The sequence below is a fragment of the Bos taurus genome, chromosome 2 (genome assembly GCF_002263795.3).
Source record: "Bos taurus isolate L1 Dominette 01449 registration number 42190680 breed Hereford chromosome 2, ARS-UCD2.0, whole genome shotgun sequence".
Taxonomy (NCBI): Eukaryota; Metazoa; Chordata; class Mammalia; order Artiodactyla; family Bovidae; genus Bos; species Bos taurus.
The window spans coordinates 25,659,177-25,731,265 of NC_037329.1; the positions used below are offsets into that span (position 1 = coordinate 25,659,177).

The 72,089-nt window shown below is 40.6% G+C and overlaps 2 protein-coding genes across 12 annotated transcripts in view; both read right to left on the reverse strand.

Annotated features, from left to right (window-relative positions):
- Positions 1 to 2,736: 2,736 nt before the first annotated feature.
- On the reverse strand, positions 2,737 to 35,011 carry ERICH2 (glutamate rich 2). 10 transcript variants are annotated; one of them, XM_059876653.1, is made up of 10 exons: positions 34,689 to 34,777; positions 28,117 to 28,288; positions 26,606 to 26,636; positions 25,952 to 26,000; positions 25,691 to 25,727; positions 18,344 to 18,492; positions 14,269 to 14,453; positions 10,024 to 10,081; positions 3,563 to 3,634; positions 2,737 to 2,932 (listed from the first exon to the last, which is right to left on the reverse strand). In XM_059876653.1, exons 5-10 carry the CDS (start codon positions 25,717 to 25,719, stop codon positions 2,814 to 2,816), a joined length of 612 nt encoding a protein of 203 aa, XP_059732636.1. In that variant the 5' UTR covers positions 25,720 to 25,727; positions 25,952 to 26,000; positions 26,606 to 26,636; positions 28,117 to 28,288; positions 34,689 to 34,777; the 3' UTR covers positions 2,737 to 2,813. The 10 variants fall into 10 exon arrangements, with proteins under 10 accessions (XP_059732636.1, XP_059732634.1, XP_059732642.1 ...); XM_059876651.1 differs by lacking the exon at positions 25,952 to 26,000; XM_059876659.1 differs by lacking the exon at positions 18,344 to 18,492.
- A 34,535-nt stretch (positions 35,012 to 69,546) lies between these two features.
- The window catches only part of SP5 (Sp5 transcription factor), a 5,015-nt gene continuing 2,472 nt past the window's right edge, over positions 69,547 to 72,089 (reverse strand). Inside the window, exons 1-2 of one of the 2 annotated variants that reach the window (XM_024980209.2) lie at positions 71,984 to 72,089; positions 69,547 to 71,283 (exon numbers count right to left, since the gene is read on the reverse strand). The exon at positions 71,984 to 72,089 is cut by the window's right edge and continues 118 nt beyond it. In XM_024980209.2, coding sequence (XP_024835977.1) covers positions 70,141 to 71,283; positions 71,984 to 72,034 — 1,194 coding nt within the window. In that variant the 5' untranslated portion in view covers positions 72,035 to 72,089 and the 3' untranslated portion in view covers positions 69,547 to 70,140. The remainder of the gene's footprint in view (positions 71,284 to 71,983) is intronic. The other variant, XM_024980216.2, reaches the window with a different exon arrangement.

Sequence of the window (72,089 nt, forward strand, 5' to 3'; positions counted from 1 at the left end):
TTAACATGGCTTGGAAGATCCTCCATTCCCCAGCCCCTTTATTACTATAGCTTCATCTGTCTTGGCTCTAACTGGTCCGTTTTCCTTCTGCAATCCAACCATGCCTACTTGCTCTCCGGACTCAGATGTGTCTACTAATAGAACGCTCTTCCCCACATCCTCTCCTTGTAGCTAATTTCTCCTCATTCTATCTTCTTAGCTTAGACTCCACATCCCTATGAATGCTTTCCCTGGACACCTGGCCCGGTTTAGGTGCCCCTCCTGTGTTCTCCCTTAGCACCCTGGCCTTCCTCAATGGCAGTGTCTGTCACCCTGCCAGTACTGTTTAAAAGCAGGGACCAGGTTTTGTTCTCCATAGGCTTTCAGTAAATATTGATTGAATAAATAAATGAAATTATCTTATTGGGTTCCCATCTTAAGTCCATTGAGTAGATATTCTCATACATTTGCAGGCTGTTGAATGTTTGGGTTCCTTCCCACCACTGTAATGTTCTGAAGAAGGCACAGGTCTGGACCTGAACTGTCTTCACAGACACCGCTTGTGTGCTGATTCACCTACAGTTTAGCTGTGTGTGAAGCAACAGGAAACACTGGGTTCAAGATTCACTAGATCTCTCATACTGAAACACAACCTGCATCTCATAGTCTTGATTTCCTCATCTGAATTCCAGTACCCCAGTTAACATTTACCCTTGGATACACCCAGCATCCCAAATTCAATTTGTGTAACCAAAAGGGAAAATATAGTAACATGCTCTTAGGACTGAGAAGCCAGTAAATTAAATATATAAAATGCTTATATAAAATAATACAAAAAATACTTTGCAGATTATGTTTAGCTATTATATTATTTAGCTACCACGTTCAGATGTGCATGCCTGTGTCAGGTTATGCCAACACCCTGAATTACACTGGGTAAGGAGTGCAAGTAGGATGAAGACTATGGATAAAGGGTACATATCCATAAATACGGATTATTCTGCATGATCCAACTTCGAAAATTCTTAGATTTAAGCTATAATATGACCTATGGTATCATGGCTTTTTATTCAGAGAGCTTCTTCCTCAGAACCTTCCTGGCCTTTAAAAAGAAAACTAAAATTTTACCAGTGTAATTCATTTCATCTGCAATATCAGTTTTAGGATATTTAAAAAACTTCTTATGGGGGGGACTCCAAAGTCAGGTAAGTGGCATTAGATTGACATATGCTTAGTTGGTCAGTCATGTCCGACTCTTTGCGACCCCTGGGACTGTAGCCTGTCAGGCTCCTCTGTCCATGGAATTCTCCAGGCAAGAATACTGGAGTGGGTTGCCACGCCCTCCTCCAGGGGATTCGAACCCAGGTCTCCTGCATTGCAGGCGGATTCTTTACTGTCTGAGCCACCAGGGAAGCCCTGATCGACATATGGTGGTGGTTATAGGAGGAATAACAAACAACTTACAAATGAAAAGAACAAGCAGCTCTTCGCGGTCTCTGTCAGCCAGCCCTGCAGTGCTATCCAACTAGTTACGCAACTAGATGATTATACATACCTGTCTTTACTTCTTTCAGACAGTTCTATAAAAATGGTGCAGCAGGATTTCTTCCTCTGAATGTTAGCATGCTACAAAATGCCCAAAGAATGAATTATGTTTCAAGCATTTTGGATATGACATGATATTGTGCTGATATAAGAATAAAAACTCAAACTGCCTAACCCCAAATCAGATTGGCACACTCAAAACAAATTATTTAGGAATATTTTTCTCATTTTTACCTCAGTTACCTTATAACCTAGTTTGAAGGTGGCAGAAATTCATCAAGGAATACAGAATCAGAAAAATAATGTAACAGATACAGAAAAGTGTAATAAAGTCTTACAAATGTTTTAAGAAAGAATATAAACATTGTCCTTAACTTTCAGTTCATTCATTCCCTTGGTATACACATCGCATATTTTCCAGGCACCTGTCCAGTTGCTAGTGATATAATGGTAAAAAAGACAAAGTCCTGCTTATGTGGAGGTTACATTTTCTGACAAGCAGGGAAAAGATAAAAAGAACAAGTTGGGGGAGGGATAAATTGGAAGTTTGGGATTGACATATATACACACTACTATATTTAAAATTGATAACCAACAAAAACCTATTGTATAAGCACAGGGAACTCCGCTCAATACTCTGTAATAACCTAAATGGGAAAAGAATTAAAAAATAAATAGGTATATGAATCTGAATAACTGAATCACTTTGCTGTACACCTAAAACAACATTGCAAATCAAATATACTCTAGTATAAAATAAAATAAAAACTTAAAAAAAAAAGTAAATAAGAATTTCAGGTACTGATACATGCTGTAAAGAACATGAAATAAGTGATGTAAATAAAAGTGCCTGGACATGGTAGGGACTAAGAGTATGCTTTTGGAGCCATAATGTTCATATAAAAATTGAGGCTCTACTGATCAACAGGGATATGATGCTGGGCAAATGACTCACCCTCTATGTGCCTCAGTTTACTCATCTGTCAAATGGGGACAATGATATTGTTATTCGCATGGTTTTGTTGAATTCAATAAATTAATGTGTATACAACAGTACCTGGCACATTGTTTGTGCTTTTAAGTGTTTTCAATGACTATTTCCCTTTCTGAGTAGCTCACGTTGAGTTGAAATCTAACTATTAAGAAGAAGCTCAAGCTAATACAGATAAATTAAAGGAACTCTATGCCAAATAAAGAACCATTAGACTGAAATGCAGCTCTCTTCTTTATATTTCCACCGTACACAGTAATGAACATACATGAAGACTGAACTACAGCAGCAACTGTCGTCACCCATCTTCACACTCATCAGAGCTTTCTTCACTTGGGTCCTCTGTGCTCTCTCCTTCACTCTCACTATTGTCTTCTTCACTCTCGTCATCATCTTCCTCGAGATTCTGTGCTTTCTCTGCCACAGAAAGGAAGAGACTTGTTTAAAATATTTCTTAATATGTCTACCCTGAAACATCATAATCCTCCTTGTTTCCCCCTCCATCAAGAAGTACATAGTTTTAGAATGTGAGAACTGAGCGGAGGGTCAAAGCAGTGGTACACAGAACATATTTTTACTAGCATAAAGATGTTTGTGGATTAAAACTATATTTAAAACATTGGTATAATTTTTTTTTTTTTTTTTTACTACTGTCAACTTCTGAAATAGAATAAGAGTAAAGTGAGATTCAGGGTAATGTAGAGGGTACAGACTTTGCTGGGAACCGTGGGATAATCCTTTCAGTTCCTGGGGTACTGTTCCCTCTTCAGCAGGAACTGTTCCCTCTGGGGACTCTGTCAGTGCCCAATACTGTCTGCCCAGGGAGCCTGCTCTGTTTGGGCAGTTCCACCCCACAGAGGAAATGGAGTCAGCTTGACCATCTATAGAGGAAAAGCCGGTTTCATGAAACCATCTGAGATAATCATTTCGCCTTTTCTTAACCACTTCCTGAGGAGGTATTTTGCCAGTTTCCTGGGATAATGGATTTTTAAATAGTGACTGATCATGATTCTATGAGAAAGAAGGAATTTCAATTTTTAAATTTACCCATCAGCAGCATTTCTTCAATCAGTGAGAAAAACTCCTTGGCCTCAGGATTTTCTGGTTCATAGATTAGGACTGCAAATGGACAACAGAATGTGTGTTATTAACATTCTAAGTGTTTCAGCAAACAGCCTCTTGAGTGTGAGATTGAAACTGTCTATCAGTTAAGTGAAAATGCACAAAGCAAAAACACCAACAATTATATCACAGGAACATCTAAGTGCAAACAGAGAAAATGCTCTACTTATCTTAGGTACTTTGCAAGGGAAATAATCCTCATTATATTTTCTACCACCTGTCCAAAAAAACGCAATCTCCATCACTATGAGACATCCCTCAAAGGCTTTAGCCATGCTGTTTCTTGACTATAATCATTCCCCAAACAAGGTACAAATCCTGTAATACATGGAGACTTTGCTAATGACACCCAGTCATCACCTACTGAACAGTATTCTCACCACTTCATCTGATCCATTGTTTTTAAGTGCTATTTATTCCTTTTTGCTGATCCTTTATGTGAATGTGTCATCTTTCCTTTGGACTAAATCAATAGAAATTTTTAGGCCTGTTGGTCTAATGTACCAATGTCCTAGAAGCCAGAAAGCTTTATACCTTTTGTTTCAGAGTTTTCTAGACTAGTTAACTTATTTTTTCAGATCCTGCTCTACAGATCTCTCTCTGCTGTCTTCTTACCTGCCTTCAGGCGTATTCATAATTCTGCATTATCCATTGAGTGCTGTGACTTCTGTGTAATATCTTGGTGGCCCCCAGGGGGCACCGAAACATCAAGTGTGCTATTCGCCTGGCTAAAAGTGAGACTTGTGGGATGGTTCAACTGGGCCCCAGTGGCTCAGAGGACCTCACCCTATATGACTTCCATCCTGACACACTAAACCAATGTCTTTATTTTCTAATCCACTAACATAACAATGTACCGTCAATCTGGGTCAGCATGAGTGTGTGCCTGCTCAGAATCTGCTTTTAAGGATTCTATGGGTATTTATACATCTTTTAAGGCTTTAATAAAAGTGACTTTTTACACATTTTAACTTGAACTAAAACATGCTTATCATTAGCAGTCTAAATCTTTCTCTGAGGTTAAGCCTCCTCCTAGAGCAGAGTTTCTCCAACTTGCTCTTTGAGACACTAGTTTCTTAAGATGTTAATATGTATGTGGGAAACTAGGTTAAATGAAGTTAATCAAAGCTTACAGTAAGGAGCAACTGCAGGATTTTACATAGCCATTAACATGCTCAGAACTAGCATGTATCTTACAGAGAAGAGAATATGGTTTCCCCAATTTGTTATTCCCATGGAATCCTTATTGGTGAAATATTTATTAAGCAATCTTGAACTAATATTCCCTGGAACACAACTTAGAAAATTTCATGCTGGAGTTAGGATTATTCCTTGGGAATGGAGTATGAGATCAGCTATTTTCATGGTTTAACAAAAACTGCTGGCAGCTGTCAATTTTCAGAGGGAAAGTATCTGCTTTGAAATTCAGCCCTACAATATCCATACCAGTGGTGGTGGGTTAGTTGCTAAGTCATGTCCAACTCTTGTGATCCCAACTCTTGTGATCAATAACAAACACTACTGATCACATTAGGATATCTGATGAATAAAGGAGATAATACAGACAAAGTACTTAGTTTAGTTCTTGCTGCATGGTAAGTACTGAATAAATGTTGACTATCAGTTTTCCTGGAGTGACTCTGGGCCTGGAGAAAGGCTTGGTTCCTTCCTAAGCGTGCAGCCGACGCTTCCTTCTAGCTGAAGGGCTGGGGCAGGGTGCTGGGGCTGGGGGTGGGGCAAGCTCTGAGTTCCACGGGGCTCTAGGGCCCTCAGATGGCAGGCGATTTTAGGGTAGACAAGACGCTGGTCTTGTTCACTGTTGCAGCTCTAAAAGAGTACTTGACAGAGCGGGAGACCTCAAAACATTAAAAAAAACAATGGAATAAATGAATATAGATGACTGGGTAGGAAGCAGTCTTTTATGCCTTGATAAAATTATACCCCAAGAAAGGGTGATTTAGTTTACTCACAAAGAAATAGAAAACTTTACAGAAACTCTCTTCTGTATCTGAAGCTACGTCTGTTTTTGTGTTAGATGCATAATGATGAGAACCATTTTGGTTTTCAGGCCATTATTCTTAAACATTTACAATTATTATAATTGATGAAATAGGTCTTCCAGGCTTACACGTAATTTTTGTAGAATCTCAGACTGCCTGTGAGCAAAAGCATTGGCACCCTGAGATGACTCGGCTGCAAGTAAAGAGACCAAGAAATGGGAAGACTGACAGAAAATCTCTCAGTCAGTCATGAGATGAACTAAGAAAAGTACCTGGTATTCCTGACTTTCAGTCTCATTTAAAAACCACTTTTACAAGCCTTCACCAGAAAAAGTTTTAGAAGAGCAGATAAAAAAGAAACCATTTGCACCTGGGATGCAGGGTGGGAAGCCCTGCACCCAAGTAAAGATACAAACGAGCACACCTTGATTGGACGGCAAGGAAATATACCAGGAACTGGAGGCTATTCAAGAGAGCGAATTTGTAAGACACCTCTGAAGGGACAAAGATGTATTACTTCATATAAATTAGTTGCCTTAGATACAATAAAAATATATATTGGTCAATTTATAGGAGACATTTCAATCCCATTGATTCATAAAAGCACCTCTTTTTCAAGTCTCCGCCTGCTTGACCAGAAATATAAACTTATTATTCAAATGAAGAAATGGAAATATAGCAAGAAATCACAGGCTCTCAAGTCAGACTTGCGATCTAGCTTTACCACTGGGAAGCTGTGTGACTTTGGGTAAATCAATTCTCCAGGCTACCTTCACTTTCCTCATTAGTAAAATAGGGTTAATCCTATCTGCTCCACATAACTGCTATAAGAATTAAAAACTGTATGCAAGAATGTTCCCATAGTAGGTGCTCAATACATATATATATAAATACATAAAAAGTAAATACATAATCTATGTTTACATGAGTAAATTTATAAATATATGGATATATATATAGAGAGAAAAGGTGGATTGTTCTGTGGAAAAGTTAGAAGATGGGGGAACAAAAGAGACAAAAGAATATCTATGCTGTAGAGAACAGACTTGTTACCAAGGGGGAGGAGGGTGAGGGAGGGATAGGATGGGAGTTTGGGGTTAGTAGATGCAAACTATTATATATAAAATGGATAAACAACAAAGTCCTAGTGTATAGCACAGGGGACAATATTCAACATCCTGTGATAAATTTTAGAAAATAATATCTATGCTGTAAGAATTTATAGATAATATTTTTGGGCGCATGCTAGATGAAAAAAAATTGTTCTATTGCTTTGAACACAGAGAGGGACTTTAGGCAGCCCTCAGCCAGCGTTCCTACTGGCATCAAAGAAATAGCACTTTGTTTTCCCTGAGACAGTCTACAACTCTGCCTTCTGCCTTCAATCTGCCTGGCTTTGCAAAACCTGGGCTTCTCTCATTTCACATCCTTGACTGGCAATCTGTGTCAGGGGTAGCCAATCTTACTTTGCACTCCCTGTGCTCTACCCCCATTCTCTGGGCCCTTTTGCCCACATTTCCCTCTTCTTCCTCTTGGGAGCAATTCTTTTTCATCTGGCTCCCTGGAAAACGGTGCCTGTCTTAGGACCCTCCATCCATCCTTTCCTAGAATTTAACCCTCAGTTGTAGAGGCACCACTATTTGCCATGGGTAGAAAAGAGTAAACAGTATTACTGGATGAGTCAGTCAGTAAGGGTGCAGACCACACCAAACCACGTCTGATGTCAACCCCAGAAGGCTTTAGAGCACTTTAGAAGGTGTGGTCTGATTTCTGCTTTCTCTCCAGCTCCCAGCATAATGTCTGGTACAGAGTTAGTGCTCAATGTGTATTGGCTGGAAGAAAGGAAGGGAGGGAGTTTTTAAAGGAATATAATCCAATTAAGGTAGATCAGTTTGAATTTTTTCATCCTTATTTACCTGGCACCTAATGAGTGTGCATTGCCTTTTATTGAGGCCCACAAGCATTTTATTGAGCACCTGCTGTTTACAGTGCGGGGCTAACAGCCAAGACTCACTGACAAATGTGGTGATGTCAGTGTCTATATTTTGTAAGCTTTAGCCAGAGGCTTTTCTAAAATAACTGATAGGTATAAAAACAAAAATAATATATACATTTTCTATATATGATTAGACTCCACAAGAAAAACTCACGAGAATTGGGAGCTAGAGCTAGAGCATCACTCCTTTCTGTACCGGCCACACAGAGAAGAAAGGCAGTTGTGGGAAAAGGAGGCTTGGGTTCCAGCTCCAGCTGTGTCACTTGCTCCCTGAGCAGGGCTACACATGCTGCTTAACCTTCTCTCTGCTTCCGTTTCATTACTTATAAAAAGGGAGGACTGGACATGATTCTCTAAGGATTCCTTCTGATTGGAAATTCTATGTTTGTGGGCCACCAAAAATAGTTTTGATCAAACTATTTTATTTGATAGTTCTAAAGGTCAAAAGTGCTTGAAAGGATTAAACAAGGCAAATTATTCTGGATATAAAATAGGTAGTGTTAATGTATTCAAGAAATCGATTTTAAAAATTAGCTTAGTACTTAGGAAGTACTGTATCCACAGTGGGGACTCTGTGAGGCAAGGAAGAGTAGACCCCACGTCCCTACACCACATTGTCACTAAAAGATTTCAACCATAAAACAGGTCTACAATAGTTAATATTTCAAGACCTGTCATTAATAAAGTTTAATAGTAGAATTAGCATTTTCTCCTTTAAGACTAATGAAGAGAAAAAGATGGGTAAAATAGTTGAAAAGACTATGGATTTTGACAGAGACCTGGAATCTAACCACTAGTTGGACTTTCTAAAATTGGAAAATGAAATCCTTGAAATGAACAATTCACTGTATAGTTTTAACAGCACACTGGACACAGCAAAAGATAGGATAAATTAACTCAAAAACAGGTCAACAGAAAATATACAAGCTAAAGCATAGGAATACAAGGAAATGGAAAAAACAGAGTATAAGACATATGTGGGACACCAAGGAAAAAAATCTAATTTGTGTGTAACTGGAGACCCAGGAATAGAAGAGAGGGAGAGAATATGGCAGAAGTAATCTTTGAAAATTAATGGCCAAGAAATCCTCAAAGCTGATGAAAACATCAACCCACAGAGTTAAGAAACTCAGCAAATCTCCCAAACTTCTCTTTGCTTAAATACAAACAAAAACCACCACCATTTTGAACATCGAATCAAACTACTAAAACTCAGATAGAAAAGTAAGGTTGTTCATATCATTTATCTACTCAAAAGTATCTGGTGGTTTCTCTGCTCACTCAGAGAGAAAGCTAAGGTCCTTAAGCTGTGGTAAGATGCTCTGCAGTCTGCACGGTCCCTGACCTGTAAGCTCTCTGACCTCATCTCCTATCACACGTCCCCTGGCTTAATCTGCTCCGGTTCTGCTGCCTTTCTTGCTGTTCCCAGTCAGGTACACTCATCTATTGGATATTTGCTATTAGTCCTGCCTGGAATACACTTTCTTCAGATGACAGGACTCATTTCCACAACTTTTTCACGGGTTTGCTCTAGTCTTCCAGTGAGCCTTGCTGGACTGTCTTACTTAAAACTGCTTTGCTTCCTCCCAGTACTTTCTACTCCTTCTTCCCTTTTCCTCCATAGCACCTGTTATCTATGACATGCTAATTATATGTTTGTTGTCTGACACTAGATTAAGTGTGGGATTATTGGCCCAGTGCCTAAATAGCAGCACTGGCACACAACTTTTTAAATTTTTATTAAGGTTTCCCCAGTGGCTCAGTGGTAAAGAATCCACTTGCAATTCAGAAACACAGGAGACGTGGGTTCGATCCCTGGGTCAGGAAGATCCCCTGGAGGAGGAAATGGCAACCCACTACAGTATTTGCGCCTGAAAAATTCCACGGACAGAGGAGCCTGGCAGGTAGGTAACTCAAATATTTGTGGAATAACTGCATGCTAAGGAAGGCCTGTGAAGTCACTTTAGTCGTGTCCGACTCTTTGTGACTCCATGGACTGTAACCCACCAGGCTCCTCCGTTCATGGGTTACAGTCCATGGGGTCTCAGAGTTGGACACGACTGAGCGGCTTCACTTCTTCACTTCTAAGAAAGGCTTTTTTTTACTACATGACACTTCTTTGAAACTAAAGGCATATGTTACTAACCCATTGTCATGAAGCTAATGATGTTGACATACCTTCTAATGGCGTCCTTGTCAGTTTATCCCACGCAAAGTTACTCTGGAATTCTAATTTAAATTAGTCCTTATACCAGTTTTTACTATCAAGGATTCGCCAAGACACTATGAGGGAATTCACTAGCTGTATGGTAACCAAACCATCTTATATATTAGGGAATGTATTTAGAAACAAAGAGAAGACTGGGAAAAGAGAATTATTTTGTACTTACTCATCTGACATAATTTTTTTGCCAAATGGTAGTCGTGGCCCATTTCTGCTCTCAGGAACTGGAAAACATTAAGAAATTCTTCAGCTATGCAGTTTTACAGAGAATTTAAATGTCAGTTATAAACTCCCTAGAAAATATTCTATTAATGATTAACTATTTTGCTTTTAACTTTTACACGTTTTTCCAGGAGTGAGTCTGTAATCAGTCAGTGAAGAATATTTAAGCACTTCTAGTGGCAGGGCCACAGAGTAAGCATCTCACCTCTGTTTTACTGCAGCCACACTGTGCACACACTACTGAACAATCTGAGAACACTCAGGTTGATTCAACTGGCAAAGCCACGAACACTTTAATCACTTCAATATCCCTTAGGTTCAGATACAGTTTTTATTTGTGAACTTAGTCCATAATTATATGACAATACAATTATGTATTTTCAATATTTTCCAATATTGATTGCTCTTATCCCATCTGTTTTTCCTTTTACTATTTTATTGTATTTTTTTGTTATAAAGTAACATATTAAATTTTTTTTTAAATTGAAGGATAATTGCTTTACAGAATTTTGTGGTTTTTCTGTCATACATCAACAAGAATCAGCCATAGGTACATCCATGTCCCCTCCCTTCCAGACCTCCCTCCCATCTCCCTCCCTTCCCCACCCTTCAGCCTGTCACAGAGCTCCTGTTTGAGTTTCCTGAGTCATAGAGCAAATTCCCATTGGCTATCTGTTTTACATATAGTATTGTACATTTCTATGTTACTCTCTCAATACATCTCCCCTTCACCCTCCTCTCCTCCCACCTTGTCCATAGGTCTGTTCTCTATGTCTATTTCTCCACTGCTACCCTGAAAATAAATTCATCAGTGCCATCTCTTCAGATTCCATATGTATGTGTCAGTATACGATATTTATATTTCTCTGACTTCTTCACTCTGTATAACGGGCTCTAGTTTTGTTCACCTCATTAGAACATATTCAAATGTGTTCTTTTTATGGCTGAGTAGTATTCCATTGTGTGTATGTACCACAGCTTCATTATCCATTCATCTGCTGACGGACATCTAGGTTGCTTCCATGTTCTAGCTACTGTAAATAGTGCTGCAGTGAACACTGGGGTACATGTGTCTTTTTCAGTTTTTATTTCCTCAAGGTATAAGCCTAGGAGTGGGATTGTTGGGTCATACGGTGGTTTTATTCCCAGCTTTTTTAAGGAGTCTCTCCATACCGTCTTCCATAGTGGCTGTATCAGTTTACATTCCCACCAGCAATGCAAGAGTGTTCCCTTTTCTCCACACCCTCTCCAGCATTTATTATTTGTAGACTTTTTTGATGATGGCCATTCTGACTGGCGTGAGGTAGGTTCTCACTGTAGTTTTGATTTTGATTTCTCTGATAATGAGTGATGTTGAGCATCTTTTCATGTGCTTGTTAGCCATCTGTATATCTTCTTTGGAGAAATGTCTCTTTGGGTCCCTTTCCCACTTTGGTTGTTTGCTTTTCTGGTATTGAGTTGTATAAGCTGCTTATATATTTTGGAAATTAATTATTTATCAGTTGTTTCCCTTGCTAGCATTTTCTCCCATTCTGAGGGTTGTCTTTTCACCTTGTTTGTGGTTTCCTTTGCTGTGCAAAAGCTTTTAAGTTTAATTAGGTTCCACTTGTTTATTTTTGTTTTTATTTCCATTACTCTAGAAGGTGGGTCATAGAAGATCTTGCTTTATGTCATTGAGTGTTCTATGTTCTTTGTTCTATGTTCATTGAGTGTCTGCCTATGTTCTTCTCTAACAGTTTAATAGTTTCTGGTCTTACATTTAGGTCTAACCCATTTTGAGTTTATCTTTGTGTATGGCGTTTGGTAGTGATGTAATTTCATTCTTTTGCATGGAGCTGTCCAGTTTTCCCAGCACCACTTATTGAAGAGGCTGTTTTTGCCACATTGTATATTCTTGCCTCCTTTGTCAAAAATAAGGTACCCATAGGTGTGTGTGTTTATCTCTGGAATCTCTATCTCATTCCATTGGTCTGTATTTCTGTTTTTGTAACACATATTTTTCTATGTGTTATAAATTTTTTCCTTATTAATTGGGGTATAGTTGCTTTACAACGTTGTGTTAATTTCTGCTATACAACAAACTGAATCAGTTATAGGTATACATATGTCCTCTTCCTCTTGGACCTCCCTCCACCTCTTCATCCCATCCCTCTAGGTCACCATAGAGCACCAAGCTGAGCTCTGTGTGGTATACAGTAGGTTCCCACTAGCCATCTATTTCATGCGTGGTAGTATGTACATGTCAATTCCAGCCTCCCAATTCATCCCAACCCTCTTTCCTCACCCTGTGCCCACATGTCCATTCTCTACATCTCTATTCCTGCCCTGCAAATAGGTTCACTTGTTGTATGTAGGAAATTTAAAATGCTAAATAAACACATCCTGTCCCCAGTTAAACAGCATCTGTATTTTTACCATCCAGAGAATTTTTTTCTAGATAATTTTAGTTATTTTGGGGGCTGTGCTGGGTCTTTGTTGCTCCACGAGCTTTTCTCTGGTTGTAGTGAATGGAGGCTACTGTCTAGCTGCAGTGTGCAGGCTTCTCATTGCGATCGCTCCTCTTGTTGGCTGGTCACAGGCTCTAGAGAGCGCAGGCTTCAGTAGTTGTGGCGTGTGGGCTAAGTAATTGCGGCCCATGGACTCTAGAGCACAGGCTCAATAGCTGTGGGGCACGGGCTTAGTTGCTCTATGGCATGTGGGGTCTTCCTGGACCAGGGACTGAACCTGTGTCTCCTGCAATAGCAGGTGGCTTCCTTATCACTGAGCCACCAGGGAAGCCTACAGAGATGTTCGTTTTAAACATCTCCATGTACATCATTTTAGTTTTTTTTTTCCATAAAGGAACACATATATACTTACAAAAACTAAGATTATTCAGTAACTTTAAAAAAAATATACCACATATCATGATCATCCTCTCCCCATGGAATTAAACATTATTACATATTTTTTACTTACTTAGGCTCCACAATTGACTAATCTTCCATTATTATTTGGATAGCTTTTATTAAAAAAAGAACAGTACACTTGGGGGACTGTTCTTGCTTATATGTGACATTCTGAACCATTTGCATGTACACTAGGCTTACATGTAGGAATTCATTTGGTAAACAAATCAAGAAGGCAATCCTGGCATAGGAAACAGCATTGGCAAAACATAGGAAACAGCAAAAGCATGGAGGCCTGAAACGTCACATGTAAAAATTGCTCACAAATGTTTACTGATAATTCTATGGAGAACAAGACAGTTTTACTCACATGTTGTGGTATCAATCTAACTTTTATTAATATCACACAACTTCATGTATACAGTAAGAACTTGATAACAGTGCATTTTCACTTCCCCCCTTCTCATCCTTTGTATTATGGTTGTCACGTTTTACTTGTACATAGTGGGTCCCTCGATTATCTGGGCTATAATTATACATGTGTTAGACCACCCAACAGTCTCCCCAAAGTCTCTGATGTTCCTTTTTTTCCCTATGTATTTTGAGAAATTTCTAAGGCTATGTGTTCAAGTTCATGGTTTCTTCTCTGTTGTTATACTCGGTTAAGCCCATCTCCCTCCACTCCCTCTCCCTTCTTACACCCTCGGTATGTGTGTGATACACACATCCAGTGCTATTTCCTACGCCAGGAGTGCCATTTTGTTTACCAAATGAGTTCCTACATGTCCCTCTTCTTTTAAGTTTCTAAGATTCCGTTCTTGTCTCTTCCTCTTAATCCTTCCTTTACCTCCTTGTTTCTCCTGCTTCATTTCTCAATTAGTCCCTTTATCCTCCCTGTTCCCAGAGAATTTTATGAACATCTCTACTGGCAATATTATAAATTGCATTAGATAACATAATAAGTGTTTGTTAGTTCTCAAGGGTAAAGACATGTCTTTCTTACCTATCTCTAAATATCCCAAGTAACTAGCATGGTACCCAGTAAGTAGAAAGTTTTTCTAAAAGAGGTCCTTGAAGAGTTTTATGCCGAAACTTCTCTTATTCCTGTTTCTGACTTTACCAGAATAATCTGAGTCACTGCCAGAATATTCTCTCATCTCTACCCTCATCATAGTAACAAAGATGAGTAACCAGGTAAGCATCTGTGTGTGGGCAAGGATATTTTAACTATTTTTTTAGTCTTCAAGGCTATATACTATTTAGCTACTTTAATATTTTTGAGTTATAGAAGCAAAACTTACTTCTGTCATTAACTCTAACGGGGCATGAGTATCCTTATTCGGGTTGCTGTCTTCCTCCTTATCTTCATCACTGGTATCCTCACCATCATCATCTGTTGATTCAGATAACTTATCATTGATATCCTCAGGGCAATGTTCATTATTTTTCTCCTGCTCTGCAATGACTACATTTTTGCTCATTTCACCTAAAACAATATACATAATTTAGTAAATATTGCAACGTATTCATGAATTTATAATGGTCACTCCTAAATTACAATGTAGCAGGTGCTCATGTTACCATGTGTTCTCCTGTCCTGGACTTTTTTTTTCATGACTAAACAGCACTGCAATAAACTTACCTGATTTCCATTTCCCAAAAAAAGGTAATAAAACTGCTGAGTGAAAGAGGAAAAAATACAAACTGATAATACTGAGCTGATGTTAATGTTAATTGTTTGGTGATTGAAACTGTAATAAATGGAAACAGTTTTGTTTATAAAGAATATAATTTCAAGAAAAAATTAATTCTCTTTTATCCATAGAAATATATTTCTTAAATTGTTCTTATAGGAATATAAATGTAAAATAAAGACTAAAAGTAAGACTAGAGAGGCTGAAAAGTAATTCTTCTTAGGCAGATAGTCACTGTGCAGATACTTGAGAATAAAATTGTCCCTCTCCCTGGACACACACACACACACTAATTAGATATATGTGAAGTATTCTAGATATGACCAGAGGTTATATAACATTATTAATGGTTTTTCTTAATGTCAAGTCATAGATGACTGAAAAATAAAACATAAGCACTACTTTGACTACCCATTCAATGTGTGGCACTATACTGAGCCCCACGAACACTAAAATGGACAGTCACTGATCTCAGGGTACTCACTCACACTCTAACTGGGGAGTCAGAAACATAATGGATAACTGTAAAACTATATGGCAGTCCAGTGATAAAGATGTATACCAGGTACATGAGAGAACACAGGAAGAGAGCAGAGACCCATTCTGGTCTGAATGGATCAGTTTTTCCAAGGAGAGAGGACAGCATGAACCAGTACAAAAAGAATGCGTGCAGAGCAACACTTTGATGTGTTTATTATGGGTCAAAGTTGAGGCTGAAATGGTGACAGATGTGGCCAGAGTGGTACAAGCTGGATAATAGATTCTTGCGGGCCAGTAGTCTTGGAATTAGAACTTTAAGAATGAAGGGGCTAGTCATAAAAGGTTTAAGTAGGGAAACAAGTATGATCAATTTTTAATTTCTAGAACTCTTGGAGGGCAGGGTAGAAACTGTATTTGGGGGCAGACCAAAAAAATAAAGACAAAAAGAGCAGAGGGAGAGGTGGCTAGGAAAAAAAAACAACCACCTTTAAAAAGTCCAGGTAACATTCTGGAAGGGGAGTGAGATGGGGAAACCATAACATCTTTCAGTCTTCTGTCATAACCCTCAGAAAGGCTGTGACAAAATGAAACACCTTCACATTTTCTCAAGGCTTATAGGTGTCAGAGATGTTTGAAGATTCCAGGATTCGGTATAGATTCACAGCAGTAACTTTACTGAATAAAACTGTGGAAGAGGAAACTTGCGGATTCCCACCTCTTACTTTGTTTCCTTATTTTGCATTCAGAGGCCCTATGGGCGGTTAAAAACCAGCTCTAAATGAATTCTAATAATGGGAATTTTCTAAGCAGGTTTTAGACTGCATTAACTGACAACTCACAATAGCACTTGCTGTTTGACTACAAATATGCCAAAAGACAGCAAAAACTAGAAAATATCATTCTCAGGAACAAAAGCCAGAAACGGACACGATGGTTGTGTATATAAGTGTGTATGTCTTGCTCTTCATCTAAATTGGGGAGACAATCTTACATATTGGTTAAGAAGAAAATCTGTTTCCTGAAGTTCATTAACTAATTAAATTGTGCTTTTTCTTAGAAAATACATGTTGACTTAGGGTAAAGGATCATGAGATCTCTACCCTTTAAATCAACAGTTGCTTGTATATGAAGGGTTACTGGAGTACTTATACTATTTCTGGAGAAGGCAATGGCACCCCACTCCAGTACTCTTGCCTGGAAAATCCCATGGACGGAGGAGCCTGTTAGGCTGCAATCCATGGGGTCGCTAAGAGTCGGACCCGGCTGAGCGACTTCACTTTCACTTTTCACTTTCATGCACTGGAGAAGGAAATGGCAACCCACTCCAGTGTTCTTGCCTGGAGAATCCCAGGGACGGGGGAGCCTGGTGGGCTGCCGTCTATGGGGTCGCATAGAGTTGGACACGACTGAAGTGACTTAGCATAGCATATACTGTTTTTGCTCATTTTCTATAAGTTGAAATATTTGAAAAGAAAACATTTTTTAAAAAGTCCAGGTGAAAAAGATGGTTGATAGTACACTGTTAAAACAGGGATAAAGGAGGAGAGATATTAGAGAAATATTTAAGAGGTAAAATCTCCATGGCAGACATTTTGCAAATTTTAGTAATTCTTATAACACTGTATCCATTTTGCCATATGAAAGTAAGCTATACTATTTACTTAGTATCTTTTTTTAATCGACCTTTTTAACTTAGAAATTTTGCTAGATCATAACAATTATCGGGGGAACTTCCCTGGCTGTTCAGTGGTTAAGATTCCATACTGCCAATGCAGAGGGCACAGGCTGGAACCCTGGTCAGAAAACTAAGATCCTACATGTCATGCAGTATGACCAAAAGATAACAAGCAAATAAAAAATTTTACAAATGTACCCCAAATTGACAGAGGTATTAATAAAAGACATAACAATCACAGCAAATATTGTATCAGTACTCTTTTGAATACTACATATTAAATTATATAATTCTGTCAACATCTCAATGAGGTGTGTACTGTTTTTATCCCATTTGTAGATGAAACTGAGAGACAGGAGACAGGTTAAATAACTCACCCAACTTAACACCACTAATTAAGGTAGATCTGGGAGTCAGTTTGGCTCCAGAGTCCACATCCTTAACCACGTTCTTATTTTTTTTCTAATACACATTAAAATATACTACTATTGTAAAAAGTTTACCCTGTGTTTCCTAAAATTATCTCTTTGGGAAACACTATTGAGCTTGCCAACTCTTTTGCTCTGTAGATGAATTTCACAGTTTCAACCTGAACTTGTGCTACATCATCCCCTGCTTTTAGAATTCTGAGTGTGTGGGAAGTCTTGTGAGATGTCTTCTTTGATGGGAGTGTGGCCATGAGCTACTTTAAACATGTAGAAACACTGGTCTTAGAAGGAAGAAAATAAGGAAATCCAGGAAAGGTTGACAGAAGACAATGTTAAGAAAAATCAGGCTTTCCCCTCTCCAAAGAAAAAGTTGGGAAAACTCCTCATTCTAAGCAAAAGATAACGTCCTCAAAAGAGATACCCAGAGTGTGATGCCTGGGCTATTCAGGCCATCTACCTGTTTCCTTTACAGTCTCCGTCGGCTCACAACCACTCTAACCTTACAGCGTGTACCCAGCCAATTCACGGACTCAACACGCTGGTGTCATCAGAGGTGGTCATAATAGGGAATTAAGAACTTCATGTGATGTCACAGGGACTCATTGAATTCACAAACACTGAGGATCATGAGAGGCTCCCTGATCCCCAGATGGAAGGTAGTCCTCCCGCTGCCATTTACGTTACAGTGCCCAGCCCGACCTGTCTTTGTCTTGTTTGTATTATTATTATTTAATAGTTGGCTATCTATGTGAACCTCATAGGGGCAAGCGTCTTTCCTATTTGATAACTATTGTACCCACAGCTTCTAAACAAGTGTCTGGCACTCAGTAAACCACTGTTGAATGACTGGAACTTGTTATTGCTTTCATAGGTATTTCAATCCATTCTAAACTTTAATATTTTATAGTTATCATTTTATGTAATATACACCCCTGGATCACACCTGACTGCATATCAGAATCATCCCATACATGAGTTTGAAAAATTACTGATTCCTAAGACTTGCCCCAGACTTACAAGTTGTCAACATCCCAAAGGTCCTAAAGAAGGAAGGCTGAAATAGAAGCTACGGTTACTCAAATAAAATAAATGTTATTACCTGTGCTTGCTTTTAAGAAGGAAGATGACCATAGCTTAGATTGTAGATTTGTTTCTATTTGTTTGTTTGAAATACTCTTTGAAGATATTCTATTTTTAGTGTTATTTGAAGAGATTTTATTTTTAATATTTTTTGAAGAGACTTCCTTCCTAGATGTTAAAGTATATAGTTAAAAAATACTTTTCTAGGTTACAATTCTGTTAAAGGTTCTATATGGGTTCATATACAAACACACATTTAAAATAAAAATACAGTATATCAATAATAGCTAAAATGCAATATCTTCTTTGTGAAAAAGCATTAAAAATAAGTTTTACTAATGTTTAAAATTCTGTTTCTACCAGCCATTTGTCATTGTGTAATGATTCTTAGAATCTTTTCAGAGTTAACATAGAACATATAAGCAATCCATTATATGAATGTCCCTGGCATATCATTATGATATGGTGAAATAAAACTATTTAAGGAATACTAGACTTTGGGTTTTTTTTTTCAAGTCAGTTCTCACCACTGTTAAATGCTAATATTAACCCTTTGAGTCTGATGCTAATATTAACCCTTGCTCACAATATGAAGTAGCCTGTTTTTTTATTAAGTGACTAAAATAAAGATGGGTTAATTTTCTCTTTTAGCCTTTAAGCCTGAAACCTTACGTCAACAGATAATGTATTGAGACGGGATTTTTGTGTGGTACACTGACAGGTACCCATGCTGGTGGAAAAACAACCTCATGTTCATTTTTTGTGGTCTTATGATCATTTTAGTATGTCTCCTTTACTGAGTTTAAAAAATTCAACTTTAGTTTGCATGACCAGATATAAAAAGATGTAAAGTATTCTTTTTTCCCCTAAGGTTATGATGGCTCTGTTTTATCCCCATTGAAATATGACTCTATAACATTAGTATTCAAGTTTGTGGTTTTGTACAGTGATTTAGCAAATAGGCTGAACAGCTTCTTACATTCCTAATACTATGGAGGGAATGGAACCTTTACATTCCCAGTATATGCTGCTAGAGCAAAACCCCTCTCTGGTGATGAAAAATGCACAGCAAAGAAGATTTACAGTTGTTCTTCTTCTGCCCTCCTTGATTTTCTAATTGTGAAAGGAGACATCAAAGAAGAAACGCTACATGTGAAAAGTTGAGAAGTCACTTAAGTATTCAGTTTCTAGCATGATAGAATCCTATTATGCCAAAGGTCACCACAAATGATTACTAGAATTCATATGCTTTAATATCTATTCCTTTTATCTATGAAAGGAGGGCTTTTATCTAGATTAGATATACTGTCTTTTTATTATTACAGAATTTCATTGAATTTAAGAGCATCTATTTCTTTTTTAAAAAAGATTAAACTATAGTTGGTTTACAATACTGTTAGTTTCAGGTGTACACCAAAGTGGTTCAGTTAATATATGTGTGTGTAAATATATATATATTTTTCATATTTTTTCCATTAAAGTTTATTATAGGATATTGAATATAGTTCCTTGTGCTATACAGTAAATCTCTGCTGTTTATCTGTTTTATATATAGTAGTGTTTATCTGTTAATCCCACACTCCTCCATCTACCCCTTCCCTCTTTCCCCCTTTGGCAACCGTAAATTCGTTTCCTATGTCTGTGAGTTTGTTTCTGTTTAGTAAATAAGTCCATTTGTATTATATTTTAGATTTCACATATAAGTGATCTCATATGATACTTGTCTTTATGTCTGATTTACTTCACTTAGTATGGTGATCTCTAGGTTCAGCCAAAGATACCACCTATTTATTATAAGACATACTAATATTTAAGAAAGAAAAAGCATTGCCAGTATAAGATGCCATCAACTGTAAGAAATGTTACAATATGAAGAAAATATGCATGCTTCAGAATCTATGAAATATTGTACTTATATATTCACTAAGTTACATCCCTAAAGAGGGGAATTTAGCTAATCTAGTTCTGGATATTTGAATAGTATGAAATGCCTTTAATGATTTTAATGACAGAACATGGAGGAAGCGTGAAGATAAAAAGGATATTACTATTTGAAAGCAGTGAACATCCCATAAAAACATATATGAGAAGGGGCCAAATGATCAACGGTAAAATATGAATTCCTCTTTTGCTCACTTTCTGATATACAGTGTTCCTTATACACAGTTTCAAACAAGAGGCCCAAACTCCAACCTCCTCTTCAACTATAGTCTGTTGACTTCATCTGAGAAAGTGACTTATGGCAACAGTGCCTCTAACCAATTAACATAAACAGATAACCAGAATACTCTAAAAGATCTGTTTCCTTTATATACAGTTACAGTTGAGGAAAGATTAAAATTATTACTTTTTGGAAGATGGAAAGTACTTAATTTAGTATCTACTAAGGTTAAACAGTCAAGTTAAATATCCCACTGGAACGTATTTATGCTAGAGGGCAGATAATCCAGGTTTTACAATTAATTCGTTATGTTAAGTACATTAAATGTCCTCAAGTTTATACTGAATTAATAATTCCTTAAAGTTCATATTTTAAACTTTGTTTTAAAATTATTTATATTTATCAAATTATTTATATTTATATTCACAGTGCCTGAAGAACTATGGACTGAGGTTTGTGACATTGTACAGGACACAATGATCAAGACCATCCCCAAGAAAAGGAAATGCAAAAAGGCAAAATGGTTGCCTGAGAAAGCCTTACAAATAGCTAAGAAAAGAAGAGAAGCAAAGGCAAAGGAGAAAAGGAAAGATATACCCATTTCAATGCAGAGTTCCAAAGAATAGAGATTAGAGAGCCTTCCTCAGTGATCAGTGCAAAGAAATAGAGGAAAACAATAGAATGGGAAAGACTAGAGATCTCTTCAAGAAAATCAGAGATACTAAAGGAACATTTCATGCAAAGATGGGCACAATAAAGGACAGAATGGTATGGACCTAACAGAAGCAGAAGATATTAAGAAAAGGTGGCAACAATACACAGAAGAACTATAAAAAAAAGATCTTTATGACCCAGATAATCACGATGGTGTGATCACTGACCTAGAGCAAGACATCCTGGAATGTGAAGTCAAGCGAGCATGAGAAAGCATCACTACAAACAAAGCTAGTGGAGGTGATGGAATTCCAGTTGAGCTATTTCAAATCCTGAAAGATGATGCTGTGAAAGTGCTGCACTCAATATACCAGCAAATCTGGAAAACTCAGCAGTGGCCACAGGACTGGAAAAGGTCAGTTTTCATTCCAATCCCAAAGAAAGGCAATGCCAAAGAATGCTCAAACTACTGCACAATTGCACTCATCTCACTCGCTAGTAAAGTAATGCTCAAAATTCTCCAAGCCAGGCTTCAGCAATATGTGAATCGTGAACTTCCTGATATTCAAGCTGGTTTTAGAAAAGGCAGAGGAACCAGAGATCAAATTGCCAACATCCGCTGGATCATGGAAAAAGCAAGAGAGTTCCACAAAAACATCTATTTCTGCTTTCCTGACTATGCCAAAGCCTTTGACTGTGTGGATCACAACAAACTGTGGAAAATTCTTCAAGAGAGGGGAATACCAGACCACCTTACCTGCCTCCTGAGAAATCTGTATGCAGGTCAAGAAGCAACAGTAGAACTGGACATGGAACAACAGACTGGTTGGTTCCAAATTGGGAAAGGAGTACGTCAAGGCTGTATATTGTCACTCTATTATTTAATTTATGTGCAGAGTACATCATGTGAAATGCTGGGCTGGATGAAGCACAAGCTGGAATCAAGATTGCTGGGAGAAATATCAATAACCTCAGATATGCAGATGATACCACCCTTATGGCAGAAAGTGAAGAACTAAATAGCCTCTTGATGAAAGTGAAAGAGGAGAGTGGAAAAGTTGGGTTAAAGATCAACATTCAGAAAACTAAGATCATGGCATCTGGTCCCATCACTTCATGGCAAATAGATGGGGAAACAGTGACAGACTTTTTTTGAGCTCCAAAATCACTGCAGATGGTGACTGCAGTCTTGAAATTAAAAGACGCTTGCTCCTTGGAAAAAAAGTTATGACCAACCCAGACAGCACATTAAAAAGCAGAGACATTACTTTGCCAACAAAGGTCCATCTAGTCAAAGCTATGGTTTTTCCAGTAGTCATGTATGGATATGAGAGTTGGACTATAAAGAAAGCTGAGTGCTGAAGAATTGATGCTTTTGAACTGTGGTGTTGGAGAAGACTCTTGAGAGTCCCTTGGACTGCAAGGAGATCCAACCAGTCCATCCTAAAGGAAATCAGTCCTGAATATTTATTGGAGGGACTGATGCTGAAGCTGAAACTCCAATACTTTGGCCACCTGATGTGAAGAGCTGACTGATTTGAAAAGACCCTGATGCTTGGAAGGATTGAAGGTGGGAGGAGAAGGGGACGACAGAGGATGAGATGGTTGGATAGCATCACTGACTCAATGGACATGAGTTTGAATAAGCTCCAGGAGTTGGTGATGGACAGGGAGGCCTGGTGTGCTGCAGTCCATGGGGTCGAAAAGAGTCAGACATGACTGAGTGACTGAAATGAACTGAATTGATATTTATCAAACATGAGCCTAAAAACAAAATTAATTTAAACTTACTTTTCTGAGACTGTCTTTGCTATATTTAGAGAGACTTGCAAAAGTCAGTGAGGTATAAATTTTGCTTGCCAATATTGGTCTATGTCTAAAGAGGCATTTACTTAAAGAGTAAAAATGGGAATAAAAATTGTGTCATACATTTTATAAAAGATAAAATACGATTATGGAATAATCTATAGATACTATTTTATCAACCTCAAAGAGTTGAGTTCTGTGGGATTCCTTTAGCCATTTTCCCCACACATCTATGAACTTGAAAGCTTGACCAAATAACCCAACAGATCGAAGGTCCAACATCTATAAGACTTTATCCAGCATTAAAGATACACTTTACTTTTACTGCTGAAAATGGTTTGTTAATTAAGTGCCATTTGTTGGGTAGACAAAATCTCTGACACATGGGATCCATGAGGAAAAAAGGAAATGAGTTATTTGGCCTTTGGGTACAGATAACTGTGAAACTCCTGGTTTATGAAAGTTCATACACTGCTTGTGGCTCAGATTAGAATGAAGAATCCATCAGAAAATCAAGGCAAAGAACTGGTGGGGAAAGAAAACGCCAAGATTTCCCTAATCCAACCTGGATAGAACCTTTCAGGAAATTCCACTTGCCAGTCAGACCGTGAAGCTAGAAGAAGGGTGGGGAGTAGAATGCAGGCTACGCTGAGAAAATCCATCAATTCTGTGGGTCAGTCACACTGTTGCTCAGCAAAGGTCCCCCATGGTTTTCTGTGTTCCTACTTGATCTTTTACTTTTTTTTCCCCCCCAAACTGGCTCTGTTTACCTTCAACTCTCGGTGAGACTGGGCTTCCCTTGTGGCTCAGATGGTAAAGAATCTGCTTGGGTGAGCTAGCTGAGTTACAAAGCCATGCACTTATGAAGCTTACTGGCTATCAACCTATCCCTCCTTCTGCTGCTGCTAAGTCACTTCAGCCGTGTCCGGCTCTGTGTGACCCCACAGACGGCAGCCCACCAGGCTCCCCCGTCCCTGGGATTCTCCAGGCAAGAATGCTGGAGTGGGTTGCCATTTCCTTCTCCAATGCATGAAAGTGAAAAGTGAAAGTGAAGTCGCTCAGTCGTGTCTGACCCTCATCGATCCCATGAACTGCAGCCTACCAGGCTCCTCCGTCCATGGGATTTTCCAGGCAGGAGTACTGGAGTGGGGTGCCATTGCCTTCTCCATCCCTCCTTCTACTACCCTACTCCAAATAATAACCAAACCAAACCCAAACTCTTCTCTACAAGTGAAGTGAACAGAACATGATCATACTGCTCTTGCAAAAAGTAGTTTGATAACCAGATGCAATTATTAATGAGATCAAGAGAACCGGCAACCACTTAGGCTTTCCGGGTGGCACAGCACTATAGAATCCTCCTGGCAATGTAGGAGATGTGGGTTTGATCCCTGGGTCGGGAAGATCCCCTTGAGTAGGAAATGGCAACCCACTCCAGAATTCTTGCCTGAAAAATTCTAGGACAGGAGCCTGGTGGGCTCCAGTCCATGGGGCTGCAAAGAGTTAGACACAACTGAGCACACATGCACGCTGCTTTTCTATCTTGGCCCAGATTGCATCTGATTTACCCCTGGGGTTTAACTACCTCAGGATATGGGTTACCCCCTTGCTCCAGTTCCAGCATTGCTTATTACAGTCTATGAACACTGGGGTTCATAGACACAATATTTATTTTCATTAATAGCTACTAACTCTCATTATTAAAGTTATATCATATTTCCCTCAAAGACTACTAACATTTTCTTAGATTTTTTATTTAAATATTTTCAGCCATGTTAATAGGATACATAATATACAATTACATTTAGATTAATATAGTTAATGGGGCATTTATCTTTTCCTTGTTGTCTATAACATTTACTCTGAAACAAGCACAGATTCTGTCATTGATCTGTAATTTATTACCTTCTCTTTAATATAAAGACATGTATTTACTACACAATTTGCAAAAGTCAAAGTGAATCCTAATTTTAATTTTCAGCTTTGACAGTATATAAGTTAAAACATATGTTGTATAAGGTATATTTTCCCCAGCCAATAATATTCAGAATACTTCAAAATAATTTTGATTTGAATAGAATTCTACTAGAAGTGTACTACCAATTTGTCAATAATTGAACCCTATGAATGTGTTTTATGACCAACTTTCAAAATGCAATTTTTCATGGAATAAATAATTGATTTTTTTTCAGTAGATAGATGATTATGTCAGGAAGGACTCTGATGGTTTACCAGAATCAGTGCCTTGAACAAAACAGGTACTTAATATTTAGCTACTAAATTGAAACTGGGCAACGATTCTTTCAACACCAATCTCTTCAACTAGTTGGGGTGATTATTTTCCTTATTTAGTAGTAATTGTTCTTCTCATAGTAAATAAAAATCTGATTTTAAGGTAAATATTCCTTTAAAATGATATTCTCAAAGAAACGAGCAAGTATCAAAGTGAAACAAGAATGAGCAATGAAAGTTATATAAGTAAAATTCAGAATACTTGGCATTTAAGCAGTTGAGAAATAGGTTTGAATATTATCTATACCCCTACATTTTTTATCAAAATTCATTTTTCATTTAAAATGTCCTCTTATCTAAGAAACAGTTGCTTTGACTGAAGCAAAAGCTAAGTGCTAATCCATGCATTTCTGGCCTTTCAAATTTAATTGGGTGACAAATGATTGCATTATCTACTTCTAATTGCTTAAAAGGCATGATAGATCAGATGCTCAAGGGGAGACATTGTCTTACTCTGACATTCCTTCATTTGGTTCAATCATCACTTTTTCTGAAAGAGAAGAAAAAAAACTCAACCCAGTATTTTATCAATAGTGATGTTCTTAATAGAAATTCCTGACTGGCAAATATTTAGCATTGTTTGAGTGACAGGCAGTATAATAAAGGATTTAATTGCTAACTTAACCACACTCAACCATTCCTACAGACTATCTTCTTAGTACTTAGGACAAAAGGGTGATCAAATATATTTTTTTAAAGTAATAAATCATTTACCCTTTGGATCAAACACTAGCAATCTCCCATTCTGTCTATCTTTTGATGCCTATGAGAGAAGCAGAAATAAAAACTAGCATTATCAATATTATTTTAGCTTGAGGTACTTGAATAATTTATTCACAGCCTTTATATGAACATTTTTATTATCTAGGCTAAAATATAGGGGGCTTCCTGATAGCTCAGTTGGTAAAGAATCCACCTGCAATGCAGGAGACCCCGGTTAGATTCCTGGTTAGGGAAGATCCATTAGCTGGAAAAGAGATAGGCTACCCACTCCAGTATTCTTGGGCTTCCCTTGTGGCTCAGCTGGTAAAGAATCTGCCTGCAATGCAGGAAACCTGGGTTTGATCCCTGGGTTGGGAAGATCTCCTGGACAAGGGAAAGGCTACCCACTCCAGTATTCTGGTAAAGAATCTGCCTGCAATGCGGGAAACCTGGGTTTGATCCCTGGGTTGGGAAGATCTCCTGGAGAAGGGAAAGGCTACCCACTCCAGTATTCTGGCCTGGGTTGCAAAGAGTAAGACATGACTAAGTGACTTTCACTATCAGGCTAAAATATAATTTTATACTGAGGTCAATTATTCCAAAACTATATAAATTGATGGTAAGAAAGAACTAGAGCATCCTAAAAATTACTTTATATTCTCTTACCTTTACAGCATATGTCCTGTCTAGATGATTCCTGCAAAAACCCAAAATATTTACTTTGTAAGTCTTTAAACATTTTTATAAACTTGGAATATAAATAAAACAGAATGCACAACTTAGTCTGTCAGCAGGGCAGTAAGCATGTATTCTGGTATTGTTTTTAGTAGCATTATTTTCATACTAAGTGAAAAACATTATTCCTCTGGATTATGAAATCTGATTTTAAAAAAGCATAAAGAAATTAAAGCTTCCTCTTCCCATTTCACCTTGAAGTGAAGTGAAAGTTGCTCAGTCATGTCTGACTCTTTGCAACCCCATGGACTATACAATCCATGGAATTCTCCAGGCCAGAATACTGGAGTAGGTTCCTTTCTCCAGGGGATCTTCCCAACCCATGGATTGAACCCACGTCTCCAGCATTGTAGGCAGATTCTTTACCAGCTGAGCCACAAGGGAAGCCCAAGAATATTGGAGTGGGTAGTCTATCCCTTCTCCAGTGGATCTTTCCGACCCAGGAATCAAACTCGGGTCTCCTGCCATTGCAGGCAGATTCTTTACCAACTGAGCTATCCGGGAAGCCCTGGAGTATATGTAAAAAAGAGCTATAGGGATAATTTTGCAAGTTAGAAAAGTGATGTACTAAATTAGCCTCTAATTATGTTACCTTTTCGGTTTTATGTAACTCGGACTCTAGATCTGGATCCAAATATGGTTATGATACAGCAAGTTAAGGGTATCACTTTCCTACTCAGCTGACCCCAGAAACCACAAATTCAGTGTGGCATGTGTTTACAACACTGCTTTCCTTTCCCCCTTTAACAAAGAAAAACAACATGTGAACCAAACTACCTGCCACACTCTAGTTCATCTGTGTTATGAAAAACACCTTTATAGATGTATATTAGCCAGAACAAGTTTTTCAATGATATCTCAAGATGCAGTATTTTTAGTAAAATATTTCAAAAAACACATTTAGAAATAAACCTTTGATTTTTTCCAAAGATATAGTTTAAAATATAATTCTTACCTGATAAAAGTTCCCTTATGAGTTTACCAATACTTACAAGTTACAATGTTTTCTCTTGGAATGTTTTATCTTTTTAAAATTAGCCTATGTAGACTGATTTTCCTATAACTTAGGTCTTTATATATCTGAATAAATTTCATTCTAATTGTAAAGAGAAAAATCAACTTTTAAGTTTTTTTTTAAATTCACTTGCCCTTTCCTCCCCAACAGTCCCCATATTCCAAGCCAGGCTTTCTGGAACATAAAATTCAGGACCAAAACTGTAGACAATAAAAAGAGAAGCTTCATTAATTTGCATTAAGTTTTTCTCTTTTTAAATGTGTCTTAAATTCTGTGGACAGCGGAGCCTGGCAGGCTACAGTCCACCAGGTTGCAAAGAATCAACATGACTGAACAAGCACTACTACTGCTGTTCCGTCTCTGACAGCCTTCAAGACAGATCCCCGCACAACAGGCAGATGTCACCCCTACTGATTGCTAAGCTTACCTGAAGCTCCACCTTCAGTCTGGAGTGGCCACCCAGGAATACACTGGGAGGCCCTTCAAGTTGCTAAACGGACTCTCCCGTGCACGTCCTAGGGTCTTTGTTCATCTACAGAACGGTACAGCATCTGTGTGCAGGGGGCATTCCCTCAAACACTAGGGTGCCACTAAAGACTCTGTGGGTAAAAAGGATGAAGGATGCCTGTTACAAAATGGAGTCAGGAAGCCACACAGCGGGGGTCCTCATGCATTCCCACTGGTCTCAGTATTCACTATCAGCAGGAAGAAAGAAGATTCCCACACACCTTAGCAACAGCAAACTCCCCACCACTTGGTGCCAACAAGAAACCGCCACAACTCTGAATTCTCATTCTCCTCCAGTGAGCTTTGGTTCAAAACAACCCTCCCCAGCTCCCTCCCAGAACCTAATAAAAGCCAGCCTCCAAAAAAACATACAAGCACCCCAATATTCACTGCAGTACTATGGCCAGGACATGGAAGCAACTTAAATGTCCACCAACAGGGGAATGGACAAAGAAGATATGCTACATATATACAATGGAATATTAGTCATAAAAGAGAATAAAACCATGCCATTGGTTAGCAACATGGATGGACCTAGAGATTGCCATATTGAGTGAAGTAAGTCAGACATGGAAAGACAAATATATAATACACTTATAAGTGATATCTAAAAAAAAAAGAGGGTACAGATGAGCTTATTTATAAAACAGAAGTAGAGTCACAAATGTAGCAAACAAACTTATGGTTACCAAGAGATAATGGAGGGAGGGATAAACTGGGAGATTGGGACTGATCTATATATACTACTATATACACATAGATAACTAATAAGAACCTGCTATATAGCATATGGAATTCTCAATACTCTAACACCCCTTATGAGAAAAGAATCTAAACAAGAGTGGATACATGTATGTATACAACTGATTCAATTTGCTGTACACCTGAAAGCAACACAACATTGCAAATAAACTATACTTCAATAAAAAATTGTTTTAAATGGGCAGAAGACCTAAATAGGCATTTCTCCAACGAAGACATACAGATGACCAATGGGCACATGAAAAGATGCTTAAAATCACTAATTATTAGAGAAATACAAATCAAAACCACAATGAGGTTCCACTTCACACTGGTCAGAATGGCTCTCAGGAAAAAATCTATAAATAATAAATGCTGGAGACAGTGTGAAGAAAAAGGAACCCTCCTACACCGTGGTGGGGATGTAAACTGGTGCAGGCACTATGGAAAACAGTACGGAGGGGCCTTAAAAAAAACCTAAAAATAGAGTTACCATATGATCCAGCAGTCCCACTCCTGGGTATATATCAAGAAAAAACTCTAATTTAAAAAGATACATGAACTCCAATGTTCACAGAAGCACTATTTACAAAAACCAAGACATGGAAGCAATCGAAATGTTTATCAACAGATGAATAGATAAAGAAGATGTGCTACATATATACAATGGAATATTACCACTCAGTCATAAAAAATGAAATAATGTCATTTGCGGCAACATGGATGGACATAGAGATAATCATAACTAAGTGAAGTCAGTCAAAGACATATCATTTGCTATCGCTTATATGTGGACTCTAAAAACATGATAAAAGTGAACTTATTTACAGAACAGAAAGAGACTCACAGACATAGAAAACAAACATGGCTACCAAAGGGGAAAGCAGGGGGTAGGATAAATTAGGAATTTGGCATTAGCAGATACAAACTTCTATTCATAAAATAAACAACAAAGCCCTACTCTAGCATAGGGAACTATGTGCAGTATTTTATAATAAACCATAATGAAGCAGAATATGAAAAAGTATACTGTATGTACATGTATGTGTGTGTATATATATCTGAGTCACTTTGCTGACACCAGAAACTAACACGACATTGTAAGTTAACTATACGTCAATTAAAAAAAAAAAAGTTGGGCTCTTGAGTAAAGACACTGGGTCCATATTCCATTCTGCCGCTTCCCAGGTAAGCCTGGGTGAGTTAAAACTTCTGTAGGCCTCAGTGCCTCCATCTGTAAAGCAGGGGTCACAGCGGTGCCAACTTCATTGGCTCATTATAAGCATTAAGTAGGATGATCTGGGAAAGGGGTTTAGTACAGAGGCCGGCACCTAGGAGGGACATGGTAGAAACAACTTGATGTTTTATCCAAAGGAAAAACTGAGATGATGTCTTAAGGGGCTGATTAAGATTGCTTAGGGAAACAAAAAGCAGGCTTTGCTGTGATTGAGACAAGCAGGCTAGCTCTAAGGACTTTTAATTAATCAATCACATAAGCCCTAAAGTAATGATACTTGCTTTGAAAGATCACTGACTCCATGGAAAAAGCAGAGTAATTGAGAACACAGGTAAAGTTAGAGCAGACTGATAATTTGTCAGAAAAAGGTACAGCCATCACATAAGTATGTATTTTTCAAATGTACTTAATGTCTCTTAGCTGTATGAGCCCGAACTCCCAGTTGCAAGTTCCAGAAACCATGCTCAAGGTAGCTTAGGCACAAACAGGGAAGCCCTGGCTCGTAGAATCCAGGAATTGAATACCCAAGCTGTGGGAGTCAGGACACAGTGGCTACAGCTGTCGTCACGAGAGCGTGGCGCTTAAAGTGGGGACTTTCCCTTGCTCATCTCTCCTTCTCCTTTCACATGGGTCTCATTCTTCTCTCTCTCAATGTAGACAGATTTTCTACACATGATGCAAAACATAGCTCCCAGCAATTCTTAGGTTTTATCAGATACAGCCCTAGCTTTTAAGGAAAAATTGACTGTCAACAACCAAAACCCCAGTCAACAACTCAGTTAATTCAGCTAGTTTTTTGGGCTACAAAGAACAGATAAATTTAAGCCATTTAAGAAAAAAAAATCTCTAGTACTTAACGTACTCCATGTCACAGAAATTGGTCCTTGGTAAATATTAACATTTATTAAATGGATAGAAAAAGAAGAAATGCAACAAGTGAAGTGAAAGTGAAAGTCGCTCAGTCATGTCCAACTCTTTGTGACCCCATGGAATATACATGGGGTCCGTGGAGTTCTCCAGGCCAAAATACTGGAGTGGGTCCTTTTCCCATCTCCAGGGGATCTTTCCAACCCAGGGATTGAACCTAGATCTCCCACATTGTTGATGGATTCTTTACTAGCTGAGCCACAAGGGAAGCCCAAGAATACTGGAGTGGGTATAGCCTATCCCTTCTCCAGAGGATCTTCCCGACCCAAGAATCGAACCAGGATCCCCTGCATTGCAGGTGGATTCTTTACCAACTGAGCTATCAGGGAAGCAACAACAGAGTAAAGGAAAAGAACATATTAAACTAGAGCTTTGCAACATGGTAGCCACTCACCACATGTGGCAACTGAGCTCTTAAAACTGATTAGTTAGATTTGAGATATGCACATCAGATTATAAAGACTTAGTACTGGACTTCTTTGGTGGTAAAGTGGATAAGAATCCATCTGCCAATGCAGGAGACATAGTTTTCATCCTTGGTCTGAAAAGAGTTCACATGCCACGAAGCAACTGAGCTCATGCACCACAACTAGAGTCCACGCTCTAGAGCCTGAGAGCTGCAGCTACTGAAGCCCTCGTGCCTAGAGCCTACGCTCTGCAGCAAGAGAGGCCACTGCAGTGAGAAGCCCATCTACTGCAAGTAAAGAAAGCCTGTGGGCACCAATGACGGTCCAGCACAATGAAAAATAAATAATAAGAAAACCTTAAAAAGACTTAGTACCAAAAAAAGGTAAAACATCTCATATTTCATTATAATAAAAAATTGAAAGATAAATATTTTCTTCATCCTACATGTGTAGTTATTGCATCCTTTTGTGCTATTTGTTTTTATAAATTACCTTTTATTCGAACAGGCAAAGGGAGAGTTACAGGTAGACAGCTACATGCTCAGGCCCTGAAATTGTGAGGAGAAGAGACAGCTAATTAAGCACCATCCTCGAGGATGGATGGGTTTCCTTGTGCTTTGGGCTTCCCTTGTGGCTCAGCTGGTAGAGAATCCGCCTGCAACGTGGAAGACCTGGGCTTGATTCCTGGGTTGGGAAGATCTTCTGGAGAAGGGAAAGGCTACCCACTCCAGTATTCTGGCCTGGAGAATTCCATGGACTATACAGTCCATGGGGTTGCAGACGAACACGACTCAGTGACTTTCACTTCCATCCTAGAGGAGCTTAATGGGGAAAGCGGGCAGGGAGGCTAATATTTCACTGCAAAGTCTCAAGTGTGTATAAAATGATTTCAGTGATCATCTTTCACTTACATTCATATTTAAAGGTGACTACCTATAAATTTTATATATTACCTTTACAGCATAATACAGTGCAAGGAATTCAGACTCTGGAGTCAGACTGCCTATGTTCAAATCCCAGAAAATGGTGTGATCTTGAGCAAGTTCCTTAATCCCTGTATGATTCACTCTCCTCAAGTGTAAAATGACAAAAATACTGAAAGGGACAGGGTGATTAAATAATTAATCCCATTAGGGGATTGTAAATAAAGAAGTATGGGAGACTCCTGTAAATTAATGATCACTCAAGAAAGTAGGTTTGCTTAGCAACAAAACCATGCAACAGAAGCATGAGACATGTCCCAAAACAATAAAACAGTGGTGGAATGAGACCCACATTCTGCCCAGTGAGCTCAGCAAGTGAATGAGTCCTAGGACACATTCTTCTGCATGCAGAGGAAACAAAAATATAAGGAAAAGGTGACATAATAAAATAATGATTATGAGATATGCCATATGTTAGTATAGGTGGTGCTAGAGGTAAGGCAATGGCACCCCACTCCAGTACTCTTGCCTGGAAAATCCCATGGGCAGAGGAGTCTAGTGGGCTGCAGTCCATGGGGTCGCTAAGAGTCAGACACAACTGAGCAACTTCACTTTCACTTTTCACTTTCATGCATTGGAGAAAGAAATGGCAACCCACTCCAGCGTTCTTGCCTGGAGAATCCCAGGGATGGGGGAACCTGGTGGGCTGCCGTCTATGGGGTCGCACAGAGTTGGACACGACTAAAGTGACTTAGCACAGCACACCACTTTTTGCTCATTTCCACTGCACCATGACAATCCCAATTTGACCACATGGGGACAAAAAAACTCCCCTGCCAGATGTGGAGGAGGAACTGATGCTGGAAACCTGATGTCTACTCAAGAATGAAGAAGAAAGTGGTCGTCTTTCCCTCCCTACTTTTCCTTTGACTATAAAACTGTAGACTACTTAGCTCTGGCTCTGGTGCCCTCTCCAACTTGTCACCCTCAGAAGCATCCTATTCTAATAAGTCACTTCTTATCTATTACTTTGTCTCTTGCTGAATTCTTTGTGTTGAGACATAAAAAACTGGAGTTCCTTGAAGCCTCCAAAATGCCACCCCGCAGTTTCAGTACTACCTGCTTTACAGAGTACTTCAAGGATTAATATAAACAGCTCACAGTACTAACCACTCCAACTCTTCCTCCTCCCAGACAGCCCTGAAGCTGAACTCTGACTTAGAGTTCTAAGTGCACAACTGAGCCTGGACAGGGCAATGAAGGGGGAGAAAACGTTGCAGATTGAGCCCAAATGGTGGGGGTGTGTGTGTGTGTGTGTGTGTGTGTGTGTGGTGGGTAGTGGAAGTTCTGGAATTCTGGAATGATGCAGCTGAGTCCCTACAAAGGTGTTGGAATTCAGCTTTGGTAAACCCAACACTTAAAGAGCAGTGCTGTTGTTTTCCTGAGAGTTAAGACAAAACTTCAAATACAAAAAAAAAAAAAAATTAACATGGAGGATTTGGGGATCATTTGTATTTAGTTTTAGGAGAATGAAACAAATCAAAAGACACTTTCAGTGTCTTTCTCTATTTTTAAAAAGCAACTTTCAGGACTCTCTTCGGGGTAAAAACATACTCGTCCATTTCACTTATGCCCTCTGGGAAGTCAGACAATTTATAATTACGCCAGGTATTAATTTAAAACGCTACCGGGGCACAGTGTAGTTTGAACAGGAGCTCGATTTTGGAAGTTTCAAGTCAATTTGATTATCTCACAGAAGAAGGAAGACTGGATCTTAGAAGTGATCCATTGTCCAAACCTATCATTTTGCAGAAGATGAAAATAAGGTCCGGGGAGGTTAAATGATTTGCTCAAATTCCAAAGAAATTTCTTCATGGCTAAGCAAGTAGTCTAGCGAGTAATGAAGTATTAATCACAAGCCAGCTGAGTCCCTGCTCCTCCTATTTATTGGCCATTTAGCTGTCTTCCCCCCACCTCCGCCTCGCCCCACAAAAGTTAGAGGAAAAAAAGGACCGAGGGAAGGAGCCAGAAGCCCTGGGATGGAACGCGGCTATTTTCATTGTTTTTTGGGGGGTAAGCAGGGGAGGGAGTTGGCATGTGCGAATCGGCAGGTCAGAGAATGGTGGTGTAGATGCGCCTGTCAGAACCGCTTAGCTATCACACCCACAGGGACACAAATATCCCTTCCTCAGCGCCGAACTACAGCCAGAGGAAGACGCCAAAGTACGAGGTGCACCTCCGGTCGTGCGGCCCCTACCTTCTCGTGCGCTGCCTGGGCTGTGGTGGGGCGCCAGAGCCCGAACCTGGAGCGGTCAGAGAAGTTGGCGGGTTCAAGCGCCGGGCCTGAGGGAGTCCGAGGTAAGAACTGGGTCAGGTTGCTCGCAGAGATGGGGAGACGGCGACCGCGCTCGGTGCGGCGCCTCTTACCCGCCTGTGGCCCCCTCACGCGGAGCATCGGAAGGGTTGACATAGAAAGCTAGCCCAGCTCCTGCTTCGCTCGGTGTTGGGCGCGTGGAGCAGTAGACGTCGCGTCGCCATGGAGACGAGACAGCGCGCTAGCGCGTGCGCGGTTGGAGCAGAGTAAGCTGAGAAGGGGCAAGGGGTAAGGGGCGGGGCAAACCTTGGGCAGGGCTGACGGGGCGGGGCAGGGCTGAGGGGGCGTGAAGGGGGCGGAGCGGGATCCAGGAGTCTAGGAACTTGGGCAGCCCACGTGCCAGGGAGCCACGGGGTCGGGGTCCTACGGAGTGCATACACTGTCCGACGCTTCCCTCATAGCTCAGTCGGTAAACTGTCTGCAATACAGGAGACCCGGGTTCAATTAATGGGTCTGGAAGAGCCCCAGGAGAAGGAAATGGCAACCCACTCCAGTATTCCTGCCTGGAGAATCCCACTGACAGAGGAGCCTGACAGGCTACAGTCCATGGGGTCGCCAAGAGTCGGACACGTCTTAGCGACTAAATCACCACCAGTCTGACACATTCGTTTGAGAGTCCTCACGTTCACCAGTTACCCTGAGAAGGGCAGATTGGAGGGGGATTGATTTCCTTGTCCACATCTGATCATGTTTTTGGTGAGGAGAGGGGAAAAGGCTAGGTGGCCACCTTTGTGTTTTAAACCTGTGGAGTAAAAGATGAGTTGGGAGAGAGGGTTGTCCCTGGATGTGGATGAACAAATGTCCCCTGCAGGATTTCGTCCCCTAACCTAAGATCGCCCCGAGAAGATTATGGGTTTCCTGGCATGGCGGGGGGCGCGATCTCTGGAACGAGTTTCCCTACATCAGGTGCTACTGCTGCTGCTAAGTCGCTTCAGTCATGTCCGACTCCATAGACGGCAGCCCACCAGGCTCCCCCGTCCCTGGGATTCTCCAGGCAAGAACACTGGAGTGGGTTGCCATTTCCTTCTCCAGTGCATGAAAGTGAAAAGTGAAAGTGAAGTCCCTCAGTCGTGTCCGACTCTTCGAGACCCCATGGACTGCAGCCTACCAGGCTCCTCCGTCCATGGGATTTTCCAGGCAAGAGTACTTACTGGAGTGGGGTGCCATTGCCTTCTCCGAAGTAGCCATATGATATGAGGTATAATCGCTATTTAACCTCTTAGGTGCTCTCAAGGAATATGTGCCTTGGTAGAAGTTTGTCAGCTTCAAATGACAAAGTATATAAAGTTCTGACATGTAGACAGGCTTAAAAATGGTAAATTTTATAATTATATTTATATAAAATGGAGCCAGGTGGACCATTTCAGGAACTGAGTGTATATAGAGATTCTGTTATTTTAAAATTCTCTTAATCATTTGTTCATATTCATTCTAAACCTCCTTGGAGCCTAGGATGGTAGGAAAGAGGTAGAGGGAAAAGACCAGAAATGGAAGTTTCAGAATGGAAGTTTTTTAAAGAACTCAATTAAGTCATTGACAGATATACTCCTAGTTTAAAAGGACATAGCAAACCACTCTCTCCTCTATTTTAGGAGCACCCTTATGTCTTAAGTTTGGTTGAAGACTTTTTGTTCAGTAAAGGCAAAGGAAAATTCATTATACTTCTTGATCAATACCTTTTAAAACATTAGTTTTGATGAATTTTTCTTACTACTGATACATGGGTAATGTCTAACTGGCTATTCCCATCGTCCTGCCCTGAGGAAATGGAAGAAACCCCCAAATCTAACTGATTACTCTTCCTACCCCTCTTCCCTGCAACAGAAGAGTCCATTTGTTGAAAACAGTGTTTTCAGTATTTATTGTTCCTGAAAGAAGGGGCAAAAATGGTTTAATGATCTTGGAGAATAAAAATATTTCCTCCACATGAAGGAGTAAACAGACAGGACTTCTACTTTGAGCCCCAGGGTCTTCAAGTACAAAGCGGGGATGATCAAAGTACTTGCTCAGAACAGGATCTGAGAGAAAATAGGCCCCTGACACAGAGCATGGCACATGACAATTGATCAGTAACACTTAGCTATCATTATTACTCCTCCTACACTATGTATCTGAATAAAAGTCCTTGCATCCAGAATAGCTATAAAAATTAAAGATTAGATAAAGTGCCTGGTCCAGGGCCTGTTTGAACCCATGTTGGTTATTCTATTTCTCCCTGATGAAAAGAAAAATTACACTTCATCTTTGTGTGAATAACTTTAGGAATAATCCACCTAAAATATTTTTCTTTTCTAGAAATTTTGCATCTACACGAGGTGATAGATGTTCACTAAAAATATTATGGTAATCATTTCATCATGTATGTAAGTCAAATCATTATGTTGTACACCTTAAACTTATACAGTGCTGTATTCAATTATATCTCAATAAAATTGGAAGGAAAAAAAGAAAGAAAGAAATTGTGGAGAGAAAGAGGCCCTGTCCCTCAATATCCTGTGATTAGATGTCACCACTGGTATACAATTTCTACAGGTTGTGGCCTTCTGTGTAACTGTTCCTCAAACACTAAGTGAATTTGGCCAGTTCTGGGGCCCTAGAACTTTGAATACTTTGGAGCTTCAAAGTAGCCATTATGTAGGTATCCACTTATGACCAAGTGTGGATATAAGTGGTATGAAAGTGAAAGTCGTTCAGTCATGTCCAACTCTTTGTGACCTCACAGACTGTAGCCCACCAGGCACCCCTGTTCATGAGATTTTCCAGGCAAGAATACTGGAGTGGGTTGCCATTTCCTCCTCCAGGAAATAAAAGGAGGGTAAGCTATAAAAGGGGCTTCCCTGATGGCTCAAGTGATAAGAAAAAAAAAATCTGCCTGCAGTGCAGGAGACACAGGAGATGCGGTTGGATCCTTGGGTCCCTGGAGGAGGAAATGGCAACCCACTGCAGTAGTCTTGCTTGGAGAATTCCATGGACAGAGAAGCCCATCCCATGGGGTTGCAAAGAGTTGAACATGACTCAGTGCGTGTGCACACTTGAGCTACAAAAAGACAGAAAGAAATGAATTAACTCACCTATCTCTCTAACTTTTGTACAGAATTTATTTTTGGTGTTAAAAGTGGAGCACAGTTTAGCTCTGACGGTGCATTCAGGCCACTGAATAAATTATAAAAATATGTATCTAGTGATGGTTTATTCTAACAAAGTGAAGGGGGAAAGCCAAATACGCTTATAGAAACACTGACTCTCCCAACAACTATCTTTTATTCAACTCCACAGTTTTTAATGGTTAATTTTTGTATCACATGTCTAATTGTTAGCAGAACATGATGAAAAATGTTTAACATTTAGTGTTTTTCTGATTATAAAAGTAATACATGCTCATGACAATTTGCAACATAAAGAGAAACACAAAGAAAAACCAACTTAGTCAATAATTTTACTTTTCCTTCTAGCCTTTTGTGTGCATGTATATATTTACTTTATAAAACTTGTATTAGATAGTGTATACACTGTTAGCATCCCTCTTTGCTTAACACTCTCTCTAATGTCTATTTCCCCAATCTTAATAAGTCTTCAAAAACATTTTCAGTGGTCATATGTTATATAATATGTACAAGCCACAATTTATTTGTAATTTACTCCTTCTTTCAAGAATAATTATTGAGTATTTACTTTATATTAGACACTATGCTAGGCATAAGATTTAAGTGATGAACAGTGACTATAAAAATAAGGTTTTGATGAACATCTTTGTAAATAGGTCTTTAATGGCATCTTTCATTCTTAGACTGAATTCCTAGGATTATGAAAACATAACTTCAAAAACCAATTTTCCAGCTTCAAAGGCAAACTTAAGGAATAAAATTCTGAACTGTAAAATATTAACTTTTTGGAAAATTACCAACAACAGAATTAATATTTATTTTATGCAATGTGTGAACTTACCCAGAAGATGCTTTCTTGTTAGTGTCTGTGAAACATCAAGGGTATTTGAAGTGTATTGACTTTGGCTTTTCCCTCTAATTCTTTGCAGGATTTGCAGGTTTTCTCAACAGTGTGAGATTGTTTGAAGTATATGCAAATTGCCCTACTTCCTCCTCTCAGAGTTAAAATGTTAACTATTTTATTTCCAGCTTTCCTCTTGTAAACATAAGGCTTTTCCGCATTTCTTTCTTTTGCCTTCCGGTGTGAAACATTTTGTATCTTTACACTTTTTAACCTGAAGGCAGATTTCTTTTTCCTAACCCCAAGTTATAACATAAACATTCCTATAAGACACTAGATTTAACATATTTTATAGTTAATTTTGGCCAAGAAATATCATGTAAGTTAACCAATGTATTTAGGGAACTTCATGAGAGATTATTAAGGGTAATACTCCCCCAAACACACACACACCCTACTATTCTTTGATGATTACATGTTCGTACATAAGGATGAAACGTATGAAATTGCCACTTGTGGATTAAAAATGGTCAACCAACTTCATATAGTTCTGTTTGTATAAATATTTCATTAACTAGTTTATTATAGTCAACTTTCTCCAAATAGTGAACTTTCTGATTATCATACTAAGGATAGCCTTTATTATTATACAAGATTGTGTTTGCTTTGATTTTCATAAATGTTGGAATCCAGTCAGGAGAGTGCCATAAAATGTTTGTTTATTATTGCAGAGACAGTAGAGGGAGCCTGGAGCCAAAACACTGTTATTTTAGGTCTCATGTAAATGATGATTATCTTCCAATTCTTCATGTGTGGATGAATTTAAATATGAGTAAATATGTGAAATAACAATCTTTTCTTTTTTAAAGGCTGGTTGTACTTAATCACTTTAATAAGATGGGAAGGGGAAGACTGGCCATCAGTTCAGGCTAGACTCCATCAGAGTGGATCCAACCTGAATCCCACTGCTCTCTGCTCTTCTCTGAGTCACTCTGGAGACAGCACACGGCCACAGTGACAAATCTGTGCTCCACAGATTTCCCTCCTTCAACCCCTAATGTGAATCATCCCATTACCATGGGCATTATATTCTGATTCTTCTTCTTCTTCCTTTTTTAATTTTGGCTGAGCTGCAAGACATGTAGGATCTTAGTTCCTAGATCAGGGATTAAAACCCTGCCCTTTGAAGTGAAAGCATGGAGTCCTAACCACTGGACCCCCAGGGAAGTCTCTCCTGACTCTTCTTTAGTCCATCAGAATTTCCAAATGCGTTACCATCTCAAATTGTTTGTATTAATTTAAGGTGTTTGTTTCCTCCAGACATATAAGGAGGCACTTTGATCCTGTTTTCAACTTACATCCTTCTAGGAAGGTTTGTAATAAATGACCAATCCTTTCACAGAACAGGAAACTTCATTAGCCTTAAAGACATTGTCTCTTGCTGACCTCTCCTCAACTATCTTTATCCTGAATCAAATCTTTTGTTAATTCCACCCCCTACCCTGGTGTTACAGAAGGGTCCCCAAGGTAATTGGTGGTGACATCATTATTCTTCACTGTAGGTAGTCTACAGTGGGCTCCAAGTCCCTGGGGTAAGATGAGTCCCTAAATCTAGAGGTAAGAGGAAGACCCTCTCTATTGTAAAACCTTATGGGAATCTACAGAACTTAGAACCAATTTGCTGTGGCAGGGTTTCATATACTGGTGTTAGGCGAAATTCTTTTGATGTGTTAATAACATCCAGAGAAAAAAGCATTCTCTGGGTAATTAGTTTAATGAGATGGTGGGTTTTTTTGGTTTTTATTTTGTTTTTTTTGCTTTTTTTTTTTTTTTGCATAAGGTAGGAAGTCTCGGATGGAGATTTTATCAGTCTAATATACTCTGTCAGTCTCTCAGAGGGAAATTTCAAATGTATAGTCTTTTTCAAATTTTTTTAACAGGAAATTTCACTTATTTTCTTAGCATCATTTGAGAATTCTTAGAATATTAGATAATTCCTTTGTGATCTGGAAAATAGCTCCAAGTTAGAAAAAAAATGCCTTGTCCCTCCCCAGCTTAATTAAGAGGCATCTAGCCTAAAATTCTAATGGAAAAAGCAAACAAATCTGTGAATTTTAACCAACTATATGTCAAGAGAAAGGGTGATATGGTAAAAACTAAATAAAAGTAGAAGAACTTGTCATTAAAGTTGGAAAAGCAAATGTTGGAAAAAATATCTCATTATGGTATAACCCTGTCTTTTCAAACTACTTCTTTTCTCTCATTTAATAAGCAAGTTTAAGGCAAATAGCCTTAAAACAAACTAAAATGAATAAAAAGCAAAATACTTGGTCCTCGAAAGTGCCCTCTTTCCCTCTCCTCTGTGTGATTCTCTTTACCCACTGGCATCCACCTTCTAATTTTCAGCCATTGCCTAGTGTTGCTCAAACTGCTCTAGCAAATGGTGCCACATTCAAGGGGGGACTTTCTGGTTCCTGCCTTACTAGAGCAGAGGCTGCACTTGACACAGTCACTTCTCATCCCTTTTTTGAAACAATAGTACTTTCGCTCTCATAGACTTCTTTCTCCTAGTTCTCCTAATCCATGGACTTCTTTGTATTTCTACCAGTGTGGATCCTCTAAAACCCTTGATATGCCCCAAGATCCTGCCCCCATCCCACTCCACATCCTCTCCCTGGGGAACCTCATCCACATTAATGGTCCTACCACCTACACGCTGACTAGCCCTAAACTTTCCACTGGGCTTGAGGCTCGTGTAATCTAACTTTGTGCTGGACAGACGCATCTAAATACCCTACAGGCATTTCAAAGTCTGTCTATACCTGAACTTATCGATTTTTCCTCTGTCCTAAATGTCACTGAGTAACCATGACCTTCATGTCATTCAATCCAACAGGAATTTTTCATTTCATCTTATTTGACCTTTCAGCCATATTTGACACTATTGATATTCCCTCATTCACCAGATACCTCTTGGTTTCTGTGGGTCTACTCCTTGTTGCTGTGACCCTATACCTTCCTGGTTTTTATCCTATCTCTCCAGGTACCACTTTTTTTTTCCTTTTTCTTTTCTTTTTGACCACTTTTATTTCTCTACCTGAAATTTAAATATTAGAGTTACTCCAGATTCATTTCTGGGCTCTTGCATCAGCGAGTGGTCTATTGCTGCATAACTTCAAAATTTAGTGATGTAAACCTAAAAAATATTTTATTTGTTCATGATTCTATAGGTGAGCAAATTGAGAGGCTTGGCTGAGGGGTTCTGCTGTTCTTGGCTGTGGTCACTCATGCAGTGATAGTCACGTGAGAGCAAACTCAGGCCTGGCTGATCTAATATGAACTTATGTGCATGTGTGTTGGTTAGCAATGGCTATTGGCTGAGCCTCCTTCTCATCATTTATCCTCAAGAAGGCTTAATCTAGACTTCCTAACATGGCAGCTTCAAGGGCAAAAGTGGAAGCTGCAAGGCCTCTTGATATCTAGATTCTGATTCTCCCAACATTACATTTCTTGTTTCCTGTTGGTTCAAGGAAGTCACAAGGCTGGTTCAGGCTTTAGAGATCTGGAAAAATAAATTCCACCTCTTAATGGGAGGCAACATCACATAAAGTCATGCAAACCCAGATGAGAGGAATATGCACCCCCCCCTTTTTTTTTATAACAATATACTCCAATCTCCTTCTTACTCTGTATTACAGTCTCTGTATTCATTTCCTAACAGAGCTCATCCATTCATTTGGCTCATTGCCCATGGATATCACCATCAACACCCTAATATGTACGTCCTTCTCAGACCTTACCTCTAAACTGGTATAGCATATGCCTCCTTGATCTCTTCACTTGATATATCAATGATACTTCAAGCTCAGTAGCACTAAAAATATAGTAATAATTTTCCTCCAGAAATGTTTTCCTACTTCAGTGCTTCCTATCTTAGTGAGTATAGCCATTAACAAGGGGACTTCCTTGGTAGTCCAGTGGTTAAGAATCTGCTTGTCAGTGCAAGGGACATAAGTTTGATCCCTGGTCTGGGAAAATACCACATGCCAAGGAGCAACTAAGCCTGTGTGCCACAACTACTGAGCCCATGCTCTAGAGCCCACATGCTGCAACTGTTGGGCTTGCTTGCCATAGCTTCTGAAAGCCCATGCTCCCAGAGCCCGTGCTCTGCAACAAGAGAAGACCTCTCAATGCAATTAGACAGTAGCCCATGTGTAGCAATGAAGATCTAGTACAGCCAAAAATAAATACATAAATAAAAATTTTACCCATTTAAAAAAAACATTAGCAAGAGGCCTGGACAAATCTTTTTCATTCCCCATTTCTATTCCGTAACCAAGTTAAGTCACGTCATTTTGAATATCTCTTCACACCATGTACTTTTCTCCAGGTCCACTTCTACCACTTTAGACCACACTTTAGACCAAGCTGCCACTACCCTTTACTTGAATCTGGTCTTAGACAGTATGACATGGCAGGAGCTAAAATCTACATAAAAATGGATTGCTACACAGTCTAGTAGTGCATTGTGATTACATTTCCTTTCCTGAACAGTCTAGTTTCTTTTTATTCTGTTGTTCATTATCTGCCTGTATCACATCTTTGAATTCTCAAAACTACTTGCTTGGTTAAATCCATAACCCTGGTTAAATCCAGTTCTCTACCTTCTTCCTGCCGGTATCAGCCCAGCAGACTGTGGCTAATGGAAAACACATGACTAGTTTCATTTTAAATTCATTATGGTTAACCTCAAGGGGGTCCTGAGTGTTGCCCTTACCATCATGCCACATGCCACATGTCCTCTGTTCTCCTCTCCTGCACCAGTGGTCTTCAAACTGTGGTTGCTTTCAAGAGGAAAACAGTTAAGGGAATTGGCTCCTGGATCCTTAACATCTGTCTGGACTCTTTCCCAAAATGTTTCTGCTTCTCCTCTCACTTTACAAAAAAAAGGCATACCCCTCACCCATCTTAAATCTCAGAAGTGACTGCCATGCTGTACAAGCCTTCTGGACCAAGTCAAAAGGGCAGTTGCTTTTTGTGATGGATCAAGTCCTCCTGAACATGGACTGTCTGTCTACCTCTGTTCTAAGTATATTCGGTTAAAGTGAAACCAACATTAGAAATGGGGTGTTCAGCCACACTGAAATGGTTTCAGTTGTGATACATCATAGAGTGGGGGTGGTGTAAGTGATGACAGGTTTTGACCTAGTCTCCTCCACCCCCGGACTATTGTCAAGGTCACAAAGCATTCTTGGGGGGACTCCAGGAGAACAAAGAGGATTGGTGAAAAATACTGGATGCTAAAAATGGCTTTTAAAATGTATTTAATATTGGCAAATCTTTTTAGCTATTCTCAGTATTCATCCTTAGGGCCATGCCATTAGCTAGAAAGAAAAGAATCTGAACAGCAAATCAGTGTAAGTTAATAATGCTGATTCTTTACAGTGTAACTGGAATGATTTCTGGGACTACTAATTTTTAATAGATGCATTAGATAAAGGCTACAGATGAAACTTTTATGTGATTTCCTTCAGATTGGGTGAACATTATTAAATAATGTAGTTAGTATCTATTTTATTAAATCATATCATGAAATATTGATTTCAGTTACAGTTAATCCTCATCTTCTAAAATGTTAAATATTGTCTGCTGCTGCTGCTGCTGCTAAGTCGCTTCAGTCATGTCTGACTCTGTGCGACCCCACAGACAGCAGCCCACCAGGCTCCCCCATCCCTGGGATTCTCCAGGCAAGACCACTGGAGTAGGCTGCAATTTGTCTACCTCCTATTAAAATAATGGTTGCTGGATTCAAATTTTTTTTCTAGCTGGGTATGCATTTCAATTTCATTAAACAAATAGGAAAAATGTAATTATGAAGTCTAAGGAAGTGGGGTTATTTCTAATTTTTATTTGAAATTTTTATTAAATTATTCTCAAAGGCAGAATGTTAGAGATCAATATATAAATATAGATGCTATTATTTAAATAAACAATAATAAGACTAGTTACCAATGGCAATTAGAAGTGATTAATAGCAGGCTAATTAAATAATATGTAGAAAAATGTAACAATATTTTAATAGTTCTTTTCCTTTGATATAGCACTTTATCTTTTTTAAAAACTCTATATTGGATATTTAAATTGTATAGGCTATGTTATTGTATATTCTTAAGATCTATAAATATATTTTAAAAGGAGAACATAAATACAAAGTACTAATTAAACAGATATTATCTGTTTTTAATGAACAGTAACAATGACATGTTTTCTTCTGTCTCATGATATAGTAGGTTATTTTTAATCTCCCTGTTTTCTTTTCCAGTAACATTTCTCTGAACTTCCTGTGGCCTTTAAGACATCCATTTTTTCTTTTATGTAGTGGTAAACCTGGATATAGTCAAATGTAAATTCATTCTGACTTGCAGCTCAGCTATTATCAAGTCCACATTATATATATTTATAGGCTGAATAGGATTTGCCAAGATTTACATTTGCACTCTCTGCTGAACCTACAGACAGGTGAGCAAACTCTAGTGTTTATGTGGACAAGATAGCAACAATCGTTTGTTTTGTGTTTTCTACAGTTTTATTAAAATCATAGAAATCAAGAAAATGATTTGAAACTCCATTTTCAAATGCAAATACCTAAGAGTGGATAAACTCTTTTTTTTTATTGCTATTATTTGACTCCTTTCTGTATAGTGTAGAAAGCATGATCACAGGTAAGATTTGACAGAATGGACTCAACATGGTAAGCGGCTGATTGGGCTGATTAATGTCTCCCTAAAAGTCATGTCCACCTGGACCTGTGACTGAGACCTTATTTGAAAATAGGGTCAAGTTAAAAAGAGGTCATACTGGGGGTGGTGGTCCTCAATCCAATATGGCTAGTGTTCTTTTTAAATTTTTTTTTGACTTTTTAATACTGTCTACAAGAGATTATTTATTTAAAAAAGTATTCTATTTCTTTTGGCTGCACTCCACAGCATGTAAAATCTAAGATTGAACCTGGTCCCCCTGCACAGGAAGTTCAGCATTTTAACCATTGGACCACTAGGAAAGTCTCTGTGACTGGTGTTCTTATAAGAAGGAAATTTGCACATAGACACAGAGAGAGAGAGAGAGAGGGAAGATGGCCATGGGGAGATGCAGGCAGAAACTGGAATGATGAAGCTACAAGCCAAGGAATGCCAAGGGTCACGAGAGCCACCAGAAACTGAGTGAGGCATAAAACAGATTCGTCCCTAGAACCTCAGAGGCAGCATGGTCCTGCTGACACCTCGATTTCAGACTTTTAGTCTCCAGAACCATGAAGAATGATTTTTTGCTTGTTTGTTTTAAACCACCTGGTTTGTGGGACATTGTTATTGCAGCCCTAGCAACATAATAGAGGCTAGCATACTTGTTCTCAAATTTCCCCACAGGACATTTTAGTTCCAACCTACGAATCAGTAAATGGTACTCTACTCAGTTCCACAGAGCCATAAAGGGAATGATATAATAACGCGTGATGGCCGTGTGGTATGCCCAAACTAATTCTGTGCTCACTGTTTTCCACTGAACATTGGAGTCTTTGGGAGACAACAGAACTGTTTGATTAATTCAGAGGGATTTCTCTGTCTAATCCCAGACTCATGGGCTTCAGTCTCCGTATGTCTCTCCCATCTCCTCCTCTGCCCTGTCCAATCCCAGACTCCTTTCTGCATACTGTACAGCATGCTCTGCTTTGGCTATTTCCCTCCCTAGTCTAGTTGTATGTGTCTTTCCTTCTATCATTAAAAGAACCCAGCCACTTAGCCCCTTGTTTCAGTGGTATCCGGGTCAATGCCAGTGATATTGCAGTTGTTCCCATCTTCAGGATCTGAACTTTCAAAAACATTGTCAGAATATTCACAACATTAAAAATTACTGGGCAAGGAGAGGGTGGGACAAATTGAGAAAGTAGCACTGACATGTATACACTGCTGCTAAGTCACTTCAATTGTGTCCGACTCTGTGCGACCCCATAGATGGCAGCCCACCAGGCACCGCCGTCCCTGGGATTCTCCAGGCAAGAACACTGGAGTGGGCTGCCATTTCCTTCTCCAATGCATGAAAGTGAAAAGTGAAAGTGAAGTCGCTCAGTCGTGTCTGACTCCTAGCGACCCCATGGACCACAGCCCACCAGGCTCCTCCATCCATGGGATTCTCCAGGCAAGAGTACTGGAGTGGGGTGCCATTGCCTTTTCCGATGTATACACTATCATGTATAAAATAGATACCTAGCAGGAAGTGGCTGTGTGACACAGGGAGCCCAGGGTGCTCTCTGACAAACTAGAAGGGCGGACTGGTGGGTGGGGGAAGAGTTTCAAGAGGGAGGGGACATGTATATATAACTATGACTGATTTGTATTGATGTACGACAGAGATCACAACGTAGCAAAGCAATTATCCCCCAATAAAAACAACTTAAATTAGCACCATCTCTGCTACAAGGGATTGACTCTGTTTTAATGTTTGACTACCATCAGCTTTAGATCTCATCCTCCCTCTACCCCTCTGCCCTACAAGCAGCTAGCAAAGCCGGAGTGCTCTCTCCTTTGGTGCTGGCAGGAGATTAGAGACACACAAGCCCCTTCCCGTACAGAGAACCCTCACCCCACCCCTATCCCCTCACCACAATAAAAACCCCACCCCTATCCCCTCACCACAATAAAAACCCCACCCCTATCTCCTCACCACAATAAAAACCCCACCCCCTCCCCTTACCACAATAAAAACCCCAAGCCAGTATTATGTCTTCTGTACCAGCTCTCTCAAAGCATTCTAGACCTGCTTGAAAGGCCTGCCCTGCCCTGCCCTCCCCAGAGACCTCAGTGATATGAATAATCTTTTCACAGCCTCTTGCTGTGTGCATCAATATCAACATCTGACTGAACCAAATTTGGGGATGGTGATCTAGCCTGATTATTCAAGGTGGCCTCTGTAAATCTTAATTCAAAGCACCACAGTTAATTCATCAGTTCAGTTCAGTTCAGTCGCTCAGTCGTGTCCGACTCCTTGTGACCCCATGAATCGCAGCACGCCAGGCCTCCCTGTCCATCACCAACTCCCGGAGTTCACTCAGACTCACATCCATCGAGTCAGTGATGCCATCCAGCTATCTCATCCTCTGTCATCCCCTTTTCCTCCTGACCCCAATCCCTCCCAGCATCAGGGTCTTTTCCAATGAGTCAACTCTTCGCATCAGGTGGCCAAAGTACTGGAGTTTCAGCTTTAGCATCATTCCTTCCAAAGAAATCCCAGGGCTGATCTCCTTCAGAATGGACCGGTTGGATCTCCTTGCAGTCCAAGGGACTCTCAAGAGTCTTCAATACCACAGTTCAAAAGCCTCAATTCTTGGGCGCTCAGCTTTCTTCACAGTCCAACTCTCACATCCATACATGACCACTGGAAAAACAATAGCCTCGACTAGACGGACTGGCCAAGTCAAACACAGACTGTCAATGCCTCAGTGCCATGATAACACACACTTTTATTTCACACTTAACTTACATCGCTCGAAATGAGGCAGCAATGCGTGATCCATTATTGTGAACCACAAATTGTGGTTGCCAACATCAGCGGTGAGGGGAAGATCAGTGACAGTGACTAAGGGCAGTTAGTTCATATTGTATCCATTTAACTCTATTAACAGCCTGGTTTTCAGTCCCTATATTTTGGCCACAGATTTTCTGTAACTTTTAGCCAAATGCATTCCTAACTGGTAGGATTATTTACTCATCATTATTCTCTCCATTTTCAGACATAATTCCCTGGGATCCTCTTTATGGCTCAGACAACAAAGACAGCTATTGAACATTTGTGTTAGTTAACTAAGTAAAGAAGATTTATGCAATTCTTTCTTGGGCCTAAAATTCTCCCAATTTAACTTTACCTCACTGTGATCATAGATTTGGTAATTTTAAAACTTAAATATATTAATCTTCTTCCATCTGGGTCAAGAGAGGAAAATGAAAATAAAACTTCCTAAGGCAAAGTAGGAGGAGATCAGCCCTGGGGTTTCTTTGGAAGGAATGATGGTAAAGCTGAAACTCCAGTACTTTGGCCACCTCATGCGAAGAGTTGACTCATTGGAAAAGACTCTGATGCTGGGAGGGATTGGGGGCAGGAGGAGAAGGGGACGACAGAGGATGAGATGGCTGGATGGCATCACTGACTCGATGGACTTGAGTTTGAATGAACTCTGGGAGTTGGTAATGGACAGGGAGGCCTGGCGTGCTGCGATTCATGGGGTCGCAAGGAGTCGGACACGACTGAGTGACTGAACTGAACTGAACTGAAGGCAAAATAAGTAACTTCAAATTTAAAATAGTAAAATAGTAAAATAAACACAAGGTTTCTTTTTCCATTGTTTTCATTCACTCAGTCTGTCAACCATTTATTTGAAAGTCTTTGACATGACACACACTGATTCTGAGGTTGCAGTAGCCCCACCCCATGATTCTGCACTCATCACTGAAATCTAGAACTTTTTGCATCCTTGGGAGGGGCTTTCTAGGACACAAGATTTTCAGTTCTAAAACTGGGACCATTTCAATGAGAGACCTTAAACAAGAACTGCTTGGTTGAACACCATCTAATAACTGGCCAGCAGAAATAATCAGACATGATAATTATTCTTGTTGTTTTAAGACACTAAGTTTTGGGGTGATTTGTTATGCAGTGATAGAGAACTAAAACAGCAACTCAAACTGCCTACGTTGGGTCCCTGACCTTTTCCCTCAAACCTGTTCTTTTCATAGTCTTCCCTTCTCCTAATATGACAGCTCCTTTCCTTGGCTCCCTTTTTTCCCCTCTCACATCCAACTATTCAACAATCGCCTTGGTTTTACCTTCAAAATATATTGAGTCTGACCACTTCTCCTATCCTTCACTACTTCCATCCTACCACTGTTATCTCTTGCTTAGATGATTTCAATCATCTCCTGACTAGTTTCTCTACTTCCTCCCTTGCCTCTTTCAGTCTCTTTCCAACACAATATCCAGAGTGATTCTGTTAAAATGTACATGAGATCCTGTCACTCCATTGCTCAAAACTCTCTCAAGGTTTCCCATCTCTCCTATGATAAAAGCCAAAGTCCTTGCTGTGACTCACACAGCCCCACATGACCTACTCCCCGTTTCTTCTTTCATTATTCCTCTCTAAGTCTCCCTCTTGGTCAGTCTGCTCCAGCCACATGAGCTTCCTTGCTCTTGTGCAAACACAATAAGAACATTCATGTCGTAGGGCTACGGGACATTCTGTCCCCTTTGCCTAGAATGTTGTTCTTTTCGCCAAGATGGTCATTTGTTTGGTTCCCTTGCTCTCTGGAGGCTGCCTTCTCACTGAGAAGGGCCCCGAGGCCCTCCCTGCTCAGAGCACCTAAAATTTCAGCCTTCCAGGCTCCTCCTACTCTCCTTCCTTGCTTTATTTCCCTTAGAGTACTTTTCATTATCCGCCATACCATACTTTCTACATATTTACTTTGGTTATTGTTTGTCTCCCCACTGAAACGAAAGCTACGTGAAGGCAAGGATTTCTGTTATGTTCACTGTGTTATCCTCAGAGCCTAGAGAACAGGACCTGGGACACAGCAAACTTTCAAGAAACTTATTGTTCAATGGATCGTCATCATAGTATACGCACTGTATATACCAATACTATACACAATATATACATGCATGGCTTTTCAAATATAGAAGCAGCACTTAGGAAGATAACAGAAGACAATCATGATTACAGAAGAGAATGCAAGTGCTATCAACCTTAAGGATGTGAGAGTGTGATGCAGCAGTTTGGAGATGAAAGGAGAAGTACAAAGAAGGGAAGGGATGCCAGTATCTTCATCCTGCAAAATATCAGAGACAAAGAGGTACTCTATCTGGTGGTTGGAAAAAGAAGTAAAGTCATGAGCACCAAATTGAGAAGCAGAAGCAGAACTAAAAGAACTAAGAACAATGAATTCTTTATAGGAACATGGGAGATGCAAGTGATGATGTTAAGTCATCGCTGATGAGTCACTTGGCCTGATTTCCCTAGAACACAGAGCCTGAGGCAAAGCTTAAGGGCTAATCTTTTATTAGGAGGTACAACCCCTGGCCTGAGAGTTAGAAGGAAGACAAGACAGGGAAGGATTGGCAGCAAGTACAATGAGCTACTGCATTGGTGAATGATGAGTTACTGCACTGATGAATGATAAGTTACTACATTGATGAATGATGAGTTACTGCATTGGCCACTGCTTCATAAAGTGCCATGAATAACCATAGCTGGTTCCTCAGCTGGTGATCACTCAGTCATAAAGAAGCTCTTCAAGCAGGCTGGTTGGTAATGTTGTGCCTGGAACAATCCATCAGAGGGAGAAGGGTAGAGAAATCGTACCTACAATCTGCCTTTGCTTTCTCTCTTCCACTGGTTGGAATCTGCTGCCTGGAGACTTGACTCTCCCACGCATGCAGGCTGTGTCACTGGCCCCTGTAGGAGTCACTGAGGAAGCAGATCTGTGCATGTGGCCTGATGGCCTCCTGGGGTGGAAACAGCTCAGACTCAGCTGGTGACCACTGGGACGGCCTGGGCGGGGTGAGCTGAGAGATTGGGAGGAAGGTAAGGCTGAAGAAATCTGAGTAAATCCATATGATATATCTGATATAGTGCCCCAATCTGATAAATCAAGAGACACAGATACAAGCATTTTTTTTGGAGATAAGAAGGAAACTATCAGAAGAATAAAATCAGCAAAGAGTTAAAGTGGTTGCCTCTGGGACAGGGAAGAGGTTGGACAGTAGAATGTTGGTTATTATCATTATTAGCTTTTCTAGACAATTGTTTCATGCATGAATTACATTGACAAAAATTATTTTTTAATATCTCACAAACTCGGTTTTATTACTCCCTTTTCCCAAATTCTTCAATCATATTCCATTGCTTCTAGGACAGTTAAATGTGTTGAACAAACTTATTTCCAAAGGAAATATTGGTTCTCAGACACTGCAGGTTAATATTCTTGCTATCTGTATCATCTAAATTTCTTCTACTATGAATGTACTATTCAAATTCCAGGGTTTTGTACTAATCCTGCCATAGACACAGCATTTAAAGGAAAAAAAGTGCAACTGCCCATGTTGAGTTTCGGAGATTTCAGTTCTGAACTAAAGTCCCTGACTCTCAGGGGCCTGCAGGCCTCTCCAGCTCACTGTAAACTGTGCCTTCCTGCTTTCCACTCAAGCCATATTGGCCACCTTTTTGTTTTGTGGACCCCCCACTCTTCTTCCTCAGAGCTTTTGCATCAGAATGCTCCCTTCATTGACCACGACCCCCTCCCACCCCATCCCTCGACACATCTACTTCAGTCTTTACACTGAGCTTCAGGTATCCACATATCACCTACGTGATATTTGCCTTTTTTAGTTAATGCCAACTGTAGCACGCCAGGTTCCTGTCCATGGGATTTCCCAGGCAAGAACACTTGCCTGGAGTGGGTTGCCATTTCCTTCTCCAGGAGCTCTTCCAGACCCAGGGATTGAACCCGTGTCTCCTGTGTCTCCTGCATTGCAGGCAGATCTTTTACCACTAGTGCCACCTGAGAAGCTGGCATTTTAATCACCACCTTCCTTTAAACTGATACTTTGTTAAACATAAAGACATTTATTTTACAAGGAAACTTCAACTGCCAACAAAATGGGAAACCAATATCATCTGTCATAAATTGCAAAACTGTAAAATAAATATATAATGAGGATAATAATGTATTTCTCTATCACTCAGTTCAGTTCAGTTCAGTCACTCAGTCGTGTCCGACTCTTTGTGACCCCATGAATCGCAGCACGCCAGGCCTCCCTGTCCATCACAAACTCCTGGACTTGACTCAGACTCACGTCCATCGAGTCAGTGATGCCATCCAGCTATCTCATCCTCTGTCGTCCCCCTCTCCTCCTGCCCCCAATCCCTCCCAGCATCAGAGTCTTTTCCAATGAGTCAGCTCTTCGCATGAGGTGGCCAAAGTACTGGAGTTTCAGCTTTAGCATCATTGCCTCCAAAGAAATCCCAGGGCTGATCTTCAGAATGGACTGGTTGGATCTCCTTGCAGTCCAAGGGACTCTCAAGAGTCTTCTCCAACACCACAGTTCAAAAGCATCAATCCTTCAGCGCTCAGCCTTCTTCAGTCCAACTCTCACGTCCATACATGACCACAGGAAAAACCATAGCCTTGACTAGACGAACCTTTGTTGACAAAGAAATATCTCTGCTTTTTAATTTGCTATCTAATGGTCGATATAACATGCTTTGCAACATGCTTTTGCAACACCCTAGACTAACTAGTTACTTGACTTTTTCTTCCTCATCTTTGAGTTATTAGCTTAAATATTCCTTCCCCACCCTCCCAGCACCCCCCCCCCCCCCCCGCCGGGGAAATCTAACAAGCTCCTGTGCTGTGCATCTTCCAGGCCATTGCTACATAACATTTAAGAGCCTACAATACCTGTGGTTATCTACCTGTGGGATTGTTTTTAAATGGCTGCTTCTCCCACTGGACTTAAGCTTCGTGAGAATAAAACGTGTGTCAATTTTGCTCACCTCACATCTCCCTTATGTCTCCAGTGTGGAACCCATTGTTAACGCTTTAAAAAGACGTATGGGATGAATAAATCAGTACCTGTATGAGATTATCACTTGACATCAACCAACTTCCTGTTTGTTTTCATGCTCGCCAATCCATATTCTAATTGCGTGTCTCCAAATTCTTTCCGAAAGGAAGAAGAGGGTGGCCTGGGGTGGCAAGTCAGTTACCAAAAATGCTACAAAAGCATCTCCTACCCTGTGTGTCCTTGTGCAGAGCGACTTTGTCACCCTCCCATTACGAGATGAGTTTAATTCCCTCCCCTTGAATCTAGGTTAGACTTAGTGACTCACCTGAACCAGCAGACGTGACTTCCAAGGCAGGTCAGAAAAGGCTTGCAGCTTTCACCTCGTTCTCTCAGCTCACTCACTACCTGGCTGCGTCTCTCGGGGCAAGCCGTCACAGAGCCCAGCCAATGGCTATAAAGAGCTGTGAAGAGCCCAGCCAATGGCTGTAAAGAGCTGCGAAGAGCCCAGCCAATGGCTGTGAAGAGCTGTGAAGAGCCCAGCCAATGGTGGTGAAGAGCCCAAGCCAATTGGCTGCCAGACTCAGCTGAGCCCGATCTTCAAGTACCAGGGCTCGGTCATCAGGATGGTGAGTGAGGCAGCCTCTAGGAGCGTCCCACCCCCAACCATCGAAGTTTCCCAGGTGAGGCCCCAGATGTTGTGGATCAGAGCCAAGCCATCCTTATTTACCCTGTCTGAATTCCTGACCCACTGAATCTGTGAGCATAGTAAGATAACTGTTGTTTTATGCCATTAAGTTTTGGGGTGGTTTTTACGCAGCAGTAGATAATGAGAATAGAGTTTGGTACCTGAAAGTGGGATTCTCCCAAAACAAACCCCCAAACCACAACCCACTGGCTTTTGACTGGGAAGCTGGAAGAAGCTTGTGGAAACAAAGGAAAACCAATAAAATGAGAACAAGCAAAGGCTACTTATTCAGAACTTGAAAGGAGTCAGCCACCACCATTTGCATTTTGGCACACAGTCAAAGGCAGAGGAGTGGGACAGTTTGTAGTGGAAAAAGGGGGAAAACTTCAACTATGCCCTGGTTGGAGGCTGTTGGCATGGAGATATACTGTACACAGACTAATTAGAAGTGGAAAATCCTATGTGATTGGTTAGGATGAACATTTGGCTTTCACTGGTTGGTCCTAAATTGGAAGCAGGGATAAAAATTAGGGAAGCTGAAGTTATTAATCAAGTTCTGGTCATTTTGGGCCAAATGTTGCAAGAGATAGCTATTTACTTTTCTATAGTCTGTCTTATAGCAGGCTGGATTTCTGGGCTGGTTGCTGCTGCTGCTGCTAAGTCACTTCAGTCGTGTCTGACTCTGTGCGACCCCATAGATGGCAGCCCACCAGGCTCCCCCGTCCCTGGGATTCTCCAGGCAAGAACGCTGGATTGGGTTGCCATTTCCTTCTCCAATGCATGAAAGTGAAGTTGCTCAGTCGTGTCTGACTCTGCAACCCCATGGACTGCAGCCCACCAGGCTCCTCCGTCCATGGGAGTTTCCAGGCAAGAGTGCTGGAGTGGGTTGCCATTGCTTCTCTGGGCTGGTTGCTATAGTTAATAGGTTAGTTTCCTAGGCTGGCTGCTGCAGATTGTGGGTGAGAATTTTTATGTATTATCCGGCCCTTATCTGTTTGTATATTCAGTCTCTCAGTGTCTTGAGAGGTTTGTTAATGAAATCTGGATGAACCTTGAGAACACTGTCAGTGAAAGCTAGAGAGATGAGGAGGAAATTGTTATTGGAAGGTGGAAAAAAGAGGACCCTGCTAAGTTGTAGCAAAAGGTTTAGCAACATTATCACCTGTGATTAACATGAAAAATAGAAGATATAGCAAATGAACTAGTGGATCTGGCTAAGGAGATTTCCTGAAAGAATGCTGAAAGTGTCAACTGGTTTCTTTTACTTACTGATGACAAAATATAGCTATGTTTAATTTTGCAACAACATTTAGAGGAAGTATAAAGAGCTCCAGGCAGCCTTTCTAAGCAGTAAAGCATCCTCAGAGTTAGGAAAGGCCCTCAGTGTAAAGGTCAAATCAAGGGTGCAATCAGGAAAACAGTGTCTCAGAGTATAGAGGAAGCCAACAGTGTGGCTTTATTTTTTTAAAGGCCTCGGGAAGATGTAAGATGGTGCCTCATGAACCATTTCAGACCGATAGATAATAGGCCTTGAAAGGACCTTAAGACTAGAAGACTCGTGTCTTTGGTCCACAAGTCTTCAGACTGCAAGGAACTGCAGTGACGAGACTGTGCCCACGAAAGACAGAGACACCTGAGAAACCGCTGTGCGGATCTCAGAACTGAAATCCTAAATCACAATGGACAGTTGTATTTTTCCCCTTAAAGATTGTATCTGAGGCAGTTTAATATTAAAATCATTAGTATTCAAAGAGGACATTTTCAATCACAGATGTAGACTGTATAGAGAGTGGCATTAAATTGTAGGGTTTATGCAGCACATGTGTCTTCTCAGTAGTGGTACTTTAGATGGATACAAAGTGAGGAAAATGTAAACAAGGACACAATTTACAGAGGAAATCAAATAGACCTTATGAATAAACAGTACAGAAACTCTGATTTTTAAACCCTGAGCTGGGAAGGTACCTGGGATTGTTTAAACTCAAGTATAGAAGCTGGCCATTAGCCCTGCTCCAGTGAGGAGCTGGAAGTAAAATGAAATTAAGTTTAAACGTAGTAAAACTGTTGGTTTTCAGTCTATGTGTTTCTGTTTTTGTCTGTTTTCTAGAAAGCTTTCCCATTTCTAAGAGAAAGAGATGGTGGTGGTTTAGTCGCTAAATCGTGTCCGACTCTTATGACCCCTTGGACTGTAGCCCACCAGGCTCCTCTGTCCATGGGATTCTCCAGGCAAGAACACTGGAGTGGGTTGCCATTTCCTTCTCCAGGGGATCTTCCCAACCCAGGAATTGAACCCATGTCTCCTGCATTGCAGGCAAATTCTTTCCTGACTGAGCTTAACCCACAGATGGAAGGATTGTAGCTAAGAGGCGAACTTACATGATCAAGTCAAGGACGGCCTATTTTAATCACAGTCCTGTTTGTGGATTATGAATCTTTTCAGAATGCAACTAAGTTCTGTATCCACTGTCCAGGGGAAAATAAAGGTACAGAAAGAACTTTGTATACAGTACCCATTCATGGACCCCCATGTCCATGAATCTCTTGGCCAAATATATTAGGATAAATACAAACGACAGAATTCCATAAAGCAGTTAATGAACTTCATGTTCTATACTTTGAAATGGAAAAAGAAATATCTAAAGGGTTCAAGAAGTAGACCATAGCTGCATTTAAGTAATATAATCCTATTTATAAAAAAGCAAACATTTATATTATATATAAAACAACAGTAACAGATTTTTTTATTCTAAGTTATTTAACTTATATTATCAAATTTAATCCCCCTGCCTCAACAACCCTATAGAGCTTACCAGGTGGCACTAGTGATAAAGAATCTACCTGCCAATGCAGGAAAGTGAGTGAGTGAGTGAAGTCGCTCAGTCGTGTCCGACTCTTTGCGACCCCATGGACTGTAGCCTACAGGCTCCTCTGTCCATGGGATTCTCCAGGCAAGAATACTGGAGTGAGTTGCCATTTCCTTCTCCAGGGGATCTTCCCGACCCAGGGACTGAACCCAGATCTCTCGCATTGTAGACAGATGCTTTACCATCTGTGCCACCAGGGAAGTCCAAAAATTTTTGACTTTTAATTGTAAACTTTTCCTTAATAGCCAAAGCAGATTTCACCGTTAATAACGTCAGTGTTTCTCTAGGCCAATGCAGGAAACACAGGTTCAATCCCAGGGTTGGTGAGATCCCCTAGAGAAGGAAATGGCAACCCATTCCAGTATTCTTGCCTAGAAAATTACAAGGACAAAGGAGCCTGGTGGGCTAGAGCGCAGAGGGTTGCAAAGACTCAGACACGACTGAGCATGTACGCATGCCCAACAACCCTATAAATTAGGTACTATCATTATATCTATTTTGCAAATGAGGAAACCAAGTCTTGGGGAATTAAGTAGTTTTCCTGAAATTATATAGCTAGGTATGGGTACAGGCAGTTTCCAAACCCAGAAGGAGACACACACACACTCAAGCTAGAAGCCACATAGGCTAGGAACCTCTGGCATATTTAGCATCAAGGTCAGGGCCGGGAACGGTGCAGGAGATCAATAAAGATGTGTTGATTGAATGAAAGAACCGAAATATTAACAGTGGTTATCTATGAAGGGAAAGGATAAAGTGGCCCTTTTATTTTCTGCTCTGTTTTTAATTTGGATTTCTATGAGTATGTTGGTGAAACATTGTTAGTGTTTAATAAATAGCTATGTGCATCTTTATATTTTCCATCCCTCGTGCATACAGGTGTGTTTGTGAAACTAACTCTCACCAAAGGGAAGCAGGTAGAGATAATGTGTCTCCTTTAGTCTGAGGCAGATATGAGACAAGGATGACTGGGGACCATTCTTCAGGTTGGAGACTATGAGCTATCTAGCACTGCAGATAGAGGCTGCAGCTTTGTCTCCCTGTGTGATCTTGTAGGGTAAAGGAAGATGAATTTCAAGTTATTGTTTATGACTCCCTGAATTATCTTGTTGGTTTATTTGTCTATTGTATCTTTACTGCCCTACTAGAATATCAGTCTCCTAAGAGGAGAAAGCTTATCTATCCTGTTCACTGCTCTGTCTCTGACTGCCACATGAGAAAAGCCCTATAAATAGTGGAATAAATGAATCATTGAATGACTAAAGTCCTCTGGGTACCCAAGCATGGGCAAAGCTGGAAAGCAGTGATGGAGTTTTCCATAGCAACAGCCTAAGAGAATACCCTTTTGGGGGTGAGAACTCATTTTGAGGACTCCAGCAGACATAGGCTAGGAGGAGCTGGTAAGGTGACACCATGTGACATCTTTTAAAGCGATGTAATTCACAACTGCCACAGGAAGACTCAGCAGGAGCACTGCTAATGCCTGCCCCTGGAAGCACCATGTGATCCGTCAGGATACTGGTTATGGTTTAGTTACTGTAACAGACAGCAAATAACAATGGCTTAAACAAGATGGTCTATTTCTCTCTTAGAAGTCTAGCAGGTAGGCAGCCCAGGAAAGTTGGGCTGTTCTGCTTCAAGTGATGGTCTTCGGACTCCTATTCCTTCTGTTTTTTTATTTTTCCAAGGTCTTTTAGGATGTTGCCCTTATCTACATGACTGACCTGGAAGCCCACCACATATGCATTCCAGCCTCAGAAAAGGGGTAAAGAGGAAGGGGAGGACATGCAGCTTTCTTTTGAGGATGTTACTGAGAGTGGCATATATCACTCAGGCTCACATTCCATTGGTGGGAACTTAGTCATGTGGCTACACCTGACTACAAGGGAGGCTGTGATATGTCATCTCTAGATAGAGAGTCATATGCCTCCCTAAAACCTGGGCATTACTATAAGGAAGAAAGGAACAATGCATGCTGGGGGATAATTAGCAATCTCTCACCAGTGAGGAGGCATCACAGCTGATGCTGAGAAACTCTTTGTCCAAACCTTAATGGTCTATATATGTGACTCCATTATTTTTTTTATTATGTTTGACAAGCTGTGTCACAAGATATGATAGTCATCCTCTAAAATGGCCTCCAGGGATTCCCACCTCCTGGTATTCAAATCCTTATATAACCCCTTTCTCTTGAGTAGCCTTCTTCAAGTGAACAGAATATTGATAGGCTGTACTTCTACTTCTTGAGGAGATTACAAAAGATTTAATTCCATCTTCCTAGCATATTTTTTTTTAATTGCCTTCCCAGCTTGCATGTTTTGATGAAGGAAGTGGCCATGTTGGAGGGACTCATGTATTAAGAAACCGTGGGTCGTCTCCAGAATATAGCCAACAAAGAACCGAGGCCCTCAGTCCAACACCCCACAGAGAACTGAGTCCTGCCAGTAGTCACTTAAGTCTGGCAGTGTATCATTCCCTGGGCCAGCCTTCAGATGAGGCCCTGGTCCTGGCCAACACCTTGATTGCAGTCTTATGAGAGACCCTAAGCAGAGGCTACAACTAAGCTCTGCCTAGACTCCTGGTGCTCAGAATCTGTGAGATAATGTGTGTTGTTTCAAGCCTTTCAGACTGTGGTATTTGTTATGCAACAAAAGGTAACGAATACAGAGGAATCTTTGCCAAGACTGTTGCCAAATGCCCTGGATCTAGCCTCTCAGGACTGCCATGCCTGTTTCTTCTGAGGTATGGTCCGTCTGTATTCCTGTGGTGCTGGAGAAGATTCTTGAGAGTCCCTTAGGCAGTATGGGGATCAAACCAGTCAATCCTAAAGGAAATCAACCCTGAATATTCATTGGAAGGACTGAAGCTGAAGCTGAAGCTCCAACTTTGGCCACCTGATGTGAAGAACTGACCCATTGGAAAAGACCCTGATGCTGAGAAAGACTGAAGGCAGGAGGAGAAGGGGACGATAGGATGAGATGGTTGGATGGCATCACCGACTCAATGGACATGAGTTTGCACAAACTCTGGGAGATGGTGAAGGACAGGGAAGCCTGGTGTACTGCAGTCCATGGGGTCACAGAGCGTCGGATATGATGGAGCAGCTGAATAAGACAAGATACCTTTTCCTCCTGAGGTATGGTCTTCCCATATCATCAGTCCCTCAGTCCTCCACATGACGTACATAACTATCAGCTCTTTTCCATCAGAGAGGCTCTCCTTTTCTGCTCAGCTCTGGCTTCCTCTACTCCCTACCCTTCTAGTTTTTTCTGTTTCCTTTGAATAGTCACTTAGCACAACCTTCTATATGAACTTAGATTTTGATAACAGTAGTCAGAAAGATGCAAGGGGTTGACTGCTAAGGTACGGGAAGTTAAGATTGTCTCAGAGAAGGCAGGAGACCCAGGATACTGGGAAGGGCAGAGGGAGCCAGTTAGAAGCCTCTGACAACTACCACCCTACCTCTGCCCAAACAGCTCAGGGTAGAGAGAGATCCTGGTGTCATCCCTGAGTCTTCTCCCACTCTTCATGATCCTTAACTCTGTCCTCCTTTTCTAGGCTGCTGGGTTTCCATTGAGTATACTTACTCATTAATGTATCATAGATAACCGTTGCTCCATTTGATCAGACATGCCCTCACCTATCTCCTCTGATAAATGAGAAGGTCAAACTGGATGATTTCAAAGTTCTCCTCCAACTCCAACGTGCTAAAATCTCTCTAAGTACCGGTTTGGGGGATTTATCTGGTCACAGAGTGCACCCTTGATCTTTCAAGGTTCTGGGGAACTCCTTGGGAACATGCCATAGCCAGCATCAACCTAGCTTTCTGTTGTCATTCACTAAGTGTTCTCCTAAAGTACCCCAAATCAGTGATGGACAGTTCAGGTTTGGAGGCAGAGAAAGAGGCTCATTCACTGGAAAAAACTTTGAAGCTATTCTCATTTATGTTACAAGCTTCCCTTGAACTTATAATTCATAACATCTTTCTATAATTCCAAAGGTCAGAAATAAAATGTTTTTCAAAGAAATGCTTTGGTTTGAGAAACAGACCTGAGATGAGCCAAGAAAGACTTGGTGGAGAAGGAGAAGATGGGCTGAGGAGGATAGCAGAGAAGTCAGAGGAATTGAAGACTCTGGGTTTAGATAAATATCTAGGGATTCCCTGGTGGCTCAGAGGTTAAAGCATCTGCCTGCAATGCGGGAGACCTGGGTTCTCTCCCTGGGTTGGGAAGATCCTCTGGAGAAGGAAATGGCAACCCACTCCAGTATTCTTGCCTGGAGAATCCCATGGACGGATGAGCCTGGTGGGCTATACAGTTCACGGGGTCACAAAGAGTCGGACATGACTGAGCGAATAGTCTCTACATAAATATCTACAATTTCCTAAATTTTGGCCTCCATTGAGAAGCCCTAGGGCTCTGCACTTGCTTTAAAAAGGCGCTTTTTTTTTTTTTTTTAAGTAAAACAAAGGCTTGAAGCAACTGTGCTTGTGTTTTAGAAATGCCATCTTTGCATTTCTGCAGCATGGAGTGTACCTGTATTTTCCACTCATAGTGCTATAATTTATACATGCCCTATTATAATTAGTTATTAATCATCCAATGACACTAGAAAACAAAACTGCTTATTTAGCTGAGTATTCCTTTGAAGGAAACAGATGTTGTTAAAAGTCATTGTCCCACGTGTGGAGGAAAATTCCACTAACATATGGAATATGATTGGTGATTCAAAAATGTAAATCTTCTGTGTGTATTCAAATACTATGATAAAAGGACAATTGTCTACATAACTGTATACCATGCACAAAAGAATCACTCTACATACAATTAAGACTATTGCTGTCTTTTCATCGGGAGTTAGAAGATTGTCAATTGAGTCTCTCGACTGGGTGAGGGATTTCAGCCAAGTGGCCTGTCCATTCTCTATTTCCCCAGAATAGTTTGTGAGTGGTAGGCTTGAATTTGCTTATTTCCATAGATTAATCTTATGCATTATTAAAGGTACAGTCTTCTAAACTGAAGTGAAGTAGCTCAGTCGTGTCCGACTCTGTGACTTCTAAACTGCTGCTGCTGCTGCTAAGTCGCTTCAGCCGTGTCTGACTCTGTGCGACCCCATAAACGGCAGCCCACTAGGCAAGAACACTGGAGTGGGTTGCCATTTCCTTCTCCAATGCATGAAAGTGAAAAGTGAAAGTGAAGTCGCTCAGTCGTGCCTGACTCTTAGCAGCCCCATGGACTGGAGCCTACCAGGCTCCTCCGTCCATGGGATTTTCCAGGCAAGAGTACTGGAGTGGGGTGCCATTGCCTTCTCCAGACTTCTAAACTAGTGGTTCTCAAAGTTTAGCGTGCATTGCAATCACCTGCAGGACTTATTAAAACACATTTTTCTGGGTCCTTTCCCCAGAGTTTCTGATTTAGTTAACTTGGAACTGGACCCAAGAATCTGCATTTCTAACAAGTTCCCAAGTGATGCCAATGTTGCTGGTCTGGGGACCACACTCTCTTGAACTCTCAGCTCTATGTAAAAACCGAAATGATTTCCGAATGCTACAAGTGGAGTTTGTGGACTGTTTGTGAAAGCAGAAATATTTAAGGCATAAAATAATTTAATATTGTTTTACCTGCAGTAATTTAATTTATCTTTCCTTTGTGTTGTAATAGGAGGTTCATTAATTGCTTTTTACTTAGGCCTTGTATTACATTCATTTGTATACATGTCTTATCTCCTTTATGATTGTGAGCTCTTTGAAGGATTGTGTTCATCTTTGAATCCTCAACGAACCTTAGTCATCAAATAAAAAGTGAATTGAATTTAGTTATGTATACATGTTTTGAATTTGTTTTGCCTGAGTTTTCTGCATCTAGTATTATAAATAACAAATAATGAATTAATTATGCAGCTCATATTCTTAATTATATATATCAACATAACTGACTTCAAGGGTATGATGTCTTTAAATTTAGTTCGGTCAAAGCTTGTAAATCTACATAGTTATATTAACATAATTATTGAAAAGTTGCTTTTACTTTTCAGTTCTGTCACTGTACTATGAAATTTCCATACATATAAACAGGACTTGGCGATGTGCATTATGGTACAGCATTTATGAAGACTGACACCCCCAGAAATGTTATTGTCCAAAACCAACATTAAGAGCATGGAAATACATTCTGATAATACTCTGCAGAGAGGCTAACTGATTTACCCCAAATTGCTTTGCTCCTCTTCAATGCCTTTAACTATATATTTTCAAAACCTGGATTTCTGAAAGCAGTTGCCAGAATCCCAGGAATACCCATGCTACTGTTGTATCTTTAGTAGCCTTAATAAAATGTATTTGGATTTTTTAGTTTACAGATTTTAGATTTGAAGCATTTCAGCCTGAGAAGAGCCTGTAAAGATCCTCCAACTTCAACTTGTTGAGGTCCACGTCTCCCTGACTGCCTACTCATACTCAGCTTAGGTTAAAAAGAAGAAACCATTAAAGAGAAGAACCAACCTGGGGTAAGGAAGGCACTTTCCAGGGGTCCATTCTAACTGAGAAAGTGATCAAGCCTTTTCCTTCAGCTTCTACACAGTGACCCTATTTCCACCCCTTTAGGAACGTCCTGTCTAAACAGGATCTTCCAAATGTCTGTTATACCCCATGGTCCTGTTATTCCCTCTGATCTGCTTCCCTTTCCCCCACTTCAAGATCTCCATGCTACAGAAGCAAGGGGGCAGCTGCAGCCCCGCACCCAGCTTCCAGCTCCTAGCTGCTCAGGATGGGCGGGCCTGCCGTTCACAAGCCTGAATAACGACTCATGAAGGAGTACTTTCTCCTTAGAAAACTCAGCAACCTTCTATTCCAAACCCAGACTCAGTATAAAACTGTCACCACAATGACTTTTCTTGGCAGTTGTCTGTGGTACTATGGAGAGATGACATGAACTTCATCAAGGATCAAACAGAGGAGAATAAAGACTTTGAGAGAAAATGAAGTCTGCATTAAATATAAGAACATTAACAAGGAATAAAAACAGCCAAATGCTTATAGGTCCTTAGCTCAATAAATAAAGAGCTGTGTTTATAAATTTAGGTAATCGTCTTTTTAATGCTTTTTACTAATTAAAATTTATCCAACTGGGTATTAACTCAAACCATAATCCTCTACCATATTTGACAATTTTACTCTCAATTGTGACGGAAATACTTTTTCGTCAATTGGAAGTAAAATGATGTTCACAAATCCACAGTAAACAGCAGTCATATACTGCAAAAATAAAACGTGATTTGAATCTATAAACAGAACTCTAAATTTCACTCACTCACATGTAAAATTTAGACCAAGGAATATAAATGTCTATTAAAAAGACAATAGGTTTTAAATAACTAGAGTTCAGAACCCTTCAAGTCCTGCATAATAGAGAACAAAATAAAATAATAGGCATAAATACACCAAGAAAAGGAAGAAAGACATATGACACAAAATGAGTTTCCATGCTAGAGATGGACACAGATATATCAAAGACATGTGGCAACCACAAGCAGAGACATACAGAATATAAGAATAAAACTTGCAAAGGCAGAGATAAGAGAAATAAGCTTTCATGGTACCTTACATAGAGTTTTAGGAAATTGCTACTGAACACTTTTCAAATTAAGACACGTTTTCCCAACTGTAAGCATAAATGAGGATTTACCTTTGATACTTGCCTTGTGAATTGGCTGAAATTAAGCTGAAGGCTAGATGTTTTTCACCCATGTTTCAGATTATGCTAAACACAAAATCATTAGAAAGCAACCACGCAACTGAACAGTTTAACCTTTTTTACCCTTGTATTAAACATTTTTAATACACTTTTTAACCTTATATTAAAAAATCAGGTGACATCTAGATATAGCCTTAGACCTCAGAAAATTTTAGTATATTTTTGATGTTATGGTTTTGGCAAATAATGAAAAAATAGTTTTGCTATAAAACAAACTTTCATGTTACAGTAGGCAGACCAAATATCATGCTGAAACAACTTTTTGAGAACTGAAACCCTGCAGATTTTTCATATACAGACTTTCCCAACTTACGCTAGCTCGACACACAATATTTTGATTTTCTGATGGTGTGAAAGTGATACACATTCAGCAGATACCAAACTTCAGATTTTGATCTTTTCCTGGACTAGCAATACGCTGTAGGATGTTCCTGTGATGCTGGGCCGGGCAGTGAGCCACAGTAAACGAACAAAACGCAATCACCCTGTACCTATACAACCATTCTGCTGTTCACTTCAGTACAGGATTGAATAAACTGCATGAGACAATCAACACCGTATTATAAAATAGCCTTTGTGCTACATGATTTTGCCCAGTTGTAAGTACTCTGAGCATGTTTAAGGTAGCCTAAGCTAAGCTAGGTTAGGTGTATTCAACGCAATTTCAATTTATGATATTTTCAACTCATGATGAGTTTGTAGGGAGGTAACCTCATTGTAAGTCAAGGAAGATCTGTATCCAACTAGGAACTTGATTTATTTCCCTGAATTGAATTTTGGTATTAGGTAGACAATCAAAATATATTAGTTAATATACTTTATTATGTGTTGTGCAGAAACTACTGCAGTTCACATGCATGGGTTGAATTATGAATTAAGTGTCAAATACCCTGTTAGGGATTATGCTTCAGCATAATTACTAAAGACATGGAAGGAGAAGTATATAAAGTCTAGAAAGGGAAGTCATCAAAATGTCAGCATGAAAATGAATACTATACCAATCATCACATGCAAATCTTCAATTGATAAAAAACTGTTAACAGTGAAACTGTGAAACTATTTTTAAAAACTTTAAGATTGTCCATAACTGTTTGATTACCTCTTTGCTGAACAATATCACTTATTCATTATAGAAAGGACCATTATATAAGTTACAGTGTCCATAAATTAATTTGAACAATGCAGACTCTTTAAAAACAATCGAGGAGCAATTAACACAAGGATCTTTATGCAAAAATGTGCTGAGTCTGAACAACAGAGAAAAATTTACTGTTTACACACATATTGAATGCTACATGAATCAGGTTACCATTATAGTGGCCCAATAATGAAACCTGTCATTTTGGTGTATTAATCCAAATCTATGTCTCATTACCAACATTCACCTTTCTATCTAGATGTTTTCCTTATCCGTTCCTAGTTTATTAAACTATTTTGGCACATGTTTTCATTTCAAAGCTGCCCTTGATCTCATACTCTTTTAAGTTCCCCATTACACATTAGTATGACTTGCTTTGAGTGGCCCTCAATTTGGTACATTAGCAAAGCATAATTACATTTACCATAAAACAAAGCCTACGGTTTGAATTTGATTCCCCAATCGACGGTTTTCTAGTGAGATAGTGTTAGTTTATATAACTAGTCATGATTTAACAAGGTGAGCCAACACAAATAAAAGTAGTTCGCAATTTCTGAGCTCTGAACAACTTAGTAGGTGTTAATGTAGGCAAGTGACCGCTTTAGTGACATTCTGTGAAACTCTCACAGTAGACCCAAAACAAATGGGAAAGATGCTGCTTTAAACTGAATACCTACAGTCTAGAAGTATTAGAATAGAAATCGAGGGCAAATTGTGGTGAAAAACTGCCTTTTCTACAAATACTGTTTGACATAGGTTTCTGCCAGAAGCAATCTCATCAATATTAATTTTTCAAATAGGTATGTGTTATTAGGTTGACTTAAAGGAAAATATAGCAACATATACAACACAGTGAAAAGACTAGTACAATGCTGAATAATGCAGTTGTATTTTCTTTAACATAATTTACTTTCATTACCAAAACTATTCCAAGTTAGTGGTCAGCTAAAGGTAAATTTGCACAATTATCCCTCAAGAAAAGCAGAAAACTATAGAGTTGTTAACAAGTTCAGAAACATGTAACTCCAAATTACCTAAATTAGTAATAACTCAGTTTCTCCATGTTCTCATGTTTTCAAATAGTTCATTTATCAACTGTGTTAAATGTGACATGACTTAATCATGTCACACTTATTTTAGAATTTTCTGAAATATCTTTATATTTGCATGCTACTAAAACAGTTGCTTAAAAAATGTCTATTGAAAAAAAAAAATGTCTATTGACACTTGAAGCCATCATTAACATAGTTTCTTCAATTGGTTTTTAAAACTCAGTTGAATTGGGTTCTGGGGTCTTTAAGTAAAGCCTTGAATCCAGTTGGTGGATTCAACTGGATTCAAACTTTCTTTTTGGATGATGGCTAAGTTCCACATAAAAAATAAATTTTAGTTTACATTAACAGTAATTTGCTTCTGAACTTTTAAATTTGAATTTCATTAAAATTTCTGCTAAGTGTGCTTAATTTACATAATTCACGCATATTTTCTTGCATACTGATGTATTTTAAAATAATTTTTGGAAGTCCTAAGTGGTTAATACCATAGTAGGTTGCAGTTCAATGAAACAAATAAAGCATGCAGCAGCAGTTCACATTTTAACAGCTTACATAATCTAATACATTTCTTCACTGTCCAATTTGTATTTCTGAGAATTTATTAGCTTATTTTTCAGTATAAACATGAAATGCTTTCCTACACTTGGATAATAATATCACATTATTGTGACTTCCTGGCTTCTACTTGAATAATGGCATAGAATTTTTTTCTAAAGTAATTGAAACAGATTTGCACTGAGAGGAAGGAACAGTCTTTCAGCTGTACCAAGTTAATCTAGAGCCTGTACTTTTACCAAGCTTTTAAAATTTGCAGGTTCAATTAAGTAAAAACAGAAGAAAGTGATCTTTCATCAGATGACTTCATTCTACTTTTTAAAATTATAAATATTATATTTTTATATAAATTCCAAATATATTTTACCTTTCTCTTCACCATCACAAAGTTATAAGAAAACTGTCTTCAACACCTTATCTGTTTAGAGACTAAATTTCATACATTTTACCTTTTTTTTCTTAATGACAAAGTTAAAGTTATAAGGAAACTTTATCTTCAACACTTCATCTGTTTGAATGCTAAACAATCATAGCTGTCAATAAGCTAGTAGATTCACTACAGTATTGTCAGTTGTATTTCTTTACCAAGGGCATTCTCTTCCACATAAGAGAATCATTTCAAGCCTAAAGGAAGCCCTTGGTGTTTTTACTCTCTAACAAGGATTCCTCTTTTCCTACCATCTGCCAAAAAACCTTTTGGGCTCTGAAGTCAATCCCAGGGCATGGTTCAGGTGTGAGAGTTTCTGTACTTCTTCCTAGAAATGATTCTCAAGAATCTTGATGTAGATTAAGATCACACATTAGATGTATATTAGTGTTACTGTGCAGCATCTTTATTACTATCACTTGCAAACGTCATAGCCTTGAGAATTTAGGCAGCTCAAACTGCCCTTCCCAGGTAAAGAATTCCAATCTGTCATTAAATAATCCCCAAATCCCTAACAAGAGTAACTGGTTCTAAGACCTATTCCCATAATGATTTTAGTAGTTATTACCTTGTCCCAAATTACAAAGTAAAAAATGCTATTTCTTAGGAGTGTAAAAGTAATTTTCATCTCAATTATGTTGCTGGTTGAGTTTTACTTAATACATTAGTTCTCGGAGCACAACCCTCCTGCTTTTCAAGAACTTACCCCTAAGTTTGACTTCAAACAAAAGGCAAGGTAACACAGTGTGTTAACTGTGAAATCCTATCAATTTATATACACCTCTACTACCATGAAAAAAAACTAGTCCCATGGAAATTTGGCATTAATGATACCAGTCAATTTAACACTGACAAAATTGAGAGCAATTTCTGTTCTTTGCTAGTTCTAAGTCAGAAATTGAGGTTTCAGTTTCAGGTTAAAAACTCAAACAGTTGTAAACTTCACATTTAAATTTTCACATTTTAGAGACAGGTGAAAAACCTAGAGATGAGTATTCCTGGCTCCTCCCTGAGAAAAATCTTAGTCTACTGCAGTGATTGAAAAAATAAAGTCCCAAGACACAAAAGGGAGCTAAACTTCCAGGCCTAGGGAGAAATCCCAAAGTGGCTGTTGTGAAACAATACTGGTATGATTTCCACGGCAAAAGAATTAAGAGAACAAGCAAGACAAAGTTGTGTATCATGACGGGGCTGAAATACAGAGAGGCGGTTCTTTCCGGAGCAAAGACCCATCTGAAAAAGGGCCCCCAGTTACTCTGTAACTGTCCAGAATCTCATCTTGAACAGATCCTTGAGTTACTAGCACTTCTGCAGACCGCAGCATGGCCGGCTGCCAGGAGGAAGCCCAGTTTACCTGTGAACTCTGAGAGTACCAACAACCAGAAAGACACAGGCAATTCACCAGATAAAAAGATCGCGTACTATATGTACAGCAGGTATCAACTTTTAAAAGAAGCCCGACAGTCTCCGGTCAAGTCCTAAGGCCGCGCGAGAAACTCAAGGTGTGATGGGAAAATCTTACCCTAACCTCTTAACCACAAAACTGACCCTGCCCTCCTACTTTCCGCATCTTTGCGCCCAATTTACGTGCCCAGAACCTTCCAAACCAAAGAAGCCTCGGACATAGGCAGCCCACAGGAGCCTTCAAATTCCTGGCGAAACCTGACCGCTTTGTAAAGCCTCCCGGAAGAAGAAAAGATCAAGTGAGACCGGCTCAGCGGGGTCTTGCCGAGGTGACCCCGGAGTTAACGTATTTATTTTCACGCTGCAACTGCTGATTGCTTTACAGAGACAATTCATGCTGTAGCTCTGCATGGAGCTGAGGACAAAAGTAACATTTTAATTAATATTATAATTATTAAGAAAGCTATTAAATAACCTGTACAGAGCCCGGCCCAAGTCCTAGCAAAAAACTCTGAGCACTATTTCAAATCTCTCAAGGTCCTTCCGTTTTGATTTCAGTAGCGTCTGCTATACACAAAGGTCAGCCCAGGATGGGTCCCCCTAAATTCAGGTCTCCCAGATTGGGGGAAAATGGTTCAGAGCCTTTTTTTCCTGGCGCCGAGCTCTCAACTCTACCACCCCTGCTCCTCCTGGATACAGGGTCCCGTCCACAGGCCGGCCAGGGAGTTGGAGGCCTGGCGTCGCCCTGGGAGGCAGGCAAGCAGGAAGAGGCAAGTGCCTCTCTTAGGTCTCCCTTTGGCCGGCTGCCCACAGGCCACCCGCCTCCCCGCACCCGAACCTCCCCGAAGAGGTGCTGGGTAGGGAGCCCGAGGCAGGAGAGGTCTTGATTAGCCCCTAGATGGGCTTACAGGTCCCGCGGGTCCTCCCGCTTTACTCCGGCCTCAGCAACTTTGAGCTTCTTATTCTGGTGCGTCTTAACGTGCTTGGCGAGGTGGTCGCTGCGCATGAAGCGCTTGCCGCACTCGGGGCAGGCGAAGCGCTTCTCGCCCGTGTGAGTCCGCAGATGCCGCTGCAGCTCGTCCGAGCGCGTGAAGCTTTTACCGCAGAAGAGCCAGTTGCACACAAAGGGCCGCTCGCCCGTGTGCCAGCGCAGGTGCGCCTTCAGGTGCGACGTTTTGCCGTACACCTTGCCGCAGCCCGGCACGTGGCACACGTGCTGCTTCTTCTTGCCCGGCTCTGCCTCCGGGGCGCCGCCCGCCGCTTGGCAGTTGGGGCAGCGGCAGCGGCGGCACCTCCTGGCCGTGGCCGCCAGGGGGGCCTTGGTTTGCAGCAGCGCAGCGATTTGGCTCTGGTACTGCGCGAAGTCCGACGGGCCCAACACCAGGCCCCGCTGCAGCGCGGCGGCGGCAGCTGCAGCGGCGGCCGCCGTAGCGGGGAAGCGCGGCGCGTGGGGGCCCCCGGCGCAGGGGCCAGAGAGGCTGCCCCCTGGAACCCCCGAGGTTCCCGGACCGCTGCCGGCCTGCGGGATACTCCACCACGGGAGGTCGTCGGGGGCCGAGTTGGGGGACAGCTGGCGGCACGTGGGCGGCGGTGGCGGCGGCGGCGGGGGCAGCAAGTTGGAGTAGCCGGGGGGCAGCGCGGCCTGGGCCGCGTAGGGCACGTAGGCGGGCGCGCAGCTGGCGGGCAGCGCCGCCATGCTCGAGGGCAGCATCTTGACCGGCGAGAACTCGTAGGGGTACGAGGGGTCGGCAGGGGGTGTAAGCGGCAGCTCGTGCGCCGCCCCGAAGGACGGCTGCAGGTGCGATTTCTGTGGTGTCAGCCCCAGGCTGGGGTGCGGGGGCGGCAGTGCGCCGGGCGAGTGCGCTGGCATGTCAGCGGTCCACGGGTGAAAGAGCCTGGAGGGCGAGCCCAGCGCGGGGTCGTAGGACACCTGCAGGAAATCCGGGGGCGCCGTGGCGCCCGGCTGGCCGATACGGCTACAGGTGGCGGCTAGCAGCGCCAGGGGCGAATGCTTGCCCAGGTCCGGGGAGGCGCTGGGGGTGCGGTCCTGCATAGGCGGCGGCAGGGGAGGGCGGAGAAGAGACAAAAGGTTAAGCGCTCCAAGCGCGGTCTCCGGGTCGGCCCGCCTCCCGCACGCCGGCTGTAATACCGCCGCCCCTCCCCTGTCCCGGCAGTCCCTCCCCTGGCCGCCGCACCCTGCGCACGCACCCACCAGTTAGGGGAAACTTTTGGTGCCCTCGCTACCTGGATGCAGAAAGCGCGAGCGCTTCCTGTTAAACTACTTGGTGCAGAGAGTCGCTATCCAGTCTCAAAGGAAGCAGGCACAAAGTAGGAGGGGAGCGATCCGACGGGCCACTCCCGACTCCGCGGTCAGAAAGGGTCTGGAAACACCCACAGCCCGGCTGCTCATCTACCTTCCCTCCCATCTTTTAAGCTCTCATTTCCACTCTACTCTCGCGCTCCTCCTCCGCCCGCCCCAGGAGGGCCCAGCGCTGTGAGCTGGGGCCGGTTTTCAGCCAGAGGCGCACCTCCGAACAACCCCCGCATACGCGCGTCCCTCCCCGCAGAGGCCACACTCTTGACACCAAGGTTGGGTGTGAAGTTGGTACGGGCACCCCTATGTCTCACTTCATTGGCACCCACCTAGCGGGATTCTCTTTGAAATTCAGGAGGCACAGAGTACCAGGAAAGATCCAGACACGGCCCTTCCCACCTTTCCCTCGCCCGCCTCCAAGCCCAGCCCTGACCTGTAGGAAGGCCTGTAGCGAGTCGTTCCGGAGGACGGCCACGGCGGCCATGGCTACGGCTTGCGGGCCGCTGGCTGCGGAGCAGGGCGCTGCTGAGGCATGGAGA

Coding starts and splice junctions, on each gene's coding strand:
- ERICH2 (NM_001430690.1), bottom strand. CDS start 34,901: ATGTCAACCCTTCCGATGCTCCGCGTGAGGGGGCCACAGGCGGGTAAG. Junction 26,637..34,688: donor CCCAGGCAGCGCACGAGAAG/GTAGGGGCCGCA, acceptor GGGTTTTTGCAG/GAATCATCTAGACAGGACAT. Junction 14,454..18,343: donor CTTCTTAAAAGCAAGCACAG/GTAATAACATTT, acceptor ATATTGTTTTAG/GTGAAATGAGCAAAAATGTA.